The 64092-nt window shown below is 41.1% G+C and overlaps 2 protein-coding genes across 3 annotated transcripts; one reads left to right on the top strand and one right to left on the bottom strand.

Annotated features, from left to right (window-relative positions):
* LOC109832506 lies at positions 22658-23798 on the bottom strand. The gene is made up of 3 exons (XM_020399860.1): positions 23514-23798; positions 22890-22981; positions 22658-22803 (listed from the first exon to the last, which is right to left on the bottom strand). The coding sequence occupies exons 1-3, from the start codon at positions 23633-23635 to the stop codon at positions 22658-22660; spliced, it is 360 nt and encodes a 119-aa protein (XP_020255449.1). The 5' UTR covers positions 23636-23798.
* Positions 24219-40869, top strand: LOC109821907. 2 transcript variants are annotated; one of them, XM_020388067.1, is made up of 3 exons: positions 24219-24469; positions 31855-32057; positions 40356-40869. In XM_020388067.1, exons 1-3 carry the CDS (start codon positions 24374-24376, stop codon positions 40684-40686), a joined length of 630 nt encoding a protein of 209 aa, XP_020243656.1. In that variant the 5' UTR covers positions 24219-24373; the 3' UTR covers positions 40687-40869. The 2 variants fall into 2 exon arrangements, with proteins under 2 accessions (XP_020243656.1, XP_020243662.1); XM_020388073.1 differs by lacking the exon at positions 24219-24469 and adding an exon at positions 24563-24721.

Below are 64092 nucleotides of genomic sequence, written 5' to 3'. Positions count from 1 at the left end.
ATGGCCTATATGTCAGACCAAATTTATTGCTCATAGACATTGTTCTTTATCTTTTACGTTCATTATGACAATAGTAGATAAGAGTTATATGTGTGTGTGTGTGTGTACCTATAGAAATATGTGTGTGTATGTGTGTGTGTGTATACATATATATACATATATACATGTGTGTGTGTATATTTCTATATGTTTAGGTTATACCCCTAAAAGATACTAAACTTTAATCTCCACGGAAGAATCGACACGTGTCTTACACTATACCTAATACAACTAATTCAAAATCAAGATAATCTTAGCCTCTGCATGGCCAACTTAATGGACCGACATCTCACGTAATCGAGACAAAAGGTAGTACTTGTCGTCTAAACCTGGCTCGACCCACTATTTGACTGACATCTCGCGTAACCGAGTCAAAAGGTAGTACTTGTTGTCCAAACCCGACTAATTACCCCTTCAAATAACCTCTGTCTGGCTCGTTGTAGCAGCCATCGATAGTTGTAGTTGACCATTAGTTGGATGACTAAAAGAGTTGGTAGTTTTCTCAAACCCCGTACCGATAGCCGCCTGTCCTTGCATTAACTACTCTGACATTGCTCTAGTCAACAAAATATTTATGACTTATCAAGCTACCATCAACACTAAGTAGTTTCTATCACTTGGCACTAACTACCTGGATGGCCTATCTTTACCGACGGTAAACACCTGTCAGCTGTCTACCGACTCAGCTGCCTAGCTGGACTCAACCCAAGTTACCGTCTTGCCCTTTAGATCCATCATAAAAAGGAGATGCACTGCATGAGGTAACTCTCTCTAGACTTTTTACACAACTAAAAGGGTTAAATATTGATATTTTAATTCCACCACATTTACCAAGAAGGTATTTTAATTAGGTAAACGTGTTTTAAGGCATTTTAATTGATTCAACTTACCAACAATACCTTTTTTCTCGTCGGCAACCAGTTTTCCGGTGATGGCTCATCACGTGCGTAGCACGTGATGACTTAAACTGTTTTAAGCTGCTGATGTGGCACGGATTTTCTGACGGGGTAGTATTTAAAGGTGAGAATTAACCCTCTAAAAATCCTAATTCACACAAAATAGGACAGATTCACCCCTTTTATTTTCAGAATTTGAACACGAGAGAGGGAGAAATAGAGAGTGAGAAATCGTGGAGGAGGCAGTTGAATGAGATAGATTGCAGGGATTCCATGTGATGGTGTTCCTTAGTTGATGCAGAAGGTGATTTTCGGAGGAGAACGACTTGATACGGGTTGATGCCGATGTGAAGGTTTGATTCTCTTTATACTTATGAGATTTGTTGGCGGTTTTGATAGAATTCGGGTTTTCACAGTTAGGGTTTTTTTCCAATAAATAGGGTTGAATTTGGTTGAAATAGAGTGAAATATATAACTTTGTTAGTGATATTCAGAAAATATGTGCCACATCAGCAGCTTAAAAATAGTTTAAGTCATAACGTGCCACGCACGTGACGAGCTCTCGCCGGAAAACTGGTCGCCGATGAGAAAAGTGGTCTTATTGGTAAGTTGAATCAATTAAAATACCTTAATGCAGATTTGCCTAATTAAAATACATTCTTTGTAAATGGGGTGGAATTAAAATACCAATATTGGTATTTAGCCCAACTAAAAGCTAACCCTATATTTTCTCTACTCAAGATCATCTACTGACTTAATCGTCGGAGGAACAACCGAAGAACCTAACTCCATCCTCTTACGAGTTCTTTCTTGTGTAAGGAAGAACATAAAACCCTAGAGTCACACATCATAAGGAGTTATTGCACCTTAATCATTCCTCCAATTTGTAAATTATTCCCTATTTGATAACTGACATAAATAGTTTGGCACCCACCGTAGGGCTTTCTTTCTTCTTCGGTCATGATGTCTGTTTTTGAGCATAGGCATATCCATCTAGCTGCTAAAGAACCTCACACATGCTACTTAACTCAAGCCCAACTAGAGGAATCCGCTCAGCACATTACCCAATTCTTCCAACATCAGTTTGCGGCGTTCACCAATGAACTCCTCAACCGAATTCATCCTCAACAACCTTCCTCTTTGTTGCCTCTGCCATATTCAGCAAGCTAACCCTAGGCCGCCCATCTGTTACTAATAAGGCATCTGTTGGTCCCTCCGGCACTAGCACATGCCACACACTTGAGTCATCATAGAGATTATGTTGAGTACGTGTCTCCTCAACTACACTAGCAAGCTCACTTGTGGATCCTCACCGACACTATCCGTTGTTTGCAGAAGCCATAGGGAAAAGCCCTAGTCCTGGCCGTGGTGATCGAGAGCATACCACTGGAGGAGCCTCGCGAGGCCCTAGGCGTCATCATGCTACTCCAGGCCCATCAACCACAAATGTGGCATCTGGTTATGATCAATCTTTCTGGCCAGTAGCTGAGGCCATTTGGGGGAACACCCCCCTCACTGATGACATTATGAATGCATCTTGTGAGAAATTTAAGATGTTGTAGGTTGAGAAATACAAAGGCGAAGGAGATCCAACTGAGCATGTCTAAAACTACTACGACATGATGACCATGTTACAAGCATCGGTGGTAATCATTTGAAGCTTTTTTCCCGTAACCTTGATGGGAAGCACCAAACTTTGGTGGAATTCGCTGGCAAAGGAGTCTGTTAGTAATTTTGAACAACTCAGCCAAAGGTTCGTCTATTAATTCTTAGCCGACACATAACAGAAGTTGTCTTCTTATGTATTAATACAAATGAGGCAGAAGCCTGGAGAGAGTTTGAGAGACTACACCAAGAGGTTTCAAGCCAAGAGATTAGAAGTCGATGACCCTAGGAGTATGGTCGCCATGTTCACCATCATGGCTGATCTACAAGGCAACGAGTTGGCCGACTCGCTTGCCAAAAAATAAGTCACCAACTACAAGTAATTGATAGCTAAAGCACATGGATACATGGACATGGAGGACGCTTGAGCCTATAAGAAGGCAGCCAGGGAGGCAGAGGCGGGCCGACACCCTGCCCAGAAAAAAACATAGCAAGGGATCCCCCTAGAGTTGACCCTAGATCTAATCGGGTGGATAGGAGGAATCAGAAGAAGGAACCCCTCCAAAATCCGGTCCTCACAGTCCTCAACGCGCCTCTCACGGAAGCCCTCTACATGGTCCAGAAGGACGGACATCTAAACTCTGCCTTCTTGCATGAAATCAAATCCTCAGTCTCGAGACACCAGAAAATACTATTGATATTATTTAGTTCACATCAATCTTACCAATGACTACCGAGTCTTTCAGGGAGATATTAAGGACTTGATACAAAGAGGATATTTGAAGAGGCTAGTCACCCAATGAGACAGGAAAGGACCTACTCTGGGAGAAACCGATGGGAGATCTCGTTCCATGTCACCTCACCCCTAGTCGCCACTAAAAGTTTGACCAGTTGAGCCCAGTAGTATGGGGTCATTAATACTATTAGTGGTAGGCCCACTGTTGGAGGGAAATCCAACAACGCTCATAAGAAGTATGCTAGGCGAGCATTGCAGGTCAATTTGTGTGACAAGAAGCTAAAGACCAATCACCCCATTTCCTTCAGTAACTCGGATTTGCGAGGCGTTGAGACACCTCACGATGACCCTAAAATCATCTCGGCTAGAATCAATAGCTTTCGGGTCAAGAGAATTTTGGTCGATATGGGGAGTTCTACGAACATCATGTTCATAGATGCCTTCAACTAGATGGGCGTCGATAAATCCCAGCTACAACCTAGTCAGGAGCCGCTCATTGGATTCATAAGGCATGCGCTTTTACTGGAAGGGATGATAACTCTCCCCCTAATTGTCATAGATTACCCTCGCTAATCCACTACTCAAACCCAGTTTCTAAATCTCAAGTCAACACATAATGTCATTCTGGGAAGGACTGCCCTCAATAGTTTACGGACAGTCCCCTCCATTTACCACTAGATGATAAAGTTTCTGACCTATAACGGTGTCAAAATTTCTAGAAACAACCAGAAGGAGGCCAGATCTTGTTATCAACTCTCAATGAAGGGAAAAGGAATATTGGAAACCCTGCCCATTGAGAAGACATGTACAGAAAGTGTTGGATTGAGAGAGGATGACTCCAGTCGAAGTGCTCCATGCGATATCAATCAACCAAGATGGAGTGAAGAAGGTCAAGATCGGATCTAGTCTTGTTAAGCCATAATGAGAAGCTTTAAGTGCATTCCTATTAGTGAACACCGATGTATTTCCCTGGGGGTCTGAAGACATGCTAAGGATTCCCTCCAAAGTAATGAGCCATGAACTCTCTGTCAACTGACACACTAAGCCAATTTGATAAAAGAAAAGACATCTCGGTCTGGAAAGATAGAAGGCGGCTATAGATGAAGTAGACCGACTCCTTAGAGTCAGTTTCATCCGAGAGGTCCAATACTCCGAGTAGTTATCTAATGTGGTGCTGGTGAAGAAAGCCCTTAACAAGTGGAGAATGTGTGTAAACCTCACTGATCTCAACAAAGCTTGTCTGAAGGTAGCTATCCCCTCCCTCGGATCGATCAACTAGTCGACAAAAGTGCAGGTCATGAACTATTGAGCTTCATGGATGCTTTCTTAGATTACAATCATAGTCTCATGGTGTAACATGATCAAGAGAAAACATTATTCATTATAGACCAAGGTACCTATTACTATAAAGTGATGTCTTTCGGTCTCAAGAATGCAGGCACCACTTATCAGAGGTTGGTAAACAAAATTTTTAAGCCACAAATTGGCCGTAACATAGAAACTTTTGTGGACGACATTCTGGTAAAATCAAAACAGGCTTCGTCACACATAGCAGATCTTGAAGAGACCTTCTTCGTTCTCTGATACTACTGTATGAAGCTTAATCAAGCCAAGTGCGCTTTTGGAGTACAATCGGGCAAATTCCTTAGATTCATGATCACCCAGAGAGGCATTGAGATCAATCCCGAGAAGATACCTATCATAGAGCAGCTATCCGAACCTCGCACACTGAAGGGTGTCCAGAGTTTGAATGAGAAGATAGCTGCATTGGGCCGCTTTCTCTCAAAATCTGCTGAGAGGAGCCTCCACATTTTCAAAACTTTAAGAGAAAGTAAGGAGTTGAAGGAACGCAAAAGCTGGACGCATGAATGAAGTGAAGCCTTTAATGACCTTAAGAGGTATCTCAGTACCAAGCCATTTGGGGGAACACCCCCCTCACTGATGACATTATGAATGCATCTTGTGAGAAATTTAAGATGTTGTAGGTTGAGAAATACAAAGGCGAAGGAGATCCAACTGAGCATGTCTAAAACTACTACGACATGATGACCATGTTACAAGCATCGGTGGTAATCATTTGAAGCTTTTTTCCCGTAACCTTGATGGGAAGCACCAAACTTTGGTGGAATTCGCTGGCAAAGGAGTCTGTTAGTAATTTTGAACAACTCAGCCAAAGGTTCGTCTATTAATTCTTAGCCGACACATAACAGAAGTTGTCTTCTTATGTATTAATACAAATGAGGCAGAAGCCTGGAGAGAGTTTGAGAGACTACACCAAGAGGTGCATCCATAGAAATACTGGCCTTTAGATCGATAGGAGAGGCCGACACCCTGCCCAGAAAAAAACATAGCAAGGGATCCCCCTAGAGTTGACCCTAGATCTAATCGGGTGGATAGGAGGAATCAGAAGAAGGAACCCCTCCAAAATCCGGTCCTCACAGTCCTCAACGCGCCTCTCACGGAAGCCCTCTACATGGTCCAGAAGGACGGACATCTAAACTCTGCCTTCTTGCATGAAATCAAATCCTCAGTCTCGAGACACCAGAAAATACTATTGATATTATTTAGTTCACATCAATCTTACCAATGACTACCGAGTCTTTCAGGGAGATATTAAGGACTTGATACAAAGAGGATATTTGAAGAGGCTAGTCACCCAATGAGACAGGAAAGGACCTACTCTGGGAGAAACCGATGGGAGATCTCGTTCCATGTCACCTCACCCCTAGTCGCCACTAAAAGTTTGACCAGTTGAGCCCAGTAGTATGGGGTCATTAATACTATTAGTGGTAGGCCCACTGTTGGAGGGAAATCCAACAACGCTCATAAGAAGTATGCTAGGCGAGCATTGCAGGTCAATTTGTGTGACAAGAAGCTAAAGACCAATCACCCCATTTCCTTCAGTAACTCGGATTTGCGAGGCGTTGAGACACCTCACGATGACCCTAAAATCATCTCGGCTAGAATCAATAGCTTTCGGGTCAAGAGAATTTTGGTCGATATGGGGAGTTCTACGAACATCATGTTCATAGATGCCTTCAACTAGATGGGCGTCGATAAATCCCAGCTACAACCTAGTCAGGAGCCGCTCATTGGATTCATAAGGCATGCGCTTTTACTGGAAGGGATGATAACTCTCCCCCTAATTGTCATAGATTACCCTCGCTAATCCACTACTCAAACCCAGTTTCTAAATCTCAAGTCAACACATAATGTCATTCTGGGAAGGACTGCCCTCAATAGTTTACGGACAGTCCCCTCCATTTACCACTAGATGATAAAGTTTCTGACCTATAACGGTGTCAAAATTTCTAGAAACAACCAGAAGGAGGCCAGATCTTGTTATCAACTCTCAATGAAGGGAAAAGGAATATTGGAAACCCTGCCCATTGAGAAGACATGTACAGAAAGTGTTGGATTGAGAGAGGATGACTCCAGTCGAAGTGCTCCATGCGATATCAATCAACCAAGATGGAGTGAAGAAGGTCAAGATCGGATCTAGTCTTGTTAAGCCATAATGAGAAGCTTTAAGTGCATTCCTATTAGTGAACACCGATGTATTTCCCTGGGGGTCTGAAGACATGCTAAGGATTCCCTCCAAAGTAATGAGCCATGAACTCTCTGTCAACTGACACACTAAGCCAATTTGATAAAAGAAAAGACATCTCGGTCTGGAAAGATAGAAGGCGGCTATAGATGAAGTAGACCGACTCCTTAGAGTCAGTTTCATCCGAGAGGTCCAATACTCCGAGTAGTTATCTAATGTGGTGCTGGTGAAGAAAGCCCTTAACAAGTGGAGAATGTGTGTAAACCTCACTGATCTCAACAAAGCTTGTCTGAAGGTAGCTATCCCCTCCCTCGGATCGATCAACTAGTCGACAAAAGTGCAGGTCATGAACTATTGAGCTTCATGGATGCTTTCTTAGATTACAATCATAGTCTCATGGTGTAACATGATCAAGAGAAAACATTATTCATTATAGACCAAGGTACCTATTACTATAAAGTGATGTCTTTCGGTCTCAAGAATGCAGGCACCACTTATCAGAGGTTGGTAAACAAAATTTTTAAGCCACAAATTGGCCGTAACATAGAAACTTTTGTGGACGACATTCTGGTAAAATCAAAACAGGCTTCGTCACACATAGCAGATCTTGAAGAGACCTTCTTCGTTCTCTGATACTACTGTATGAAGCTTAATCAAGCCAAGTGCGCTTTTGGAGTACAATCGGGCAAATTCCTTAGATTCATGATCACCCAGAGAGGCATTGAGATCAATCCCGAGAAGATACCTATCATAGAGCAGCTATCCGAACCTCGCACACTGAAGGGTGTCCAGAGTTTGAATGAGAAGATAGCTGCATTGGGCCGCTTTCTCTCAAAATCTGCTGAGAGGAGCCTCCACATTTTCAAAACTTTAAGAGAAAGTAAGGAGTTGAAGGAACGCAAAAGCTGGACGCATGAATGAAGTGAAGCCTTTAATGACCTTAAGAGGTATCTCAGTACCAAGCCTCCGTTAAGCCAACCCAGAGAAGGGGAAATCTTGTACCTCTATCTAGATATATCCTCCAAAGTCATGAGCTCCGTCTTAGTTTGAGAAGAAGAGGGTATTCAGAAGCTTGTGTACTATGTCAGCAGGATCTTGAAGGTAGCTGAACTCAACTATCCTCTTATTAAGAAAGCTTCATTTACCCTCGTCACTTCGGCTAGAATACTTCACCCCTATTTTCAGGCTCACACTATTATTGTACGGACAAGTATGCTTATGAAGAAAGCACTCGGTAGCCCCACTACTTCAGGGAGAATGGTCACCTGGTTGGTTGAACTCAGCGAGTATGACATACAGTTCAAACCCAGGACGATAATCAAAGCCCAAGCCCTGGCTGACTTCCTTATTGAATCGACCTCCCCCCATGATGAACCATCTGCACCCCTTCTACTAGCTCAACGAAAACCTTCGACCTCTCAAACCATCAAAGCATCTACCTCTCGGGGCGCATCGCACCTTTGAGTATGATTCTTTAGAGTTCGCTTCCTGGTGGTTACTGAAGGTAGACGGGTCCTTTGGCGAAGCTGGCAGTAGAGTGGGAGTGGTCCTACACAGACTAGATGGGGGCAATGTATGAACACTCCATCGCCTTTGATTTTTTAGCTTCAAACAATTAGGCCAAATATTAAGCACTTTTGGTGGATCTTCGAGCCATCTTGACAGTAAAGGCTGAGCTCTTCTACATTTTGGCTGACTCCTAACTTATGGTTCACTAAATAAATGGAGATTATGGTGCCAAAAAGTCGAGAATGGTCTTGTATTTAAAGGCGATCAAGGAGCTATTTACTAACTTCAAAGATTTCAAAATCTCCTAAGTCCCTCGTGCAATCAACGCTCGGGCGGACGCTTTATCCAAGCTCGGGTCAACCAACTCAAGAGGTTAGGCATGACCCATATACATGGATACCCTCAAGCATCCGAGCATCATGGAGACGCCTTCATCAGTCATGCAGACCGAGACTTCTACAAAACACTGTTGAATGGATCCAATCATCTAGTACCTGACAGGGGGGTCTTCACCAGTTGATGCCACTGAAGCTAGGAGCTTACAAAGGAATGCACACAAATATCTCATGCTCGATAATTAGCTTTATCAAATGTCATACTCTAACAGTAGTGTGGGGTCCTATCTCATATATCTTCGACCGGCAGAGGCCAGTTATGTACTTAGAGAAATCCATGAAGGGACTTGTAGGAATCATTCAGGGGTCAAAACTCTTGCCCATAAGGTAATTCGACAAGGGTATTATTGGCCTACCATCCTAGTCGAGTCAAAGAGACTCATTTCTTCATGCCAAAAATGCCAATTCTTCTCAAGCATCCCGAGAGCAGTAGCCACAGAGCTCACCTCCATCCTGAGTCCAATTCCGCTTGCTCAATGGGCATTAGATTTATTAGTCCCTCTCCCGATAGCCTCTGGGCAGCGAAAATTCCTGGTCGTTGCAATTGACTACTTCATCAAGTGGATTGACGCCGAGCCTTTGGCCAAAATTAGTGAAAGCAGCATCACGAATTTTGTAGGGAGATCCATTGTATGTCGATTTGGAGTTTCCCTTGCTTTCATCACAGACAACGACACTCAATTAGGTAGTAGGGCTTTAGAAGCTTTTGTGAAGAATGGAACATCAACCTCAAGTTCGCCTCTGTCACCACCCAAAATGCAATGGGCTCGCAGAATCGGCCAACAAATGCATCCTTCAAGTCCTAAAAAAGAAGGTGGACAAAGCGGTTGGAATTTAGGTCGAAGGATTGCCTTCAATCTTGTGGTCTTACCGCACGACTCATAAGAATTGTACGAGGGAAACCCCATTCAAACTAGCTTATGGAGCCGAAGCAGTCGCCCTAATTGAAGTCGGCATGCGTACAATCCGACTGTAACATTTTGATGAGGATATTAATTGCGAAGGGCTACAAATTGGCCTCGACCTCATCGACGAAGTTTGAGAAGGAGCTATATAATCCATAGTCATCAATCAACAGTGCATTGCTCGACACTACAATAGCAAGGTTCAACCCCGAAGATTCAGCATCAGTGACCTTGTCCTTTAAAAAACTACTTTTGACAAAGACACCAGGCATGAGAAATTGACCGCTAATTGGGAAGGACCTTATACAGTCATTGAAGAAGTATGCCCAGGTACTTATCAATTGAGGAGCTCCGATGGAAGGATCTTGCAACATCCTTGGAACATCGAGCACCTCAAGAAATATTTTTAATAATTTTATTTGTATATGTCACATGTGATATAAACTCCTTTGAATTTTAATTCTACTTTGCTACATTCTAGCAGTATCATAATTTCTCACAGGAATACAAGGCCGAGTCACTATAACATAGTCGACTCATTTTAAGACCTTGGCACCAACTTAAGTCCAAGGCGCGTACCTTAAAACTTTGGCATCATTGTGAATAAATCCAAGGCATGAAGCCCAGTCGAGTCGATTCACAACAAAAGACATAGGTGCTCTCTCTGAATAAAACTAAGGCACGCCTTGCACGACTGACTTGAAAAGGCCTTCACATCCACTTAAATCCAAGGCGCTCTACCTAAGACCTTGATGCCCTCTCGGGATAAAATAAAGCATTCCTTGCTCGGCCGACTTGAAAAGACCTTGGCATCGACCTAAGCCTAAGGTGCTCTACCTAAGACCTTAGTGCCCTCTCGAGATAAAACTAAGGCACACCTTGCTCGACCGACTCGAAAAGATCTTGGCATCCACTTAAGCCCAAGATGCTCTACCTAAGACATTGGTGCCCTCTCGGGATAAAACCAAGGCATGCCTTGCTCGGCCGACTTAAAAAGATCTTAGCATTCACCTAAGCCTAAGGCTCTCTACAAAAGTCCTTGGTGCCCTATCAAGACAAAACTAAGGCACGCCAACCTCTCAATCGACTTCAACTCCAAAAACTTTGGAATCAATTACTTGAGTAAAACCAAGGTGCTTAACCACCACTAAGTGGAGTACAAGATTAAATCATCACACGACTTGCTCATATCAAAGTCACCTCAACTCAAAGAGCCGACTTGTTTCAACCATTCTCCTCAATGAACCAATAACTATAAAGGAATACACATGAACAAGATAACACAAGCATATACAAATGGGAAGGGTGAACTATTTATAATTTTTATTCCTATCTCATGGAATTTCCATCATCATTTAAATTTATATATTGAAAAAAGAGATACAAAAGATATCCTCAAGGAGCTTGGCTCGGGTCAAGAGTTGAACTTGTAAGATCAGTACTTGACTCAGGAGCAGGGTTGGTTGAATAGCAGTGGGGACAGTCTCGGCTCAATTATCTTTCGACTCTTCTCCTTCGTCTCCATCCCCTATATCTAACATTATTCCCCCTCCCCTCGTCTCTATCTCTTTTAAAATATCAAGACAGTTAGACACATGGGAAGGGTAATAAATGCGGTTGGGGGCTAGATAAGACTCGGGAGGAAGTAAAGCCAGAAGATAGTCGAAACCTTCCTTGCAAGCTAACGACACTTCCACCTTGCCTAGAGGACCAGACTCTAAAAAGCGAGACGATATTCTAGGGATCAGATGACATCTAGAGATTCCTTGTGGGCCGACCGCTCCTCCTCGAGATCAAGCTTCAAATTCTCAGCAGCCAAGAGATCAGATCGAGCGCATTCCTAAGCATTTATTCTTGCTCGCTTCTCGCCCTCAACCTCTTCAGCTAGATATTTGATTTGGCAATCCCACTTGATAATCTCATGTTGAAAATGGCCAATCTCTTCCTTCAGCTTGATGATGGTGGCTGATTTCTTGGTGTGATGCCTCTGAAGCCCTTGAATCATGCTTTCCCTCGTCTCGAACTCCCGACGCCATTTGCCTTCACTATGGATCCAAACCTCTTGCTCAGCCTCCAAGTTGGCAACTTTCCCCTCAGCCTCCTCCTTAGCTTTGCTCTCGTCTTCTAGTGCCTTTTCAAGATTAGCAGGAAGTCTTTATGCATAGTTGAGTTGAGAGTATAGCTCTTGGTCGATTAGAGCCCCTTGAAGCAAATAGCCCCAAAGAGCTTGGCGAAGGCCGACGCTAGGCATCACCCCCAGGATCTCGTCGTCCCTAGGAAGAGATAATTGCTCCAGCGCTCTAGACTGAGCCATCCAAGAATCCAAGACTGAGCTCTTATTATCAAGAGGTTTTTTAGGGATGAACTTGTCATCCTCAGGAAACTCCTCTCTGTGTATGAAGCCTACTACTGACACACCCATTAGTGTATCTCTAAGCTTCCCCCACACCTGGGGGTCGAACTCGTTGATGCTGACGAAAAGACCACTAACAGACGCTGCTTAGGACCAAAGCTGCATCAGCCCCCGGTTGCTCATCAACTGCCTGAGGCTGAGCTACCTCTTTGATGGCAGTAGTCGACAACTCGACAGGCTCCTTACAGGGCCTATGAGTAGACTTGGACAAAGGACCCAGATCCATTGACTCCTTTACTCGGCCCTCAACCTCAGCTGGCTTAGCCACTCCTTCTCCCCTTATTGGCCAAGCAGGAGAGACCTTATCCAAGATCATTACCTCGGCTAGTTTAGAGAGAGATATGTCCAGAATTGGGCCCTCCTGGGGGCTCGAGGGTGAAACATCAACCTTCACTGCTTCAGCCGAATCAACTCGAGCTGGGTTGACTCTTCCTTGAGGCTCATGGCCTCTGCTCATCCACTTCCTCCTTTTCTCAGACCTCTCAGCCTGAGCAATAGCACTCAGCCCTGCCAACTGAGCCACGAATTTGCTAGCCTTCGCTGCCACCATTTTTAAATCTTCGGGGTCCAGCTCCTCCCTTAGCTGTTTTGGGGCCTCATAGTCGAACCCCACTTCACAGCATCTAAATCATTCCCATTCAAATTCTTTAATGGGTTCTTCTTCAAGAGATCCAGGGGGAGAGATAAGACCGCCACTTGAACAGTATTAGCTTTAGTAGGAAGAACCCTAAATATGTCAGCCACTCAAAGTGAAGTAGTCTTGAAGAGATTATTGATCTCTCGAGACCCAGCATAGCGTCGAATCTCCTCTAGTTGTCATCCCTCCTCAGACGAGAGCAGGCTCAGCTTCAGCACGTCCTTCCTGATCTCAGGCCACAAAGGATAGGATAAGAAGGGGTCGACTCTAAAAACCCACATGAACCTCTCTTTCTAATCCTTGTTCAAATTAGGGATGTTCGACACAAGCATGGAGCCGCCCATGATCTGTAAGAAATAGTGGCCCTCCTTCGTGGTCTTTACACTGACGAAGTGGCCGAGCAAACATAGACTCGGGTCAACTCCAACCTGGTGATAGATCACCATAAATCCCACCAGGGTAGGAATGGTGTTTGGGTGCAATCTGCACTGGAGATACCCCTAGAGCCTCACAAGTTTGGCGAATGAAGGGGTGGAGGGGCCGCCAGAGTCCATACTCCTAGTGTTTCAAGTACATATGCAACCTATCGCCACCATGATTATAAACTGACTCAGCCATCTCCAGCGCTGACAGTGTAAAGGACCTGGGGAGATCAAAATGCCCATATTAATCCCTGAGCTGCATTGCATAGAGCTTTGAGCGAAAGAGATGAAGAAGGTCAATCCTCATATCGTTGCGACCAGAAGTAGAAGTGTGTGTAATGACCGTGAAATTTTAATAATAGTTAAAATAATTTTCTGGTATATTTAAATATTTAATTATTATTTTTTAGAAGAGTATTTGCATTTTTCTCGGCCTTTTAGAATTTTCTATGATTTAAAAGTCCAAATTTTATATTTATTTAAATGATTTTAATATTTATAAATTTATTTTGTGCGGTAAAATTTTTTGGAATTAATTTGTTATGCTATCGGTACTATTACGTATTAGTTTAAATAATATGTTGTATTATTAATATTATTACGTATTATTTCATATAATACATGGTATTATTAATTACGTATTTTTGGTATAATTTGTTATATTATTTCTACTGTTACATATTATCTTTCGTATTAGTATAACTAGTATGTTTTACTGTGTATATAATTACCCCATAATTATTTGATTTTAAATATAAGTAAATATATTTTATTTATTAATTATTCTTATTTAATTGTACAATATGCATATATTTCGACTATTTCGTATCAACTGTTGTGACACTGTATTTGTTTATGTTTTGTTTTTTTTTTTTATCGCGTACCTATTTTTCCCTACCTAACACCTTCACCCTATATAATATATTATATATATATATATATATATATATATATATATACTATATATATATATATATATATATATATATATATATATATATATATATATATAATATATATATATATATATATATATATATATATATATATATATATATTTGCATTTTCTTCCTCTTCCTCTCCTGTTCACAACCCAGCCGCCACACATCATCATCTTTCTCCTCTCTCTCTCTCTCTCTTCATTCTTTCTCTCTCCCGGAGCAACCCCAGCGCGAGCACCTCCTCCCTGACGCCCGATGCAACCCCCAGCCCCGTTGCCGCTCACAACGCCGGCCATACGCGTCCGCCCCTCCACTCAGCTTGAACTCGTCGGCCGAGCTTCCTCCCCGACTAGTCCTCCTCTGCCGCCAGTCCTCCCACACGCCAACCGCACATCACCTTCGACCACCCCATCTCGCCACGCCCCTAGCGTCAGCCTTACCCCTGTTCGCCATCCCAACACCAAGTCGGCGGCCTGTCTCGCCCCGCCGTTCCCATCGTCACCGAACAGCCCACTTCAGCCCCTCTCTCCTCGTCCAGCCACCATTAACCTCGCTGTCGCCTTGCTCGAGTCGGCCCCAAGATCCGAACCTCTGCCCAGAGCTACTCCTTGCTCACCGCGCGCGATCCTCAGCCAGAAGCCTCTGCGCTACCCCGTTCGTCGCCCACGCTTGCTGCCGGCCACTAGGCGACCACCCTCCTCATCCTCCTCCTCATCAGCCTGCTTCCCTTACCACTCTGAGACTCCACATGCTCCACCAGATCCACCACGCTGACGAGCTCGACCCCTGCAACCCCCTCTCCGCCGCCGCTCACCCTTGCGGCTACCTCCTCCTCCCACCCAAACCTGAGCACCTCGCATCCTCGGCCTGACTACCCCCCACGACGCGTCACCTTGGCTATCACCGCTGATGAACCCCCAGGCTGAGACCACCTCCGTCAGCCTCCACCTCGACCCCAACTCCCAGATCCGACGAGCTGAGCTGCCTGCCAGCCACCCGCGTCAGCTCCCCCGTTGATGTCCGCCTCTCGCGCGGAACCTCGCTGCCGATGCCGACCGAGTTCGCCACTACCCCGTCATCGTAGTCCCTCACCAGAGCACTTCCCGACGTCATGCCCCCGCATCGGATCCGACCCACGCCGCCGACGTCGATTTGTTCGACCCGCTGAGGCAAGATCTCGCCTCTCCATATTTTCTCGTTTCACAAATATTATCGATTAAATAATTTAATTAGATATGATAATGTCGGTAATGTGCATATTGTGAATATTTGACGTGGAATGTTGATGGATAATATTTTAGAAATAATAATGAGATATTTTATGGTAATTATGTCTGAAAATTAACGAGCACGAAATGATAAACGTATGTGTTATAAATAGATTTTATGAGACATTAATAGTTTTTATATATTTATATCTAAGTATTTACGGACATGAAATGACAAGTTAGGTGTTAAAATTGGATTTACGAAATATTAACGAAAAAGTAATAAAATAAAGGTAATTTATAAAATAGAAAAATATTACTTTTCTTGTAGAAAAGAATTAATAAATATATATAGTTTTTGTTTTAAATTATTTATTATGAGAAATAGTTTTAAAGAATAATTTTGGAAAAGGAATATTTATTATTTATGGTAGTATGACTGATAGTCGTAGAGCGTGATATTTCATATGCAAAACGATATCGGTTTCCAGTTTTCTTTTTACCACATTGTTATATGAGAGGATATTTAATTTTGGTTAACTTACATGAAAAGTTTGGACATCCTAGTAGTAAGATAATAATGAAGTCCCCTTATGTATGAATTCATGCTGCAGTAGACTGTTCGTGCATTTGATGTTTCTTTATAGTTCTCATTCATGCTTCATAAACCGGTTTAATCATATTCAACCTGCCGTGTTATTATTTATTATTTTTGATTTGTTGAGAACCTTAGTAGTTCATGACTTAGTGGCCTCGTGCGTCATGAACAGGCCTAGGGACATGTGTCATTGTGTTGTCTAAGTTTAGGTGGTGAACCCGAGTTTCAATGAGGATTATGGTTGGCTGGGTGGGAAAGTCCTTGTTCATGTAATCAGATATGACTATTGATATATCTTCCAGGCTTGCACCAGTGGATCGATGTTACCATTGGGGTTAGTTTGTTGAATCACAGTGGATCGGTGTCGCCACTGGGGCTGGTTGGTTGGGTCAAAGTAGATCGGTGTCGCTACTTTGGTTCATGAATTTATTTGAATGATCTATGGATTCTTGTGAGATGTAGGCTAGTTGTATTCTTTTCATACATAGATCGGGATTAATATTTAATTATCTACAATTTGAGACATATAGTATATACATAAGGGTTTCCTTGTTTAGATTATTTCGCTCGACGTACTACGTCTCTTGGTATAGATTTTTAAGTATTAATTCTATCTAGTTGTATGACCTTGTTATGTGGATAATTATAGGATGACTAGCTGCATGATCTTGTTACACGGATGTTTATGAATTCTCCTGACTGTTATACTCTAGTAGCATATTGTATCTAGCTTGTTAGTATTTTAGTTGCATGCTCCTATTGTTACTATTATCATTACATGATTCTATTTCTGTTATCGCATTGGTCACTCTTCTATTACCATTACTATTGTTACATCTGTTTTTGCCTTGGTCGTTCGATCATTTCTTTCTCCCTTGTGGGATCTTGCCGTGTGCCACGTACGCTGATGTACACCTAATTTTTTTGATGTATGTCAGAATTAGGAGACGGACGGCCTCAGCTCAGAATCGTACAGGAGCCAGAGGATTCGCAGTAGGAGTGCTTTGCAGATGGAGTAGAAGAACAAGCTGAAGCGTAGTAGTTTTCTTCCGCAGTAGTTGTGGAACATTAGAACTCTTTATCATATTTTTCCTTAGTTTGATAATGGATTTTCGTATTTTTAGTAGTATTTTCTTTTATTATGGACTATGTATTTTTATTCCTAGTTGAACTGTTGTAATAAGGGTACCTTAGACCTATATTTTTATGTCTGGGATGATCTGCTTGATAATATGTTTATTTCTTATTCTGAGTTGTCTTTATATTCTTGCTATTGTGATCAGGGACCTGTGATTAAGATTTCTTTATTTGACGCTTAGCGTATTAGATTGAGAATAAAAGAAAAAAAGAAAAAAAATAATAGTGTATATTTCTTCTCAATCTAATACGTCGCGGGCTTGTTCACATTCCAATTCCCAGGTATTTTAGGAAGCGGGGCATGACAGTGTAGATGGCCATTGCAGATCTAGAAATCTAATGCAAGCTCGTCTGAGAGGAAATTTTGAAAAAAAAAGGATAAGGCTCAGGCTGCAGAAAAATATCCTTTGCAACGAAGAAATATATATAGGCCATGACGAAGCCATGTGTATAAATCAAGACGGTCGGCTTAGCTCAAAGCGGACAGATGAGATCAACCTCAAAACTTGAACGGGGGTCGACTCAGCTCAAAGCTTATGGATCAGATCAACCTCAAAACCCAAATGGACCATACGAGAAACGAAGTGCCGCCCCTTTTCTCAACATGCCTCTCTACGCAAGAATCGAAACGATAGCGACATGTCATCCTCAATGACGCCAAAAGGTCTTTTCAACAACAACCTTTTGCTTTCCCCTATAAATGCTCCTTGAATTTCGCTTACGGATGATGGTTCAAATCTCTACTGGGGCCTAGCCATCACATGTAGTCGTCTTAACAGGTCGGCAACTTGCATAACTGACTAAAAAACATGTTGTTAGTCGCCCCCCTTTGGGATCAAACCGAACGACTGTAATTATTACCTTTACCAGTTCAAGTCATCATGAATTTTTGTCACCATACACTGCCTCTTTGATTGATCTCCTCCTTTATGCACACTTGGAGTTTGATAATTGAGTCGACTCTTGTCCAGAATGCTTAAAAACTTAAGCAACAAACCCCGAATCTTTTTGGTAACTCAACAGTTCCACCTAAAAATCGACCCGTCCCAATCCATAAAAATTGAAAACATAAATTCAGATGCAAAAGAGTATATGATAAAAATATATTTATTTTATATCTTTTGAAATAATTACATGTTGATTTACAAACAAAAATACAATATGGAGATACACAAGACCTAAGAGGATAAGAGAGGAGGTTGGGGTGTATGAACACTAGCACCAAGAGTCAAAGGCAATGAAGTATTAGCTGGAGGTGGCGAAGGAGTCGACTAGATTTTTGACTAACCTCCCTCACTCAACTTTTTTCCCAACAAACTCGCCCAACTTTCTTTTGATAAGTCTCCGTTAGCCTCCTCACCCGAGTCATCGATAGTCTCGTCATCAGTGTCATCCCTAGCAACACTACTACTAAGATTGAGTCCCCCACCGTGTCTCGCTATCTCCAAGAGCATATCCATATAGTTGGCAACCCTTAGAGGATAGCTGAAACGGTCGAGTATACTCTTCAACTAGGCCGGAAACTATATCAAAAGATAGTCATGTCCAGCCTTGCAAGCCATCATCACCTATACCTTTCCGAGAACGTTGTAACGGTATCCCTCAATGATTTCCGATCAATAAGACTCAGAATTTAGATGAGTGATGCGTCTTTAAGCCTCAATCAAGGATAACTTATGTTGAGCACTCTCCTCCTGGAGGTTTTGGCAAGGCAACCGCTCCTCTTCTGAGTAGTAGTTAGACTCAACCTGCTCCATGGCATGATTAGCCTCTCGCCTCCCACACAAAACCTCCTCAAATAAAAAATATATCATCTTATTCTGCTCATGGTGTTCGTGATTGAGCTTATCAATCTCGATAGACTTTTGGCTATTTAAGGCCTTTAAGCTGTTGATCATGCCCTCTCATACCTCCATGTCCCTATGCCAATCACCCAGCTCGTTCTCTTTGGCCGATAACGATTGTAGGGTGTTTTCTAAGTCGGTCTTCTAGGTAGTAGACTCCTCTTGAAGATTAAGGAAGGAAGCACTGGCCTGCTCCATTCAACCCAATATTTCTTGCTCCATCAAAACCCCACGAACTAAATAGCTCATGAGGCTTAGATGCAGACCAACGTCTAGGACTTCCCTCAAAATCTCTTCATCTCGAGGAAGCCAAAACTGTTCCACCGCTTTTGATTGAGTGACCTGAGACTCAAGCGCTGACGCCCTCATGTCCAAGTGACGAGTGGCCAGGTGCCTATTCTTCATAGTCAGCTCCTTTTCATATCGAGGGCTAACTTTGGGAGACCCGATCAGTAGCATCTGCAACTTGTCCCATGTCTTAGAATCAATCTCATTGACACGGTGAGGATACGACCATCCATACTCCTCAGGGGGAGATACCCCCTCGGTGGCGAGCTCCTTCCCCTAGCGATGGGTCGACTCGATGGGAGCACCTGAAACTCTCTCGTCCATAACTGAGACCTCTGTCTCCACTGGAATGTCACTTCCATCTACAGCTTCAGCCTCAACCCTCTAAAGGTCAACCCTTTCTTCTTGAGCTGGAGACCCATTATCGACAAGGATGACTTTGGTCTCTACCTCGGCCTCCCTTCCAGGCCCCTGGCTACTAACTTTATTTAGCTTCCTCCTTTTTTTGGCCTGACGATCCACAAGGGACGTCCCCGCCAACTCAATAGCCACATTAGTCGGCTGAACATGAGCAAATTCAGCCTCTTGGGGGCCAGACCTTGATGAGGACGCTTCACTAGCATCTTTGGGAGCTCTTCTTGAGCTCCCGTAGGATAGGCAGCAGGCGCCTCGATAGCTTCCTCAGAGTCCAGAGTCAGTCTGGCTACCCTCTTATTGTCTTCGGGAGTAGGCAGCATAGGAGAGATACCCACCACCCACAAAACGAAGTTGTCGAGCAAGTCTTCCATCTTGCGGGAGCCGGTATACACTTTGATCCTCTCCAGCGCTTACCTCTTAGCACCTGACAATGGCCCCACCGTCATAGTCTCCCTCATGGTCTCACGCTAATTCGAACAACATAAGTACAAGTCATCCCCTGAGACCCAGACAAATTTCTCCTTCCAGTCTTTGTTCGATCAGGAGGGTCGGAAATAATTTTGAACCTCCCCACCACCTGAAAGTGGAAGTGGTCTTCACACTGGTGCACCTTAACACTGACTAGATGAGCGAGCATGCTCAACGTCAGTTCAACCCACAAACAATAATAGATAACCATGAACCCAACTACAGTCGCGATCGAGTTCTGTTTCATCTGCATCGGTGAAACCCCCAATGTCGTAAAGACATGGCAAAGGAATAGGTGAAGAGGTAGGCGCAAACCCACTCCAAATGCTTTATATACAAAGGAGCCCTACTCGCGTCATGGTCGAACACTGCCTATGACTTCGTTGGTGATGTCAGCTTGTCAGTCCAAGGAATATCGAACTTCTGATACAATGACTTAAATTGTGGCAACGTCACCTTCGAGAAGAACATCTTCAACTGACCCTGACGAGTGTTAAGAGTGGAAGATGCCATCATAATATCCTTAGAAGATTGCCAGAAGAAGAAGAAGAAGAAGAAGCAAAGTTCTCTTTTTCGGTTAGGACTTAGAGATTTTTCAGAAACAAACAAATCTCTTTTCACAACTATTGTACTTATAGACAACTGGATCGACAAATGCCAATATCCTAAAGGCCAGATCCGTTTCAAACCAACGGCTGTGATTAACTCCAGAATTAGAAGTGGCATCTTCGAAATTAAGGCAAGGCACGTCTGCCTTAAGTAGCCCACAATCAGGCACGAAAGGTGAGGCGACGACAGCGAAAAGATATCCACTGATATAAGCTACGTTACATCCAAGGAACTTTTTGATCACCCCTAATTAACGTACCTCGTGACTCAGCAAATCCACAATCTCATTTCACTTTGACCCAGCCTATGCCAACTCCAAGTGAAAGGGGCCAACTGTTATACCCCTAAAAGATACTAAACTTTAATCTCCACAGATTAATCGACACGTGTCTTACACTATACCTAATATAACTAATTCAAAATCAAGATATTCTCACCCTCTGTACGACCGACTTAATGGACTGACATCTCGTATAACTAAGAAAAAGGCAGTACTTGTCGTCCAACCCCAACTCGGCCAGCTATTTGGCTGACATCTCGCGTAACCGAGTCAAAAGACGATACTTGTTGTGCAAACCCGGCCAATTTCCCCTGCGAATAACCTCTCCTCGGCTCATTGTAGCAGCTGTCAATAGTTGTACTCGACCATCAGCTGGACGACTAAAAGAGCTGGTAGTTTTCTCAAACCCAGTGCTGACAACCGTCTGTCTTTGCATTAACTTCTCTGACAAAGTCATCATTTCTCTAGGTAACAAAGTCTTTATGATTTATCAGGCTACCGTCATCACCAAGCAAATATTGTCGCTTGGCACTGACCACCTGGATGACCCATCTTTGCTAGCGGCCAACACCTGTCAGCTGTTTGCTGACTCAGCTGTCTAGGTGGACTCAGCCTAAGTTACCTTCTTACCCTCAGATCCACTATAAAAAGAAGAGGCACTGCATGAGGTAACTCTCTCTAGACTTTTTTTACAGAATTAAGAGCTAACCCTATATTTTTCTCACTTAAGATCATCTACTGACTTGATCGTCAGAGAAACAACCGGAGAACCCAACTCCGTCTTCTTACAAGTTCTTTCTTGTGCAAGGAAGAACATCAAACCCCAGAACCACACATCAGAAGGAGTTAGAGGCCCTTAATCACTTCTCTAACCTGTAAATTATTCCTTGTTTGATAACTGACATCAACAATGTTAATGTGAAATGAAGAACATAGAAGATTAGACCCCAACCCCAACCCTAGAATTATAATATATATATAAAAATAGGAAAAGGATATCTTAATGCATAAAATTATTTTATAAAATATGAATTTCTTCTTATATAACTGATACATTTCAAACTGAGTTCCAAATTCTGTCGAGTTAATAATTGCATGCTTGACTCAAGTTTGTGTAATCTCCACGTAAATTTAGTTAAGAGGATAAAATTGTTAATTTTAATATCATATATAAATAGGAAAAGGAAAAGAAAATTAATATAACACTTTCTTTTCATTATTATTATATCTTAATGCATAAAATTCTTTTATAAAATAGGAATTTCTTCTTATATAACTGATCCATTTCAATCTGATTTCCGAATTCTGTCGAGTTAGTAATTCTGGTAGCAGATCAGATGAGGGTGCTCGATCCATCAAATATGTTTAGGACTGTCTTTGAAAAAGTAGAAATGTGCAAAATAGCATGGCCTAATTAGCAGTGATATAGTTTATTCTCATTCTACTTGTGTAAAGAAAAGTGAGCAGTTGGCTGAAACGGGATTCAGCTCTTTCCTAGACAACCAAGATAGAAGGATTGCTAAAATTGCTCTAGATAAGGAGGATATCAAAAAATCAAGTCATTTCACTTTTCTTGGAAAGCCAACAAAAAAAACTCTCAAATACATAATAGAGAACACAAATTGAAGGTCACTTTTCTTGGAAAGCCAACAAAAAAAACTCTCAAATACATAATAGAGAACACAAATTGAAGGAACAAAAGGACCTCAACCGACGCTGATAAATACATAATAGAGAACACAAATTGAAGGAACAAAAGGACCTCAACCGACGCTGATAATTCTTTCAATATACTCGACCAACATTTCTAAGCGGCAAGAGAGAATCAACTGTAACATGAAATTTACCTTCAACTCAGCAACCTCCGAAACCTGCTGCTCCTCAACTTTTTTCTCCAATTCTTTCTGAACTAAAACATTAAAAAAAATCAAATCTTGACCTAATAAATCTGAAATCGAAAAGGAAAAAAAATATTCTCGATAATTAAAAAATTACCTGAAAATTTGTTTGAGTTTTGCAAGTGATGAATGCCTCCTATAAATAAAACATAGAAGAATTGGGAATTCCAAATCGTCTTGGTGGTTCTGCTGAAAAATTGTAAAAAAGTTAGAAATGATGAAATAGAAAGAATACTGGCATGCCGAAGTCGTACTTGCATTTTGTAGTTGAAGAATGACTTTTGTAAAATAGAACCTATGAGAACGATGAACTTCAACCTGGGTCGACGTTTTGCCCACAAAAAAGAAGTTAGTAAGGTTGAAAAATAAAAATCAGTTAAGTAATTAAGCAAGATTAAACCCTTATAATTGAAGAAATTACCTGTGATTCTGGAGATAGCTCTGTATCTTGAAAATTTTAATGCTATGTAAACAATGGAATTTCAATTCTCCTGTTAATGCTATGTAAAAAATTGAAGAAAAAAGGATATGCTTGGGGTTTTAGATATCGTGACCAAAAAGGTATATAACACAAAAAAATGTTCTAAAAGGCTATTCATCACATGCAAGATCCCATCTTTCTTCTCTCTTCCCGTCAAATTTTGTTTCTTTTTTGTTTAATTTGATCTAAAGTTTGATTCTTTTCTTTAAAGGAAGAGGTTGGATCTGCAAAAAATATCACCTTTTTTGACTGCAGCAGAGGCGGGTGAAGAAAGCGATTCGAAGAAACGATCGAGGGGCGTTTCGGGTCGCCGTCGCCTGCGGCGGGGTCGCCGGGGGTGAGAGGCTGTGGATGGCGAACATGGCGGGGGTGGTGAGGGATCGGTGAAGGTTGAGATTTTAGATAGGGTGTCGACGGAGTCGTCAGCGCCCATGAGGTTGGGTTTTTTTTGAAGGAACAAAAAAAATTGCAACTTTTTTCTCCTGGTGGATGAAATCTTTGGGAGAATGCTTACGAAATCCAGAAGGTCCTCCGTTCATCTTGAGAGAGAGGGGAGGAGAGAGAACTTGGGGCAGTTTATGAGGTGGAGGTGGTTTAAAAAAATATATATAAAAGAGGTAGTTTGAGGAGGGCTGGTTTTAAAAAAAAAATATATATATATATAAAAGAGGTAGTTTGAGGATATGACATGGCTCCTTTTGATTGGTCCACCTAAGATTTACTGTTCATTAAACCTTTTTTTATTGTTCTCCTTTAGTTAAGAAGTAATAGATATGCAGGTTTGAGGATAAATATGCGAATGCAATATATTTGATGATGGTCCAGGTGTTGACACGCAAAAATCGCTTGTTCATTTTTGGTGCGTTGGCGTTTCAAAAGAGGGTCCCAAATAGGGAACTAACCATCCCACTCGCGCGCACACACATACACAGATGCTCTCTCTCTCTCTCTCATAACTTGCGCCCTCTCTCGCTCTCTGTCGTAACTTGCGCGTTGAGACGGTTCCAGCGCCCCCACCACCCAAAAAAAAAAAGAAAAAAAGTCTTTTAAGTTTTTTTGCCACTGCTCAAAAGTTTGAGAGAGGGAGAGAGAGAGAGGCGATGGAAAGAAAGGTGGTGGTTGTCTGTGCTGTTGTGGGCTTCCTTGGGCTCCTCTCTGCTGCGCTGTCTTTCGCCGCAGAGGCTACAAGGATCAAGGTGAAAAATCTTCCTTTATCTGGAAAAAAAATACTGAAAGCAGAAGTTTTAGTGGTAGATAGGAGTTTGGTTGGGGTTCAAAAGCAGTTTGATAGCTTCTGGGATGTGGGTTTTTACTCAGATAGATAGATGCTTAATTAAGTTGTTGTGACTCGTGCAGAAGCAATTCTGTGGATTTCAAAGGAATTTTGAGGATAAAGTATGGGGTTTTTGTTATGGGTTTGAATTTATTTCCCCTCGGAGTTCTATTGGGTCAGTTTCTGGTGTTGATTTATATGTTCATGTTTAGTTTATTAACTCTTTGAGAATGATGCTTGTTCATTCATACTATGGGTTGTTGTGTATTTTTGTGTTGATTCTTTGCCTCAAGTAATTACTGTGGGTTTGTCATTTATGCTGGAATTTTAGGGAATTTGAAGGAAGTACAGTGAAGGTGCTGTTTCCTTGATGAGTTTATTTATAGAAGGTTTTGGGGTTTATTTCAGTGTGGAGTGTTGAGTTTAAGCTTGTTCCATATCTGAATCTAAATTGTTTTTTTTAAGGGGAAGTTTAGATAGGGGGCTGGTACTTCCACAGTGAATGAGCTTTAGCTACTAAATTTCTCTGGATATGTTATTTTTGTCAGTTTTTACTATAATTACTTGAACAATTAGTAGCAGGATGTATAATTGAATTAGTGATTGGACTGAAGTGTGACTTGTTGGGGATTCGAAACAATCAATCGAACCCTTGCCCTTCCGGACCTTGTGTTGAAAGTAGGAATAAAACCACAAATAAAGATCTAACTTGCAGAAAACAGTAAGGGAGATGAACACACAGATTTAACGAGGTTCAGCAACGTGCCTACGTCCTCGGGAGCCACACCACACAATCTCTTTATTAATTGAAGAAGAAAATACAAGCTCTCAAACAAGGGGTTAATCTCTCTGAGATTCTCTCTCTCTTTGCAGTCAAAAACTCTCTTTTTGATGTATCTCTCTGAGATTCTCTCTCTCTTTGCAGTCAAAAACTCTCTTTTTGATGTAGTACAAACCCTAAAATCATTTGGGGTATATATAGAATCCTGGTTGAAACAGATTTCTAAACAGAACAGGAAACTGTCAAAACTACGTCCGGTCGACCGAACAGACTCCAGAGAGTTTGGCGGTCCGGTCGACCGAAATCAAAACCCGAGAGTAGTTTTCTCCTACAGGGTTTGGCGGTCGACCGGGCCGGTCGACCGCGACCTGATCAAAGCCCTCCTTTGCTCCTGTGCACGTTTGCGGTCGACCGACCCGGTCGACCGCCGATCTGTCTGCGTGTTTTTCTGAGCTTTTGATTCCAGCTTTCATCTCGAACTTTGGGTCTACACCTTAGACTAACAATCTCCCACTTTGAGACCAAAATGCCTGCAATGAGTTCCCCCGAACTCTCCCCTTCTTCGTATGTATCTTTTCCCTGAAAGAATTCTTCCTTCAATCAACAATATCCCGGTGATCTCGCCGATCCTCGTAGTGTGGCTCCGCCTTCTTCTTCTACTCGTGAAGGCCAACTGAAGTTGCGCACAACTCCAGTTTTTCAATGGTGACTGCCTTCGTCAACATGTCCGTCGGATTTTGACTCCCCAAAATCTTCATTAAATGCAACTTTTCGTCCTCGATCAGCGAGCGTATAAAATGGTATTTGACGTCGATGTGCTTAGTTTTGGCATGATATACTGAATTCTTGGCAAGATGTATAGCGCTCTGGCTATCACAATAAAGAACTCCTCTCTCTTGCTTCAGATCCAACTCTTCCAAGCACCTGTTCAACCAGATCATCTCCTTGCTTGTTTCAGTCACCGCGACATACTCAGCCTCGGTTGTAGACAAAGTCACAATCTTCTGCAGACGTGAGACCCAGCTCACTGCTGTCGACGCTAAGGTATAAACATACCCCGTGGTGCTTCGCCTCGTATCATGATCACCGGCGAAGTCCGCATCCACGTATCCTTGCAGTACCAATTCCTTCCTCCTGAAACATAGTGGTTTGTTTGTTGTCCCTCTCAAGTACCGCATTATCCACTTCACGGCCTCCCAATGCTGCTTCCCTGGATTGCTAGCAAACCTACTCATAACTCCTACTGCATGGGCGATGTCCGATCTCGTGCAAACCATCGCGTACATGAGACTCCCAATGGCTGAAGAATATGGCACCCTGCTCATATGCTCTCTATCTGCATCTGTCTTAGGCGATTGCTCCTCAGATAACTTGAACTGACTTCCAAGGGGTGTGCTAACAACTTTAGCATTCTGCATGTTGAACCTCTGAAGTACCTTCTCAATGTATTCAGCTTGGCTCAAACTCAATGTCCCTTCAGCTTCATCCCTACTGATTCGCATCCCTAGAATCTGCTTCGCTGCACCCAGATCCTTCATTGCAAATTCCTTTGCTAGCTGCCTCTTCAAACTGTTTATCTCTTCTAAACACGGTCCTGCTACCAACATGTCATCAACATATAATAACAAAATAATGAAGCTGGACTCGAACCTTTTGAAATAACAGCAATGATCCGAATTGCATCTTCTGTAGCCATTGTTCTGCATGAAGTTATCAAACTTCTTATACCACTGTCTCGGAGCCTGTTTCAAACCATATAAGCTCTTCTTGAGCTTGCACACCATCTTTTTCTTTCCTTCTTCAATGAAGCCAACATGCTGTTTCATGTAGATTTCTTCATCCAAGTCACCATGAAGAAAGGCGGTCTTCACATCTAACTGCTCAAGGAAGAGGTCTTCTGCAGCTATCAAACTCAACACCATTCTGATGGTTGTGAGTTTCACAACAGGGGAAAATATCTCCGTGTAGTCCACTCCTTCTCGCTGTTGAAACCCTTTCACTACTAATCTGACCTTAAATCTCTTACTTCCATCACTCTCCTGCTTGACCCGGTAGACCCATTTATTGTGCAAGGTTTTCTTCTGTGCAGGTAGCTGGGCTAACTCCTATGTCTCATTAGTAAATAGAGAATCCATTTCCTCCTGCATCGCATGCTCCCACTGCTGAGATTCACTCACTTGCACTGCCTCTTCATAACACTCCGGCTCTCCGCTATCTGTTAAGAGTAGATAATCAAGTGACGAGAGGTATTTGGGATTTAGTTTGGGTATCCTAGATGACCTCCTAGGCTCCACGCCCTGGGTAGTAGCTTCTGCACATGTAGTCTTCTCCATTCTACGGTCAGAACTGACATCGTCGCCCCCATATGGAAGTTCTTCCAAATCCATGTACTCGGATCCACCTGTATCCGTAGTGCTGCTCCCACTGTTTTGGCTATCCTTAGCATTATCTCTGTCCTTGTACATCACCTCCTCATTGAATATCACATCCCGGCTCCTGATGATCTTCCTGTTCTTCTCATCCCAAAGGCGATACCCGAACTCATCAATGCCGTATCCAATGAATGTGCACTTCTGTGACTTAGCTTCTAGCTTGTCCCTGACATGGTCACTGATATGAACATAAGCCACGCAACCAAATACCCGTAAGTGTGAGAGATTTATCTTCTTTCCACTCCAAACCTCCTCTGGAATCCCAAAATCTAATGAAACTGATGGCCCGTGATTAATAAGATATGCTGCCGTATGTACCGCATCCGCCCAAAATATCTTAGGCAGACCTGCATGTAATCGCATGCTCCGCGCACGTTCTGTCAAGGTCCTGTTCATTCTCTCTGCAATGTCGTTCTGCTGCGGCGTCCCTGGAGTAGTCCTCTCTAAGCGAATCTCATTCGTAGCACAGAACCTCTTGAACTCCTCCAGCTCGTATTCTCCACCATTATCTGATCTCAAAGGTGACGTAGTATCTCGAACAGCCAAGACACACTGGCTGGGCCCCATACATCTGTATGAATCAACTCTAGCTTCTGAGCCTTAGGTGGCCTTCCACCCTTCTGGAAACTAACCCTCTTCTGCTTCCCAAAGATGCAGTCTTCACAAACCCCGACTTCCACGGTGTCGATCCCGGTTAGCTTTCCTTGTGAATGTAGAATTTTCATCCCTTTCTCGCTCATGTGCCCCAGCCTATTGTGCCACAGATCTGTACTCTCCTTGCCAGCTGCAATTGCGAGGGTGTCACTCGCATGTGAAGTGAGGTAGAGAGTTCCTGTTTTATTGCCTCGGGCAACAATCATCGTACCGTTGGAGATTCTCCACGAATCCCCGGTGAATGTCGAAACGTAGCCTTCTGCTCCAAGCTGTCCCACCGAAACAAGATTCCTCTTCAGCTTCGGCACGTGTCTCACGTTCTTCAAGTTCCACTTAGAGCCCTTTATCTGTATCTGAACGTCGCCCTTTCCAACAATATTGCAAGGTTCATTATCCCCCAAGTATACTTTACCAAAGTCCCCTGCTACATAGTTCTGAAGTAGTTTCCTATTTGCAGTGGCGTGGAAAGAAGCTCCTGAGTCGATGACCCAAGAATCAGAATCGCTATCCATAGCAAGGATCAAGGCATCCTGCACGATATGAGCCTCCTGCTCACCCGCATCCTTCTTTGGTGCTTTACAGACCGAAGACATATGGCCCTCCTGGCCGCAGTTCCAACACTTCCCTTTGATAGACCTAACCTTCGAGTTCGGCCTCTTCTTCACTGATTTCGACCGATTCCTGTTCTGGTTCCCTTTCTTCTGGCTTCTGCCTCTCTGCTCGAAACTTAGGGCTGAACCTGAACCTTCTGATTCGGACGATTTCCTTCTAACCTCCTCGGATAGAATCATGCTAACAACCTCATTCAGCTTCAACTTCTCTTTCCCCGCCGAGTTGCTAATTGCCGTCACACAACCTGCCCAACTATCCGGCAACTGTGATAGTAGTAGAAGGGCCTGCACTTCGTCATCGAACGTGATGTCCACGGAGATAAATTGATCAACAATCGTGTTGAACTCGCTGAGGTGCATCGTGAAGGACCGTCCTTCTGCCATCTTGAGGTTGAAAAGAGTTTTGACTAGATGCACCTTGTTTGCTGCCGACGGTTGCTCGTACGTCTTTGCGAGCGCTTCCATAAGTCCCACCGTCGTCTTCTCCTTCAGAATATTGTGGGCTACTGATTTGACGAGCGACAACCGGATTTGCCCTAGAGCCTTCCTATCCAATACCTCCCAATCACCATCTGACTCCTTCGTCTTCTTTCCCTTTTCCTTGCCCAGAAGCGGGCGATACAAGTCCTTCTGGTACAGATAGTCCTCCATCTGCGACTTCCAGTAGGCGAAATCCGATCCGTCGAACTTCTCAATCTTTGATTTGCTTTCCTCTGCCATGGCTTTCACACAAATTGCTGAACGAAGCTCTGATACCAGTTGTTGGGGATTCGAAACAATCAATCGAACCCTTGCCCTTCCGGACCTTGTGTTGAAAGTAGGAAAGTAGGAATAAAACCACAAATAAAGATCTAACTTGCAAAAAAACAGTAAAGGAGATGAACACAGAGATTTAACGAGGTTCGGCAACGTGCCTACGGGCGCGGTCGACCGATCAGATTCCAGAAACATTGTCGGTCGACCGGCCCGGTCGACCGATGCAAAACCCGAGAGCAGTTTTCTCCTACAGGGTTTGGCGGTCGACCGGGCCGGTCGACCGCGACCTGATCCAAGCCCTCCTTTGCTCCTGTGCACGTTTGCGGTCGACCGACCCAGTCGACCGCCGATCTGTCTGCGTGTTTTTCTGAGCTTTTGATTCCAGCTTTCATCTCGAACTTTGGGTCTACACCTTAGACTAACATGACTTATGCGTGCAATTGGATTCTTGGAAGCATGGGCAGATTACCTTGGAGGAAGTGGTGCCACGTGACACCACTTCCTTCTAGGGTTCTTATGTGCATGGCTAGTAATTTTTCATATGGTTAATTGTCATTTGTTCTCCTGTAACTTGAAAGATTAGCCAAAGTCAGAAAATAACCTACCACTCAATAACATAACATGAGCATGAAACTATGAGGTGTCTCTCATGAGATTTCAAAAAATCCATAAGACTAGTTAGACCTTCCAAAATTAACAGTACTAGCAGCATGTACAAGGTTTAAGATGATTATGAGGAAACCGAAAGGCCTTCATATGCTATATACGTTGCGGTTGAGTTGATAAAGTGCTATTATGTATTTGATATTGTTATTAATGATACATTTGATAGTGTTACTAATAATGTAATTATCTAGTTTTCTCAATGTATGAAGACTTGCATGGAACATTTTTAATAATTATTAATTATGTGGTGACATCACTATCCAAAAATCCTGGATCCGCCACCGCCACGTTGGAAGGAGACATTCTGGCACATTGAGTGAAAAGAGCGAGAATCTTCGTGCGGTTGTTGCCTTAATTGTTATTTATGTTATCTTAATTGTATAGGATTCTTAAGGGCGTTTTGGTGAAAGTGATTAATGTAATGACGTGTTATTTTTCTTTTACTTGTTTTAAGGATGTTTTTGTTGCTTAGCTTGGGCAAATTCTATTACTTTACAGCAACAGCTGACCATTTATTCCAACTATAAAGCTTTAATCCTCAACCCTCACCACAACTTCGAAGCTGCAGTGGATGGGACCTCTTACTTAACCCCCTCTAATTCTGTGAACAACATGCTTCAATCTTGCTATCACAATGATTCCACATGACAATAACAACAGCACCTATGAATGATACCTAGCATTTGGAGAAGCACTGCAAAAAGAACTGCTAGACTACCTATGGGTCGAAAACGGGAGGCAAGAACTAGGTGGATGAGGAAAAGGTGGTGGGGGGGGGGGTTCTAATAATAAGTCAAAGGGATTACTATGTATACATTTCTCAGCAACATTCTCTTTGAAACACGCTCTTCTTGCGTCTAAGTGAACTGTACCCTCATTTATTTCCTACTTTGCTAAAGTTACATTCTACATATTCTATTTTTACCAACTAGTTCTAAATAGTTTGGATTATAAGGCTTCTAGTTGTTTTTGACTTTATAAATTATCCGTTTCTTGTTCATACGAGCAAACAATATCATCATGCATATGCCTAGTGGTGTTCATGTTGGGGTTATCTTTTTGTGAGAGTTTCTGTCTATGTGTGTGCTTAAGTATTGCTCTTGCTCGTACATCATGGCATCTCTGAATAAACTTGATTGAAGATCATTACCATAACTTTAAATTTGATTGCTCCTTATGTCTAACCCATTCTTAATGATCTCTCAAATTTTTATTCTGTATACAAGCATATCCTTTTGTTTACACAAGTACATGTATAGGTTGCATCAAACTTCCTGTGTTCATGCTTCAACAAGCTCGGATAAATTCGTCACTGGAAACTCTCTATATTTGCTCAAGCATATGTTTGACTTCATAGTAGTTGACTGACATTTGAGACTTATGACATAAAATTATTTTCCACTTGCAGGCATCTGATGTACAAACGCTAGCTCCGGATGAGTGCAGGTATCCAAGAAGCCCAGCTTTGTCCCTTGGATTAGGTGCAGCAGTAGCTCTTATGATAGCTCAGGTAATTATCAATACTGTAGCTGGGTGCATATGTTGCAAAAGGAACTCACGGCCATCAGATAGGAATTGGTCTGTAGCTTTGGTCTCCTTCGCTGTATCATGGTATGCTTTTGAACATGAAGATCATTTTGGTTGTGATATTATATTTTCTGCATGTGCCTGCTAGACCATGCACTTTTTGATGCCTGCCCATGTATGTCTCTAGTTGATTTAAGTCTGTTTGTTTCACTGTAACTGATGCATTCAGTTTCAATGCAATTACATCTACAGTTGCAAAAAGGCCTTCAGTTCAGCCAATATCTTGTGCAGATTTGGGTGTAAGTCTCAGTTGCAACTTTTTTGCGCTGCAAATGGGGTTTAAATTACAAATCTGAGCCAACCAAATCCCTGTTAGAAGTTCACCTGATACCCAAAACTAAAGACCGACAACTACAACTACAAAGTATAAAATTTAAAACTGAACCACTCAACAACTGCAACAACAGTTGTAGTAACTATAATTGCACTTGACTGGTACTTGCATTGCAATTACAATTGTCGCCAACCGGATAGCCTCTAAATTTATTTTATGTGCACTTTAGATTTTTTGAATTCAGAATAATCCTATAGTAAATTTTGGTTTATATAGTTCCCTTTAACCAAAGGCACGAGGCTAGCGTTCATCAAGGTGGGCTTGTTGGGGGGGGGGGGGGGTGCGCCCCCCTCCCCTCCAATTTTTTTTTTGCATTGTATCTCTAGTATATAGTCTATACGAAGGAAGTAGGCTAAGTTTATTACAAAGTGAGTAATTGAAAGAATATAGGGCCCACTGTTATTAATGGACTTGAAACCTTTGACTATAAATAAGCCAAACCCATCCATCAGATGGATACAAAAAGTAATGTGGGGTCCAACACATATATAATAACTAGTTTTTATGCACGTGCAATGCACGTGGTTAAATATCAAAATTATTTATTATTTATTTATTTTCTTACAATAAAATAAGTCAGATTCATTTTGAGTTAAAATCTATAACATGGATTATTATATTTGCCATAAATTTAATTTAAATATTTTTAAAAATTTTGGTGAAATAGATTTGTGTTAAACTGGGATCAATATACTTTTATATACTTGCATACACAATATTATTTTTTAAAATTTGTATATATCAAACTTCATGTAACATATTTGTTTATTGGATCAAATCATCGATCTTCAATTTGTTTATCTTAGTCATAAAATGTAGTGTTAAGTTTGAAAAAAATACAATAATATATTGTTGATGTGTTAATAAATATATAACCAAATACTTAATATTAAGATTGTTTGTATAAGCTTAGCACAGAGCACATACTTTTTACAATACTACAAGATATCTTAATTATTGATTGATTTAAAATAAAAAAATAAATACTAAAGATTAATGATAATTTTAGTATAATTTTATATGACAAAAGCATTCACATAAGCATATTAAAAATTTTGCGTGAAAATTCCTTCTAAAAATTCCTAATTTTACTCAAAAATTAAGCTTCACTATAAAATATTCAAAAAAATTATCATTTATTCCTTCTTGTTTTATATTTAATTAAGCCGAGATCAAACCTTCTCCATCTTTATCTTTATCCCATGCAATTCTACAATAATGTCTTCATCATCTCAATCAATTGTGATATCAGGTCAATACATAATAAAGAGTAAAAGATATGACAAGATTCTAGAAATATATTAGGATATACTTGGATCAATCAAATTATATTATTACTCATAATTGATATGTATCAGAGACAAAACGTGTTGATAAATTTAAACAATAAACTAGACTATATGGGTGCTTTAACATAAATCTTTTAGTGTAAACAACTCTCAAGATTAATTTTAAAAATATCTTGGGACCAGAAATAAACAACTAACAAGTTTGTAGTGGAAGCTAGTGGAACGTAGTATATTCTTAAAAATTATTAATCTTTACTAAATTTGTTTATAATGATAGGATCTCATTATTAACTAACTACAAAGCATAGTATATTATTATTTTTATTAGGCGTTCAAGGCAGGCAGAGGACACAGGTGAGTCTTCATCGTAGTGAAGGTTATACAATTTAAGTACAAAGAATAAAGAAGAAATGACCAAATGTGTAGTTGGTGAGGAGAAACTCTAGCAGCTTAATTTGGGTATGTGGATATATTATAGATGAAGATGGAGAATGGTGGTTTTGAAAACAGTAGGTGTGTGGGTAATTAATCTGTGATATATTATCGTAATTTCTTGATTAAAAAAAGACCAAATATACAATATAATTAATTGCTTTAAAATAATCTAAACTAATCTAATAAGAAAAAATAGATATGAAAGTGCTGTGAAAATTATTGCTATTTCTTAATGTGAAAAAAGATTAAATATAAAATATAATTAATTACAGTGAGAGATCGTCACGTTGTGTCCTTAAATTTTAGTCGGTGAGAGATCGCCACGTTGTGTCCTCAAATTACAGCCGTTTGTTTTAATTTTTGTTTTTTATTTTTGAGAATGATTTTGTCTTTTTAATTTGTTTGGTAGATTTTACAGATACCATGTCCATATTATGTACATTTGTACATCTGCATTGCTCCTGGGTTCGATCTTTAGAGTAGACATTATTTTTCCTCGTTAAATTGTTTGGTTTATGCATATATGCCCTTCATCTTGTAAACATTTGTGAATTTGGCATTTAATAATTTCATTCAGGTTTACATTTTAATTTAAATTATATCCTTATCTTCATACTATGTATATTCAATAAGAATTCATCAATTTATCAATTTATTCTTACTTAATGAATTAGTATTTAAATTTTAAGGGTATTTTTATCTACCGAAAGATTTTTTCAAACTTGTATTTTTAAAAGAAGTATGATATATTAGTAGGAATAGGATTTTGTTGGTTATAGACATGTGAAATCCCTTTGTTGGCTTTTAGGTTTGGAATATACCCAACAAAAAACGCTCGAACACAAAATAAAAATTCCTGAGTGCGCATAGAGAGAAAGTTAAAGAGAAGGAGAGAAGAAGAGGATTGTACATTGTCTAGTGTTCTAATTCAAGTAATTGAAGACTGCCGACAACAATACTTAATTCTTCATAAGCATTGGAGATTTTCAGAAACCTAGGGTTTTATCTTTTCTAGAGCTAACTTTTTATTTTTAGATTAATTAATTTATTATTTAAAGTTCTAATGTTATTAAAATCTTTTGTGCTTATACTTTAGTTAATATTCAAATAATTTAATTTTATTTCAAATAATAGTGAAAATGGAAAAACTTAAAACCATTGAATCTTTCTTCAAGAAAAGCAATCTTAGTAATTTAGATGAAGACCATGATAAGCATTGTTTTAAATATTCTCGACATGGCCCGATATATCCCCCGATATATCCTTTTACAGGGCTTGCCGCAACCGATATGTTCTTTAAATATCCTTCACCGCTTTTTGGCTATTTTGAGTGATAAATCCCCGATATGACCGATATATTAGCCGATATGTTGACCAATATATCTTTTTATATAGCTTGTTGCAAAATAATATGCCGTGTTTGGAATTTTTGGGCGAGATATCAAGATTTTTCCATTATATCAAATGACATTTTGCCCTAAAAAAAGCAGATCGAATGTTGCAACGTTGCTTTGCACTTTTGTTTGTTTTAGAAGGTTGATTAGTGATCCTAAACATATATTATTCATATTTTGTATGTTTAAATTTTATTACATATGTTGAGATTACATTTTAATGCATTATACTATGTATGTAAACATTCATTATGGCATTCCGATATTTACCATATATCCCCGATATTTTTTCGATATCCGCAATCCGATATGAAATTTGGTCATCCGATATTTCCCCGATATCCAATATTTAAAACCTTGATGATAAGTCAACACATGTGGAACCTTTTTCCAAGCGTCAAAGAATTCAACCTACTGACATGGTTTGAAGCGAGATCCTGGATTGCGACCACCTAGATGAGAGTTTCCTTGAAATCAAAGAGATGAGATATGTGCCTACCTTAAAGTTGGCCCATAGCAACCAACTCTCAAAAGTAATGCTCTTTTCGGGCCAGAAAGTCATCGTTGTTGATTTCAATCATCTTGGTTTGAAGCTTACTCCATCTGTTTGGAGTATTCCGAATGCAATTTATTATCTACCATGCTATCTATTTAGTAAGCAACCAACCAACCGCCCAGGATTAGATACTTTCACAATCAAAGGATTTGACAATTAGAAGAAAGTCAATGAAGGAATGAATTGCCCTTTTCTGTGGCATGTGGGAAAGGATCCTAATTCATAACATAATGTTGAAATTAAGAAATGCAAGGATTTAATGAAAAACACAACACATCAACAAACTGATTTAGAAGAAAAATTCAAAGGAGATTTAGAATAACCAATTGCATCTCAAGACTTCAATAGATAGTGTTAGATGTTTAACATTTTATGGAGTATGAACTTTTGTCGGTAAAAAGGAATCAAACGATTCAAGTGGATTTTTTTATAACATATCAATAAGATAGACTCATGCTGCGGGCAAGGTTTTAAATGTCGGCAGACATGTTCGACATATCGGTCGACATATCGGTTTGAGGGCTTGATCGACAAGACATAGACATTTTCAACTCGTATGTCGGTTTTCAGGACCAAATCGGAAATATCAGGGTCATATCGGGCATATCGATCTATTTTTTAGCTTTGAAAAATCGACCGATATGGTATTTTTTTAAAGATTTATTTTTTGTTATCGGGTTTGGGTTTAGTGATAAACATTCAAACCTGTTTGACCTGTTCTCATGTTTAAGGGTTTCTTATGGACCCGATAGAAAGAATTTATGAACCCAAATCCTTATATTATTTATTTTTTTATATGTGTCTATAGAATTTATAAAGTATGCGTATATTGAATTTATGAATGTTTAGATTACATTTAGGACATGATATTATACATATGCACACTACCCGATATGACAATCCGATATTTAGTCAATATCCCCGATATATCCCCGATTTTCGCTATACGACATGGATTTTAGCCATCCGACATGAACCCGACATTCGATATTTAAAACCTTGGTTGCGAGTTGTTTCATACCATAAATCATTGTTTTAAATATCCCCGACATGGCCTGATATATCCCCCGATATTTCCTTTTACAGGGCTTGCCGCAACCGATATGGTCTTTAAATATCCTTTACCGTTTTTTGGCTATTTTGAGTGATAAATCCCCGTTATGGCCGATATATTAGCCGATATGTGGACCAATATATCTTTTTATATAACTTATTACAAAATAATATACCGTGTTTGGAATTTTTGGGCGAGATATTAAGATTTTCCCATTATATCAAATAACATTTTGCCCTAAAAAAAGCAGATCGAATGTTGCAACGTTGTTTTACACTTTTGTTTGTTTTAGAAGGTTGATTAGTGATCCTAAACATATATTATTCATAGTTTGTATGCTTAAATTTTATTACATATGTTGAGATTACATTTTATTGCATTATACTATGTGTGCAAACATTCATTATGGCATTCCGATATTTACCACATATCCCCGATATTTCCCCGATATCCGCAATCCGATATGAATTTTGGTCATCCGATATTTCCCCGATATCCGATATTTAAAACCTTGCCATAAATAAATATGGACACTCAAAAAAATCGGTTGGACAGGTGGATTCACATCTCTTACAACCTACACAGTCCTCCGTTCTTGGTGCAGAAGCAATTTGCTTAGCTTTACATCCGTTCCAAGGTCCAATACATCTGGGGGGCAGGCTCGTACACATTGAGTACATCCTATGCATGTATCATAAATTTTTACTGAATGCGACATTGGGTCTACAAATTCTAGTTTTGAACATAAAAAAATTTCGATTTGGTAAAGTAAAAGCAAGAGTAAATGAATTATATTTATATTGTAGACACCAGACAAATCAATGGTTTATCAAAAAAATCTTAAGAATCAATATATATTTCTAAATCTGTTCATGAAAAAAGACGAATCAATGGTTTATCAAAAAAATCTTAAGAATCAATATATATTTCTAAATCTGTTCATGAAAAAAGACTAAGAGACTTTGATTTCCATTTCAACAACCATGATCATGCGTGTCACGCATATGACTTCACATTGACATCGGTCAATGCATTGTCAATATTGCAATAGTAATATGGAAATATAATATTATACATATTACTTTAAAAGAATAAAAAATGAAAAAATATCTATTTATATAATAGTTATGACTAATTATTCAACAAATTTGATTGATTGATACGAGTTGATTTTCTGTTATGATAGATTGATGAAACAATAGCTAGTACAATAGCTACTTCCGCGACTGCAATGACTATAATAAAGATTGAGAAAATGTCTCCTTTTAATTGATGACTATCAAATATTCTAAGAATCGAGGTAATTTCGTGGAGTTGATAAAGATGTTAGCTTTTTTAATTGATGACTATCAAATATTCTAAGAATCGAGGTAATTTCGTGGAGTTGATAAAGATGTTAGCTTTGTACAATGAAAATATCGCTAAAGTTGTCATGGAAAATGCTCCAAAAGATGCTAAGTACACCTCCCATGAAATTCGAAAAGAGATTTTATGTGTATTTGCATGCAAAGTAAGAAGAACAATCCGTGAAGAAATTAAAAATGCAAAATTATGTATTATTGTTGATGAAGCACAAGATGAATCCGAAAAAGAACAAATGGGACTTGTTCTTTGATTTGTTAATCAAGATGGTTTCATTCAGGAGCGTTTCTTCGATCTCGTGCATGTCAAAGACACTACTGCATTAACTTTGAAGAAAGAGATAGTTGTTTTTCCCTCTCGACATGATCTTAATATTAAGAACCTTCGAGGCCAAGGTTATGATGGTGCGAGTAACATGAGAGGTGAGTGGAATGGCCTTCAAGCTTTATTTTTCTAATGAATGTCCTTATGCATATTATGTACATTGTTTGGCTCATAGATTACAATTAGCCTAGTGGCTGCATCAAGATAAATATCTCTTATTCATCAGTTCTTTTTGAAGCTAACTTCAATTGTCAATATTATATACGCTTCTCCTAAGAGAAAAGATGAATTGCAAATGAATTGCAAATGAATTGCAATCTTCTCAAGCAACTTCGATTGAACATTTGTTTATTATTGGTGAACTTGAGACTAGAACAAGAATTAATCAAATTGGTAATCTGCAAGTCGCTTGGTTTTAAAGAATATCATCAGTGATGGAGCCACATATGCTCAACTTGGTGATGCAGATGCAGCTTATTATGTTATGACATCATTTGATTTTATGTTCATGTTGCACTTGATGAAAGAAATTATGGGGATTACAAATGCTCCTTGTTTAGCTTTGCAAGGGGAAAAAATCAAGACATTGTGAATGCTATGCAACTAGTTTCAACAACAAAATCACTCATTCAAAAGCTTAGAGATGAAGGATGGGATAAATTATTTGAGGAAGTGAGAAATTTTTGTTCGAATCATAATATGAAATTCCAGATTTGAGAGCCCGTTATACAGCAGATCGAGGTCGCCGCCAACAGGAATTTACTTCCATCGAGCTCAGAACCTTCCAACTTCATTCTTTTGTGCACGTGTGAGGTCATGGCCAATTATCATTAGCCTGATTATGTTGAATATTTGTTCATTTGTTGAATTGCAAGACCATTATCATGACAGTAAATGCTTCGTATGTTTTTCAGTCGGTATGGAGGGAATTTTAGTAAGATGTCACATGTCTGTTGCTTGATTAAAGTTTGATTAGCTAGGAAGTAGTTCAAACAATAAGGGTTGTGATGGCTTGAAGTTAGGCTTTTCGGAAAACTAGACTAGGAAAGTTACTAGTATCAAACAAATTAAAATGAAGGTCACTTTGATCGTAACAGTGTAATCTTTCGACATTGACTAGCTATAAATTGACTTGTTGGAGAGCACATCTAATTTTAAAGACTGCCACATCATTTGGTGACCCTATGACTTGTATAAAATAAATGTTTGACTTTTTTCGGGGTCTTGCTAGGGCTAACAAACAGTAGCTGAAGACTTGGAATCAATGTTCTTTAAGTGGCGGGAGTATTTGGAGACGACTCCCAAATGGCTTTTGATCGTTTTCAGTCCTCTCAATCTTATCTTGGATCCCACCTTTTCATGTTGCGTGTGTGTAAAATTGCAACCATGGAACCAATCCTCAATTACCAAACCCAATTCATTGCACCAACAGCGAACTATAAATGATTACATATCCTCGCTCTTATATAAAATTTTATTATTTTAATTCAATGATACACATTATTTCCAAACAAAAAAAAACGTCATGAATGTTTTATTATGATTTTTTATAACTTTATTTTCATCATTCTCAGGATCACATTCATAATAGCATTCCTTTTGCTACTATCTGGTGCTGCACTGAACGACCAAAAGGACGAGCAAAACATGTACTTGGGTGACTATTGCTACATCGTCAAGCCAGGAGTATTTTCAGGAGGAGCGGTCCTTTCTCTCGCCAGCGTAGCTCTCGGGATAATTTATTATGTTGCTCTCTCTTCGTCCAAGAACACTGCCGGTCCTCAGCCTTGGGGAACTCAACCGCAAAACCAAGGGATCGCTCTAGGCCAGCCTCAGATCCCTCCACGAAGTGAACAACCTGTGTTTGTGCATGAAGACACTTATAATAGGCAGCAATTTCAATGAGCATAAATCGCAAGTTCTTTTGCCATGTACATAGGAACCATGTTAGCATTGTAATCCTTAACTTGATCTCTGTTGTAACTTAAAAAAGGTTTTTCCAGAGTATATGAGAAGGGAGGGCAGTGTGCTTGTTTGTTGTATCTGAAGAGTTTGATAGAAGCTTGTGATTGGTGTGGTTTTGCTTAAGTGGGATGTTTATGGAAGCACAATTTTAGATGTTTGAGCGGTCTGATACAAATGTAGTGGCATCAAATGCAGTCACTTCTAGGGTGGCTTTGGGTAGGACTAGTTGGAGTCTCGTATGGAGTACAAATCCCATCCGCACAGCCTGCATGAGAGCGGATGTTTGCACCCTTAGGTGTTTTGATAGGATATGTTATTTATATAATTGCAGCTACGTTTAAATTCTTAAAGGATTAGTTGCTAATAGACCCCTTAGTAGCGTCCAGTTGCAGATAGACCCTTTGTAGTTCTAATTGTGTGGAAATAATCCCTATATTATTTGTCCTACTGCGGATAGATTCCTTCATTAAAATTTACTTCAATCTTTTACTTGACTCTTTTAAAAGTTAAAATAATTAGCAAAGCGGGTTTTATTTGGACAAAAATTGTAGGTGATACATGAGCACCACAATATGTTTGTTTGGAAAAAAAAATTTGTAGGTGACACATGAGCACCAAAGTGACATACACCACCCCAATAATACCCCAATAATAGGAAGTCACATCACACAAAACAATTCTTAGGTGCCCCAATAGGCATAGGCCTTGTGCCATACAACATCCTACCATTTTCTCATTTATACCATTTTCTCATTTATGAGATTTTATTCTCACTGATAGTGATCATGCCCCCCTCCCCCTCTATTTAGGGTGGCGCATGCCACCTTGGTGCTTATTGAACGCCTCCTAAGAATTTTTCATCAAGAGCTACACTAATAGAATTGTAGGGTGTCTATTCGCCTCTACAAAACAAAAAAGTTCAGCCAGGAGCTATCCGCTCATTTTGAACTATAGGGAGACACTACATGGGGTCTATCCGCACTTTTCACTTTTAGAACTACAGGAATATACTACATGGTGTTTATTCGTACTTTTTTCTATGTGTTTTCAATTTCAAATTTTCTTTAGAAATCAAACATATACAGAAGAAGCAAGAGCAATGCACAACTTAGTTAACACATATTGCTTTTGGAGTAGATTAGAGAAGAAAATCAAGTTGAAGGAACTACTAGAGGGTCTCCGGTACAATTGATGGGCTTCTCCTTTGCTTATTGATGGGTAAGATGTTGGGGATACACAACCCCTCCTGATGCGATTTGGAAATAGAGATTTAGGAGAGAAGAGAGAAAAATCAAACAATCTCAAACACACAAGATTTACGTGGTTCATTTCTCAATGTGAGAAACTACGTCCACGGCCGCCGCAGGAGAAAAATTCACTACTTTTCGTCTCAATACATCATGCCCTAGCTAACCCTTTTATAGACTTAAGGGTTTAACAAGTAAAGAAGGAAACAGAACAAAACAGGTTAAAAAACGAATCTGGGCCAAAACACGACTCCGGTCGACCGCCGTACTGCCTGTGCACGTCGTCGGTCGACCGCCGCGCCATGGGCGGTCGACCGCAAAGCTGTAAAAGCTCTCCTTCGTCGTTTTGCTTGAACTTTGTCATCGTCAATCATGTTCTTCTTGTTCCAACTTTGTTCCTCTTCATTCTGAAGTGTAGGGCACGCCTGATAGTTAGGCTTCACATATCCTAACAATCTCCCACTTGGAGACTAACTATCAACCTCTTTCAGCTCTCTCTGCGGCGACGGCCTCCGTATCATCAAGTGCTGAGGCCAACTGACGTTGAGCACAACTTCAGTTTCTCTGTAGTGACAACCTTGATAAGCATATCAGCTGGGTTCTTGCTTCCTTGAATCTTCACAAGTTCCAACATGTCCTCGTCCAATGCTGATCTTATGAAGTGGTAGCGGACCTGTATGTGTTTGGTCCTTGCATGAAAAGCGGGATTCTTTGCCAAATGAATTGCGCTCTGGCTATCACAATGTAAGACACTCTTCTCACTCTTCTGTCCCAGCTCCTCCAAGAAACCCTGCAATCATATCATCTCCTTGATTGCCTCTGTCACAGCAACATATTCAGCCTCTGTCGTTGATAAAGCAACGATCTTCTACAACTGAGAAACCCAACTAATAGCTATAAAGTCCAAAGTGAATACATATCCTGTAGTGCTCCTTCTCTGGTCTATCTCACCAGCATAGTCTGCATCAACAAAACCCTGCAGAACTAACTTGCCTCTTCTGAAGCATAAAAAATCTTCTATTGTACCTCGCAGGTATTTCAGAATCCACTTTACTGCTTCCCAGTGCTGCTCTCCTGGATCTGATATGAAACTGCTCACAGCTCCCACTACATGGGCAATGTCAGGTCTCGTGCATACCATGGCGTACATAAGGCTTCCAATGGCTGAAGCATATGGAACCTTAGCCATGTAGTCTTTCTCTTCATCAGTCTTGGGACACTGCTCCTTAGTCAGTTTGAAGTGACTGGCTAACGGTGTGCTAACGGCCTTAGCACCGCTCATCCCAAACCTCTCAAGCACCCGTCGAATATACTCGGCCTGAGATAGTCGTAGTGTGCCTAAGAGTTTGTCTCTGCTAATCTTCATTCCCAATATCTGCTTCGCTGCACCTAGGTCCTTCATGTCAAACTCACTCGACAGCTGCTTCTTCAGCTTCTTGATCTCTTTCATATCTGAACCGGCTATAAGCATGTCGTCGACATATAGGAGCAGGATGATGTAACTTTTGTCAAACTCTTTGACAAAACAGCAATGATCAGCATTGCACCTGGAGTAACCGTTCCTGTGCATGAATCCATCGAACTTTTTGTACCATTACCTTGGAGCTTGTTTTAGGCCGTACAAGCTCTTCTTCAATCTGCATACCATCTTCTCTTTTCCCCTCTGAGTAAACCCCTCTGGCTGTTGCATATATATCTCTTCCTCTAGATCACCGTGGAGGAAAGCTGTCTTTACATCTAGCTGCTCGAGATGTAGATCTTCAGCTACAACAATACTCGGGACTGTTCTGATGGTAGTTAGTTTGACTACTGGAGAGAAGATCTCTGTGTAATCAACTCCTCTCTGCTGAAATCCTTTAACCACCAATATGGCCTTGTATCTCTTGGAACCATCATGTTCCTCTTTGAAAATCCTTTAACCACCAATATGGCCTTGTATCTCTTGGAACCATCATGTTCCTCTTTGATTCTGTACACCCATTTATTGCTCAAGGCCTTTTTCCCCGTTGGTAGCTTCGCAAGTTCCCATGTCTTGTTGGTGTTCAAGGCTTTTATTTCATCTTTCATAGCAAGCTCCCACTTGCTCGCATCATCCACTCGGAGGGCCTCATCATAACTTTCTGGCTCTCCACCATCACTCAACAATAGGTAGTTGAGATGAGCTCTAGGCTGTAGTGATGGATACTTTGGAACTCTAGCTGACCGCCTCAACTCTCTAACGGGCGAAACAGGCTCTTCATCTTCATCTGCCCCCTCTGAAGTGGTCTCATCCATCATCTCTTCTTCTTCATCAGAACTAGCTTCGGGATTGCCTCCATCTGAGGCATCATCTGACTCGAAATATGTAGGATCACTCTGCATCGAGCTAGTGGGCTGAACTGCATCACGGTCTTTGTAGAGGACTGATTCGTTAAAGACCACATCCCTGCTTCTGATGATTTTCTTGTTCTGCTCATCCCAGAACTTGTAGCCAAACTCATCGCTGCCATAGCCAACAAAGAAACATTTTAAGGACTTAGGATCGAGTTTGCTTCTAGCGTGATCACTCAGATGTACATATGAAACACATCCAAATACTCTTAGGTGAGAGAGGTTTACCTGCTTTCCACTCCATACTTCTTCAGGTATTTTGTGCTCCAAATGCACTGATGGTCCCCGATTGATCAAGTAGGCAGCTGTGTTGACTGCTTCTGCCCAGAATTGCTTTGGAAAACCTGCTTGTAACCACATACTTCTGGCTCTCTCAGTCAAGGTTCTGTTCATGCGTTCTGCTACGCCATTCTGCTGGGGTGTACCTGGCACTGTCCTCTCTAATCTAATGCCGCTGTCATAACAGAACTTCTTGAACTCTGAGTCTTCATACTCGCCGCCGTTGTCAGAACGAAGCTTCTTGATCTTCAAACCGGTCTCATTCTATACCATAGCCTTCCATCTTTTGAAGACTTCAAACACTTCTGATTTGTATTTCATGAAATAGACCCAAGTCTTCCTCGAGTGATCATCTATGAAGGTTACAAAATATAACATTCCGCCGGTGGATGTAATTGATGTTGGACCCCACACATTTGTGTGAACTAACTCAAGCTTCTCTTCTTTAGGAGTTCTGCCAACCCTTTTGAAGCTTATTCTCTTTTGTTTCCCAAGAGCGCAGCTTTCACATAAATCAATATCAGCCGATCTCAAACCTGGTAACTTCCCATTCGATTGCATAACCTTTAGGCCTTTGCTACTCATGTGACCTAGCCTCTGGTGCCACAAATTTGGGTCTTCATTACTTTTAGCCACTGTAATGGAACCTCATGCATCTATCGTCATGTAGAGAGATCCAGTCTTCGTACCACGGGCAAAAACCATGGATCCCTTTGTAACCTTCCATGTATCACATGCGAAGGTTGAAACGTATCCCTCTTTTGCCAATTGTCCTATGGAAATCAGATTTTTCCTCAAGCTAGGAACATGTCTCACATCGCTCAGCTTCCATGTAGACCCATTGAGCTTGATTTGCACGACTCCTTTGCCAACAATATCACAAGGCTGATCATCACCAAGATAGACTTTTCCTAGGTTTCCTGAAACGTAGTTCTCAAATAAATCTCTATTTGAGGTAGCATGAAACGAAGCTCCTGAATCCAGCACCCATGATTCAGTCTTGCTTTCCAACGAACAGATCGGGGCATCATCTAATTCTCCTGAGGCCACGTTCGCTTCAGTCTTGTTCTCCTTGTCCTTCTTGGGTTCTCGGCACTGATTTTCATAGTGGCCAAACTTACCATAATTCCAGCAATCAATCTCCTTCTTACCCTTGTGGTTCCTGGACTTTGACCTTCCGTTCCTCGAGTTAGGTCTTCCACGGCTATTTCCTCTGTTTCTGTTTCTGTTTCTTCCTCTGCTCTCAAGATTCAACGCCGACCCTGAATTAGAAATCCCTTCCTCTTGCCTTCTAATCTCCTCAGTCATAATCATATCCACCACCTCTGAACATGATCCGCTGATCGAGATAACGGTACCCTTCCAACTGTTGGGCAATTGACCAAGTATCAAGAGGGCTTGGATTTCATCGTCAAACTGAATATTGATCGAGTTTAGTTGATCCGTGATCTCGTTAAACTCGTTCAGGTGTTCCTTGAATTTCTGGCTCTCGGACATCCTCAAATTAAACAACATTTTAATGAGATGTACCTTATTCGCCGCAGAGGGCTGCTCATACATACTGGACAACGCCGCTATGAGATCCGCCGTCGTATTCTGATTCTTGATGTTGAACGCTACTGATTTAGACAAGGTTAACCTGATCGCTCCAAGGGCCTTTCGATTCATATCCGTCGACTTCTCTCCCAATGGTAGGTATAAATCCTTCTGATAGAGGTAGTCTTCCATCTGCATCTTCCAGAACCCGAAGTTTGTTCCATCAAACTTTTCAATCTTGGATGTTTCCTTCTCAGATCCCATTGTCTTTGACCTCAAATCGCTCGCGCCGAACCTGGTCGCTCTGATACCACTTGTTTGGGATACATAACCCCCCTGATGCGATTTGGAAATAGAGATTTAGGAGAGAAGAGATAAAATCAAACAATCTCAAACACACAAGATTTACGTGGTTCGCTTCTCAATGTGAGAAACTACGTTCACGACCGCCGCAGGAGAAAAATTCACTATTTTTCGTCTTAATACATCATGCCCTAGCCAACCCTTTTATAGACTTAAGGGTTTAACAAGTAAAGAAGGAAACAGAACAAAACAGGTTAAAAAATAAATCTGTCGACCGCCGCACCACATCCGGTCGACCGCGATGCTGTTCGAAATCTGCCTGGCTCTCTGGACTTTTGGTGGTCGACCGCAGCGCCATGCTCGGTCGACCGCAGCGCCATGCTTGGTCGACCGCGACGAAGACAGAAAGCTGGGTTTCTCTCTGGACTTTGAGCGGTCGACTGTAGCACCATGCTCGGTCGACCGTGAGCTGCTCCTCACCCTAGTGCCTGCCTGTGCACGTCGTCGGTCGACTGCCGCGCTATGGGCGGTCGACCGCAAAGCTGTAAAAGCTCTCCTTCGTCATTTTGCTTGAACTTTGCCATCGTCAATCCTGTTCTTCTTGTTCCAACTTTGTTCCTCTTCATTCTGAAGTGTAGGGCACACCTGATAGTTAGGCTTCACATATCCTAACATAAGATGCTTATCCACTAGTCACTGGTCTCTATCAAAATTTCCATTGATAGGAGGTATTGATGGCAGTTATCAAATAGGGGGTTTATGTTAAAGTATGAGAGTGTTTATGGTCCTCAAACTTCTTTCAGATGACTGGTTCCAGAGCCCGATGTTCTTCCCTGCACATGGAAAAACTCGTGAGAGGACAGAGTTAGGTTATCCGATTGTTCCTCCAACGATCAAGTCAGTATTTTGATCATGTTGGAGATTCTGATTTTATCCATATAACCTTAAGCAAAAGTTAGAATTTTTGCAGTAATATTTTTGATAGGTTCCCCAAAACTTTCTAACATTTTCCTAAAAAAATTGTCCCCTAGTGTGTAGCATTAGGCGATTTATTTCCCTGTAACTTGTTAAAGTTCTGAACGATAATGTTCTAGTTTTGTTATTGTTGTTGGCAAATTACTGATGAATAAAACATTTAACGATTAGAATTTTAAGGAGGTTTCATCTAACAACAGAGGGATGTGAGAAGGGTTAAAATGCATCAATTAAAGGTTATGACAGTTATGATCTTCAACCTTGTTGAAAATTTGAGGATGTCCTAAACACTGTAAGATGCCCTTTCTGCAAAACTACTAACTATTTGGTGGAATATCATGGCACGAGAACGAAAGAAGAGAAGAAGATGGAGCAAATTGTGAGTTTCCATGTCTAATTATAGCCTACAGTTTTCTTTTTGGACTGTGACCTATTGTCTGCGTATTGTGCGTCTTTCTATACCTAGGAAGAACAGAGAGTAATAGAGGCACAAATAAGGATGCAAGTTCAAGAGATTCATTCTCTACCATGATATCCACTTTGTCCATATCAGATAACAATTTTGTGAAGTTATTAACATCTTTTTTAATGGAAACCCCCATCTTCATTTTGAATTGGTAAAAACTCTTCTTCAAATGAAGTTGATTCTCAATGTTTTTCGTCAAATACTTCTCATTGAGTGTTTTCCATAACCATTTCGCCGATGTCTTGTTCATCACATCATAAATCAAGTTCGACATCAAACATGATCGAATAACCCCACACGCTCTACTCTTCATTTTCTTCCAAACCTTATCCTCCATATCCTCGGTTTTCTCTTGTAATTTAAAAGTCTCCTCTAAATTTTGGGCGTCTAATGCATCCATCACTTGAGACCTCCACAAACTGAAATTTATCTTGCCATCAAAATTTTGAACATCAATTTTTGTATTATTAAAGCTCAACCCTTGTATCGCCTTCGACAGAGACGATCCTGATGTACTTGTTTCGGTCATCTTGACAATCCAATCTCTTCAAACCAGAATTCAAGCCCTAACTTTCTTCTCTAAATCGAATCCCAAACCAAACCCGAAGCTCTGATACCACTTGTTGTTGTTGACCCTATAGTTTTGATGATGATTTGACAAACAATTTATTACTAATAAGTTTTCTAGTGTTTGTGGTTTATGTTCTCTTTTCAGGTATTTCAACACAGCGTTAAAGATTCAAGTTCATCTACGTGGATTTACCTAGGTATTTGTTTAGTTTACTTTCATATATTGTATGATGATATCTAAGCTCAATATATATACACTTAACACGATTTTTGACGTTTTCTATCATATAGATGATTTTTCATTAAACGTTGTTAAAATATCTTTATCTCTTATTTACAGCTCTCTCATACTTTATTATATACATATAATATATGCACAATATATATATGAATATTTACAAGTCCTATATCAACTTTTACTTTCATAAAAATACAGGTTTTCTAAGCATTTTTCAAAAACAGGTAGTTTTCACAAACGAAATTTGTTTTTCCAAAATTTCCTTTTCGAACATGTTCATTTCATCATTTATAAACTTTCCCCAAAGTTTCACTATTTTTGGATATAATTTGATATTTTTAACAAATTGTCAAAACTGCCCAAAACCTGTCTTTTTGCCCATATCAGATTTCGGTCGACCGATACGGTCGACCGACGGTAGTCTGGTTTCTGCGAATATTTTCAAGAGTTTTTCTGTCGACCGGAATTTCCGTCGGCCGACCGAAATTTCCATTCGGTCGACCGAAATTTGCGTCGGTCGACCGCCAGCTTCAAACAAGTTTGCTATTTAACAAGTTGTTAATCTCGTTTAAGAGCTGTTTAAGAGTTGGTTTCGTTAATCAGTTTTCAAGAGAAGTTTTCTACAACAAGAAGAGGCTTTCAAATCTTATTGAGATCATCATTTCCTCAGCTCTTCTTATTCATTGAGAAGTTTTCTAAACCCATTCTTATATAGCTTGTTATTTCACTTTCAATTGATTAAGCTATATTCATTGAGTTATATTTATTGAGTTTCATTCACTATTATCACACACACTTATTGAGCTTTATATTCTCATATTATATTGTGGGTTGTGGTGTGGGATTTAGTGAGTGTGAGCTTCATTGTGTTCTCACTTGTTAATTGAGAACAAATCATTGTATTTAACTTTTATTTGTGAGAATCACTTGTAATACACTTGTACACCGAGAGAAGTGTGAGGAGAGAGAGACGGGGTCAAATTCAATAGGAGTGGCGTCGATTGACGAACCTAGGGAGAGGTTGTAATCGAGCACTTGAGGAGGAGGACACGGGCTAGATTCCTACACTTAGTGTGTAAAGTGTGATTGTTGAGTGATTGTGTAGCGTGAGAGTTTTCAGTGAACTTGTAAACCGAGTGTATAGAAATTCCGGCTTCCAAACCGGATTGTGATAGTGGATATCTCCTCGAGGTGAGGAGCAGGGACGTAGGTCGTGGGTACCGAACCTCGTAAACATATCGTGTGTTTGTGTTTTGCTTGTCTCATATTTTATTTGTGCATATTCTTATTGTTCTTATTGTTCATATCTATCTCTTGCAAGAACGTATTGATCAACATAATTTTAATTGCTATTAATTGGGATTAGATTAGCATTAGAACCTAATCACCCCCCTCTAGGGTCTGACAGTTGTGCGCAGCGAAACCGAAGGCACACAATTACAAACAAGATTGGAACACTAATCAACAACCAGAAATAAGTATCACAAATACAAGACACCAGATTTTTACGTGGGTTGGAAAATATGCCTACATCCATGGGAGTAGCACAAATAATTTCTTATTAATCACAAAAAATTACAAACAAAAGAGAAGATCTCAAACTTGAGATCTCTCTATCAAATAGGAGGTGATTTTAATCTAAAATCACCTCTCAAATACATACACTCTCTCTTAATTTACTCAAATTTCCCCAATTAATTTCACAAACTCTTCTTCTCTTAATTAATGAGAACAGGAAACAAATGGGGCTTAAACCAAAAACGTATAGAGAGAAAGGGAGGAGTCGCCGCCAGAGGAAATCATCCCTGCTCACTTCGGTACCGCTCCCATAAATCGTGCTCAGTCCGCTCGAGAACGGGGTTTCCTTTTTATAGGGAAACCCTAGGTCATCAATGCGCTCCAGCTGGCATCCACTCAAACAGGCGAGCCTTCACAAGCGACAGGCGAGCTCCGTATCTGCTGCAGGCGAGCTCCGCATCTGCCCTCGCCTACAAATCTGCAGGCGAGTTCTCCACAGGCGAGATCGCAAACCCATCAGGCGAGCAACTTGCTTCTCCATGCAGGTGACCTCCTCGACCGCGTGAGGCGAGCTCTGAGTCCTCACCTTGTCTCCGCCGTCGTCGTTGAGGTACGTTCATCTACACTAGCGAGTAGTACCTAGGATGTATCTTGGTTGCCCACCTATATTTTGGGAGGGCCTAGGGGAGCGTGGTCTGTGTAGGCGTCAAAAAATGCTCATAGATATCCAGATACAACTCAAGGTAAAGAGAAGACAACGAGTGCTATTTTTTAAGTCAAAGGGAATTATTCAAGACCAAAGGAAGCAAAAGGATCTGTGAATCAACACAAAACAATGTGAATTCACAAAACAAAAAAAACAAAGCAAACTGCCACATGTGGGCGCGGCAGTGTTGACTGTCGCGCATAGGCGCGGCAGTGCCACGTATAGGCGCGCCAGTGTTGGTTGCCGCGCATTAGCACGCCAGTGTTGGCTGCCGCGTAAGTGCAAGTTCTAAAGCAGTTACGCGATGATTTTTAAGGTCCATGTGGAGCTATGATAAAAAAGATGTGTGCTGACATGGACAAGCGGTTAAACCACGAAAAGAGTGGTTAAAAGTCGTGGGAGGACGGTTTCAAGCAGGAGAGAACATGGCTGGAACTGTCTCTTTGGCCGCGCCAGCCCACGCTGACGTGCTAATAGCCGCGGCAGCGTAGACTGACGCGCCCAAAGAACATACACTCGATCAGTTATTTTGCCCCCATTTTAACCGTTGTGTATCCCTATCCCTATAAATACCTTCCTAGGCACGAAGCAAAGGAACGGAGAGCAGATTGGAGCAAAGAAGCTTAATCTTTTTGTTGAACTGGAGAGAGTCTTCATTCCTCATAACTGGTTCTAGTGATTCCTAGAGATCTAAGCTCTGACTTGATCTTTGGAAGAGTGAACATCTTACATCCATAAGATATTCGCTTTAAATTCTTACTTCGATAAACGAAGAAAGAATCCCTAAATCTCTTCATAATCTGTGATTTGGTGGTCCACGAGCCAAAGCACTCCCGGCACAGGCAAAGTCCCCACAAAACAGGAGTTGATAAACGATTTCTAGCTGTATTATTTTCTAGAGAGTTGTAATTTTCTTTTTATTTTGTAAAAGAAGTCTTATAAAAAGACTAGTTTCTTTCGAATTCGTTGTAATCGACCGAAGATATAATGAATTCCATAATAACATCAACTTTTGACGAAAACAAACTGGCGACCACAGTGGGAGCCAACAGTCTCACTACCGAGGCCATAATGTCGCAACCAATCAAGATTGTGATCAATGAAGAGATCGAATATGAGTTCGATAAGCAAAATTTGAGGAGTATTTGTCATCCTCATTTTCGAAATCTTCTTCGCCTCACAAATGTAGGAAGATTTCATCTTCTAAGAAGGTTTTTCAGTCTTCGATCCCGATGAAGACTACAGTTAAAAACTCTCCTTGCAAAGTTTTTTCTCTCAATGACCCTGCACCGCTTGAGGAGTCATTGAATCATGGCCCACCAGCGCTGACGAAGAGGGCTCGTCAGAGACAACGCCAGCGTCGTGCCCGTCAATTGGCTAAAGCCTTACAACAAACCGACGGGGTCCATTACTATACGGACCTAAAGTCGAGAAAGCATGCAACGAACCGGTTTCCCCAAAAGCAAGACGCTCATATTTCTACACAACTCACGACAGAGGAATGAATTCTTGTCAAAAGGGCTTGTTCGACCCTTAAAGAACGGATACAGAAGCATCGTGCAAATGTCGCTCACACCTGTGCCTGTCGTCAACAAATGCAGGAAGAGAAGAAAGAAATAATGTCTGAAAAACCACCGAAGATCTGCAAAGTCTGGATTCCCAAAACCAGGCATGTTTAAGAATTGGATCGGAGAGACCCAACCTTTAACTACGGCAGCCCATACTGCCTTGCCGCGGCAAGACACTTGACCGCGCCACTTCTTCCTGCCGCGCCACTTCTTCCTACCACGCCACTTCCTCCTTCCACGACCAAGAGAAGGTTAACAAGGCTTCTTCTTCAAATCCATCAGCGTCTGCTCCTAGTTCGTCTACTACAATTGCATCTATTGTATCACCAGTGAAACTCTGGGTTAGTCCAGACTTATCAAAATTCAAGATTATAATGGCAGATCGCATCGGTCCTTTGTTTGACGATCGAGGCAAAACCCCAATCAAAGAACACTTGGATATGACAGATAAACCCTTGGTAGTTTCTTACACTGGGGGTCATAAGTATCCTCCGGTTAGAACAAAACAAACCCAAAATGAGAAAGCACCAATCCACTCTCGTTTAGGGCCTGTAAATACTCCATACTCACAGGCGGTGGGAGGTAAACACGTAACCTTGGGTCGCCCAGAGGTGACAACTAGTTGTCATGTGCATGTTAACAAGGTTCAAAAACAAAAGATATGTTGCTCGAATCATGGTAATGATGAGCTGTACTATCAAACTAACAAATCATGAAAAAGGGTTTCTCGAGAAACAGAGTCTCATTGCGCGTGTGAAAGGCTCATTAAGGCTGTATTGACATAATGCAGTTGCTCCAAAGCTGAATCGACAAGATTATCAGTATTTCAAAGACTTTCCACTGAAACGACAAGACCCAAGATGAGGCGTTTCAACAAAAAGAAACCCGCAATTCAGAAAGATGAGCTCCTAGAGGTCACTATTAACATGACCAATAAAGGAAAGCAACATATAATCAACCCGGATTCTGATTTCTCTCCAGGAGGGAGAGTTGAGCAGGGTCTTTCCCAAAGAATATCACGGCTACAACGAAAGGCCAACCGACGTCGGGACTACAAGAAAATGCATGAAGGTCTATCTTCGGACTAGGAACTTTCAGATACCTATTCTGCAGTCGCCTCAGATGATATAGTATCCAGTGTTGGATGAGTTAGAGAATCATTAGCAATTACATCTGACCAATTAGCTCAGATACTGCAGGAGGCGTTAGCTAAACAACGCAAAGAAATTAAAACTGAAATTAAAACCGAGATGGAGTTGACGATGCAGCAGATGTGAGATTTGCAGGCTCAACAACACCAACCGGAGCCGAGTCAAAAGGCTGAATCTAGCCAACGTAATGCCATACATGTATGTATAACCGAGGTCGCTAATGACCATGATGAGGATGAAACCATCTTTGCTGATCCTCTTTCTGATAAAGACAATTCGGGAAGCGGTCCGGCTAAGTCATCTACTCAAATCTATTTAAAGAAGAGTGAAGAAGAGGACAAGAAAATGCAAGATCTTGAAAGAAAAGTCAATGCTCTGATGACAGCTCAGGAAGTGAAGAAAACGAGCATTCCATATCCGTACCCAAGGGAATGGGACTTGATCCCTTATCCCCTAAAATTTAGTCTAATTAACTTTACTCCTTTTGATGGCAGGGGCTCACCTATGCAACATTTAATCTATTTCAAATCTCATCTTGGTGCGATCTCAGGGAATGAAGCTTTGATGGTACGATCATTCGTCGGGACTCTTCGTGGCCCCGTCTTCGATTGGTACCATCATCTTAAGCCGGGGAGTATAACCAGCTGGGATGATATGGAAGGATTATTCCTAACTAATTTCTTCGACGATGACACAGAGGTCTCCATCGGCACTTTACTAGATGAGAAGCAGAAAGATGGGGAGTCAGTGGACGTTTTCGTCAAGCGATTCTAAAACAAAGCAGTGAACCGTCGGGATCCACTTATGGAAGAGTTCATTCTTCAGACATGTCATAATAACTTGTCTTTAGATGTATTAGAAGTCATGGGGGTTGTGCCCTCTAAAACATGGAAAGAGTTGAAGGTGAGAGACGAGCAAGCCGAGCGCTTTCTCAAGAGAAAGAAGTTGGAGAGGGGTCAGCCACTAGCTAACCCTCAAAAACAAAATTTTAACCCTCGAGGCAGAGGGAGAGGATCCACAGCTGCTGTTGATGCTCATCAAACATCACAACAGTAGCAACAACAACAACCATAACAATCATCTTTTCAGTTAGCACCACTTCAGAATCAGCAGCCCCCGAGGCAGCCTAAAGTTTCGGAACCCAGATTCCCGAAAGAGTATTCTTTCAAAGACGATGGAGTTTCGGTCATCTTCAAGTATCTATTAGATAATAACAAGATCAAACTTTCACCAGTCACGAATCAAGAAGAAGCGAAGAAGGCTAACGACCCAAAGTATTGTGCATACCACAAAAGGGTCCACTATCCTACCAAGGCGTGTTACATCTTGAAAGACAAAATACAGACTTTGATCGACGTTGGTATCGTGACTCCGAAACCAAAAGAGAAGAAAGTAGGTGCGAATGATGTATCTATTAGCTTTGGTTCGGTTTCTTTATCCTGGTTCCAAGCCGAACCGGTATCAAAAGTTAAAATGCAAACCATCAATGATGATCCTCATGGACAGCATCAAAAGGGACTTGTGCCACATACAACCCCGAATGACGAAGTCCTCTGGGTTCATCCCGATTTGCTTGGAGATGAACAATGGACGACATCTACGCCTAAGAAGGAGTTGAAGAGCAAAGGAAAGGAAAAGTCCTGCTTCGGAGCTTCGGCGATCCCTGAGAAAAATGATGAAGAAATTACGGCTCTACCGCTTTCTAGAGAGGAGCAAGAATCTTTCGCTACAAGAAGTGGAAATGAATACCGCTTTAATTACCCAAGTGCATCTGAGCAGCTAGCTGAACAGGGGGTAGTAAAAGTTGTGCCTTCTAAGACTTTGACGGAACTGAGGGTGGTTACAAGTCCACCCGTAGCAACCGAGAAACCTCAAAAAGCTGCCAAACAAAAAGAAAAAGAACCTCAACACAAAGAGGTCCAAATTCCGAGGTAGTCTCATTTTAACCGACCGATTGGACGAGATAAACCGGAAAGCTCGAACGATCCATATCATTTCGACGTCATGGCTCAATTAGCTAATATCCCAGCAAGGATCACGCTATACGAGTTACTGCGTCTTTCAAAGGATACTAGAGAAGCTTTACAAGAAGCATTAGCTGATTCTGAGGTATTTCTCACTCAGATTAAGCCAACCCCTAAAGGGCCAGAGTCATTGGTTCAGCACTACAACTTGGCAGCCACAAAATTCCCTTGTATCGCCCTCACCAAAGAAGATAGGCAAGTCAAGAATTCGAAACATGATAGGCCTTTATACTTCACTGGGTATATCGGCTTGAGCATTGTCAACCGGATTTAAGTTGATCCAGGTTCCGCTGTTAGCATCATGCTACTTCGGTTGATGTACTACCTCGGAATCCCCGCCAACAAGCTGGCCTCTATAGGAACCGTCATCTACGGATTCAATACTAGCGGGTCAAGGCCATTGGGAAAAATCCAGATGAAGTGTAAACTCGAAGACTTGAAGTCAGAGGTCACTTGTTATGTGATCGATGCAGAGACTTCTTATAATTTGCTGTAAACTCGAAGACTTGAAGTCAGAGGTCACTTGTTATGTGATCGATGCAGAGACTTCTTATAATTTGCTGTTGGGTCGCCCATGGATCCACAAGGTCACTTGTTATGTGATCGATGCAGAGACTTCTTATAATTTGCTGTTGGGTCGCCCATGGATCCACAATAATCTTATAGTTCCCTCCACCCTCCATCAGTATCTGAAATATGTTGACACTAATAATAAGGTCAAGACGGTGGTCGTGGATAAGCAACCATTTAAGGGGTTAGAAAATTATTTTACTGATTCCCTTCTTTATGGTACTGAATCCGATACTAAACCATCGGCCTATGGTACGGACAGCGAAGAAGAAGCTGATACTGAAGCTGGGCTCGATTATAGTGAATGTCTTATACTAAATGACATTGAACCTCTTGTAATCGATCTTGACGGTGATGAACCGTCGAATGAAAGTTGTAACCGGAAACTTGCCGATGAAATAATAAATGATGATTTAGAGTACTCACGTTATCTCGATAATGTAATGCAGGAATTGTATGACGACCCTAGTCTACACATGATACTTCGTTCGTCTTGTACGATGATGAAACACATTCAAAATTCATTCGGAAAAACTATGATCCTACCCGCAAAGACAGGGGGTGAAAAAGAAATAGTCTTTGGAAAGGGGAACCATCCCCTACTCTTGATCTTTTCTTGAACACTAATTCGGATGATGAAGAACCCGGACGATATTTCTCTCGGTATAGTCCACAAGCGAATGGTTACATGAGAAAGCAAGGCTATGACCTCTCGCTCGGTGAAGGTCTTTATTTTGGTTAAGGTACCAGGGTTCCACCCCGTCCTGCCTATGTACCAAAAGAAAAAACGGATAATTATTACAGCTATAGAAGGGGTTTGGATTACGTCTCGTCATCTGATGATGAATATTACGAGAAAATTATTAATCAGCTAACAAATAAAAGTGAGTATTCATCCGATACTTCAACCTGGGATTCTGACACTAGCATTGGAGAAATGTTCAAAAGATTAATGTCGAATATGACCGTAGTCGATCCATCTACTACAGAAGAAGATGATCAATTATCCACTTGGGAAGATCCCTGGGTACATTACATGAATGTTCAATACGGCGATCGATTTGAACAGAGAGAACCTCCTACTGAGGATAGAGTGGTCCAAGTAAATATGGGTGACGAATTTAATCCGAAACCTATATTTATTAGCGGTGATCTTCCGCCGGATGAGAAAGAGGAACTGTAGGGTGTAAATTTGATTTCCCGAAAACAGGGAGTTTCGTTTGTATTGATAAGAAAGCTTATTACAAACTAATAATCAAATGATTACAACAGAAGCAGAGGGAATGCCCTCTTTGTTTAGTGTGGGGACTTTAGGTGGCTATAGGACGCTTCGCTCGATGCTCGTGTCGAGTCTGCTTCCCTTGGACCGTTCGATCGAGGTTGCTGGAGAGCTTCAGTACGTAGTAGAAGCTCGAGTCGATGGAGTTCGGGTCTGCTTAGTTCACCGGCGATCGGAGCTCAGAACTAGGCAGTGATGCTGTAATGCAAAGATGATGCGAACAGCTTGGTCTCAACTGCTTTTCTCCGAGTTTTTCGACCTCTCTCAAAGTTTGCTGGAAGAGGCTTTTAAAATGGAAGAAGGACAGCTTGACTACTCCTTGAATTATGGGATGTGACCATACATTGTTCGGAGATATCCTGCTGCCCATTCGTATCATCAGTGGTCATTCAAAGAGCTGTGCTCTGCGTCACGTCACGTAGGAGTGGGAAAGCCCCTCCTCGTATGCGTGACAGCGGCTGTCAGATGCTTGCGTGGATCTGACCAACCACCGAGCGTCGGCGGCTCTTGCTCATTGTTTGGACAACTGAGGTGAGTCGCATTTATGAGAGTGCAGGCTGCTTTGGCATTTGTCCACTCACTTGTACTGTGGATGGTTTTTTGGGGGGCCTGGAGTGTCGTGCCTTCTCTCTTCAGGTCAAGAGAGGCGGGAAAGCATGTTCCTGGCGTGACTCAGACAGCCGATGCGAGTCGCATTTATGAATGCTCAGGTCGACTCGACACCTGTCCAGTCCTTCGCACTGTGAGCGGCCGCTTGACGGTCTTGGAGTACTGTGCCCTCTCTCTTTGGGTCGAGAGAGGAGGGAAAGCCCATCGCAGCACGTGGGGTAACAGACGTCTGGCCGTATTGACGGCCTTGGGGTTTGCAGGCGGATTCGACTTTGGACTCGGGCAGGCGAGTTGTGTCCAAGGAGAAATTCCACTATCCCAGTTGATCCTGGCTCGTGCAGGTGAGTTGGTCATTCAAGTGAATTTCTTGCAAGCTCACAGAGGTATTTTTTTTACCGTCTACAAGACCCCCTTCAAAGTTTTCAGACCTAAACTGGCTTGCGTGTGGTCTGGAATACTTTGAATGAAGAAGTCTTTTGCGAAGTAAGCGTGCTTGGCTTCTTTTAGGATTTTTAACAAACCCTCAGTTATCAATGGGTTTGATGTGCCTTTACCGATTACCGTTTGAATCGGGCTAGCCATACTATTCCCCTCAGTATGATGAGTTGTCGAGTAGTTTCTCTTAGACTTGATGCTAAGATTTCTACTCTTAACCTTAGACGTTCGAGGCGTGGTTTTAAGCGAGACCATCTCTTTGGCATTTTAAAGCTTGGGACAGGTCATGTTATTTGTCGTTTATCTCCCAGAGCGAATGAGTCGTTCAGGCGAAGTTAGGTTTTGGAGGCGAAATTCTATTCGACTTGCGGATTTGGGTCGAACTTTTCACGGGCGAAACCCTTCTTTTCGGGTGAAACTCGGTTTGGTGTGGGTGAGCCACGCGTCTGCTAGTGGGCTTCATGCTTTCTAGCTAAGATGGCGTGGTTCTGTCACGTCGCGTTATGACGCAAGCTTCGTACTCCCCGTTTGAATCCTGGCCGTGGTTTTCGAACCTAACCGTCAGATACAACTGTCGATTTTGGTTCAGTTTTAGGGTTTTTTGACCGACCCGTTTCCCGCCTCGACGTGGTACTTCGAAATGTCAGGGGGTAATCTGGACCGTTGATTTCGATCGTGGTCACGTTTCTCGTCCGCCAGTATTTCGCATTTTTTTAGGGCGATCGTGGCCACGTTGGCAACTCCTCCGTTAAATAGGTCGTTCCCTTTCTTTGAGAGTCACCGTGCTCACGAATCTTTAAAGTTTTCTAAAGAGAGAGAGTTCCCGCTTAATCCCCTCAATGGCGCCGAAATCCAAGAAGTGTGTCGCGAAGGGAGGAGGTCCCGAGCGCTATTCCGACCGCCTCGCTGCCGGTGCACCCGTCCGCATACCTGAGACACACTCGGGTAAGTCTAGGGGTTCATCTAACGACTTCGCGTAGGTTATAGGTGTCGGGTCGGGCGGACGAGCCTCGTTTATCCCCCTTAGGTTCGATCATCTTTGGTAGCTTCCCCTATTTAGGGCAAAGTCTGCCCCTTTTTGGGCGGATTTTGTATTCGCTCATAGGGGACGATTTCCGCCTCTATAGGCGAAATTGACTTTTGTTGGATGGAGGCGGGTTCGTCCTTGATAGGCGAGTTCGACCTCTTCTCTGGTAAAGGGGGAGCGTTGTTTTTGCTTTCCAATAAGCGAATTCGCCCATTTTTACTGGATTGGCGGGTTTATCCTTAGGGCGGATCCTATCCTGACTCTTGTGTCTGAGGAACCTCTTGAACTGCTAGAACCTGCCCTTCAGTCTTCCGTTGCTGCTGAGTTGGACCATTTCCCTTCTGAGCTCTTGTTGGTGCACTGCGGCACTCTAATGCCTTGTGTCCGACCTTGCGACAGTTAAAACAAGATCCCCGGAACTTGTGCTGCTGACTTGCTCTCTGATCCTGTTGAGATCCCTTCTTATGAGGGCTCTGCTGATGCTGTTGGGATCCAATCAAGGGTCTCTTGTTCTTGCCCTTGTCTCCGGCGTGCCCTCTCTTAGCACTCCCTTCCTCGTCCTTCTGGAACTTAGCTGTCCCATTTTCTTGAGAAATGGCGATTTCAGCTACTGGTGGTGGTGGTGTAATTTGATTCGCCACAAGCTCCTCGATTACTGTTATCCTAGCGACTAAGGGAGCCATAAGATCTACCAGGTACTGGGGAGCATGCTGCGGCTCAGGTGGAGTTTGCTGTGGTTCAGCCTGTCCAGATCTCTGAGTACGTGACATATCATATTCTGACATCTATGCTCAAAAGGAAATAAGGGTTTAGGAGTCAAAATAGACCTCTATAAATAGCGTATCGCAATACAATTTTCACAACATATAGTATTTGCACAAATACAAAAACTAGGCGATAGCCCTAGTGAGGTTTGCGAGTTCGAAACCATTAATGATTTACCTAATGATGAACTTGCTTGTGCTAGTGAAAAATTGTTGCATGCCTTTAACAAATTGCATAATGATTTCATTAATTTACAATGCAAGCATGATAATTTAAAATCCGATCATGAGAAGCTAGTTGTGACGCCCCTGGGTTCACACAAGGCTGCAGTCCAAGGTGAAACCAAGGATGTCAAACCTGCCATGCACCACACCGTGCAATAACATGTTTCACCATCACAATTCTATCACTCTAGTAGAGTCAATAACAGGTGTAGGTACAAAAGCAAGTAAAAGATAATACAAGAGATGACTGACAAAATGATAGAAATCAAAATCATATTTCGTCATCCAACATACAGAAATACAAAGTCAATGTCTGAAATGAATAAACTGGGGTTCTTACAAGTCTCAAGTACAACAAGTCTGAGTAAAGAAAATAAGGCACACATCCTTTACAACATCTAGAATAAAGTCCTCAAATGTCTCAACAAAGTCTACAGTGGAGCTCCATAAATAAAATATAACTAAATAGATGACTGAGCTAAAGTACATCGCCATCAACCTGCGACTCTCCGGGCTCCTGGCTCGTTACCTGAAAGGGGGAGGGACAACGAGCGTCAAAGCGCTAGCGATCAACATCACAACCAACCCCAAGGGATAGGGCTCGATGTATATGAAAGTACAGTTAATACATAATATTATAAATCATTTATCCTAACAACAATGGATTTTTATACTTAGGAAATTACAACACGAGCATAGGTACGTCGAGCGAAATAATCCAAACAAGGAAACCCTCATGTATATACCTTGTATCTCAAATTGTAAATCCCTAAATACTAAACCCGAGATCTAATACAAGAAACAATAAAGGAAACGAATGCAAACCCATCTCTACCGATAAGTGTAATCGCGTCATGGCCACAATAAGTGTCATGTCTGAAAACGATTAAGTGTCCAACACGTAGACTATATATATATCATATGAATGTCCAGCACGCATAAAGTAAACGTCCAACTCATGGACTGAATATAACCGTTGTCCAACGCATGGACCGGATGTGACCGTTGTCCAACGCGTGGACCGGATGTGACCGTTGTCCAACGCATGGACCGGATGTGACCGTTGTCCAACGTATGGACCGGGTGTGACCGTTGTCCAACGTATGGACCGGGTGTGACCGTTGTCCAACGCATGGACCGGGTGTGACCGTTGTCCAACGTATGGTAAGGTCATATATTATCTTTATTTTTAAATTTAAATATAAGAAATGAATGCTAAGATAAACAATTCTATTTTTTACTTGTTAGGTACCAAATTCAAATCTTTATATTGTCAAAATTTTAAATTTTTATAGGTTTTCTCTAGTAAATAAATTTTGAAAGTTTTTTAGATTTTCTATTTTGTAATTTCTAGAGAAGTGGATGAACTTGGAGGTTGAATTATCATGTATAATATAATATAACTTTTAACATACTTAATATAATAATCTGAGCTTATATACATATTAATTAGGATATGATAGGATAATTAAAGCTTATACCTATTAATTAAAATTAATTAGGATAGTATTTGATAATACAATATCTAAAAGGATCAAGGGTATTTTTGTTCATATAAAGTTTTTTCTCAAACTTCCATGTTAAAGGGAGTATTATGTAAAATCTTCAAATTATGTCTTTTCGGTATTTTCTAGGAATTGTACAAATTCTATGAGTTATGGATATTTTCTAGCTTGGTCACTCATGCAAAATTGATATTTGTTTCCTTAATTATGAAAATAGTTTAGGAGGTAAGCATATTTCATATATCATTATTTTTAAATTTAAATATAAGGAACAAATGTTAAGATAAAGAGTTCTATTTTTTTACTTGTTAGGTGCCAAATTCAAATCTTTAGATAGTAAAAACTTTAAATATTTATATGTTTTCTCTAGTAAATAATTTTTATAAGTTTTTGAGATTTTTTATTTTGTAATTTCTAGATAAGTGGCTGAACTTGGAGGTTGATCAATTATTTATAACTTAACAAAAATTCTAACATACTTAATATAGTCTGAACTTATATACATATTAATTTAGGATAGGATAATCCAACTTATACCTATTTGTGACGCCCCTGGGTTCACACGAGGCTGCAGTCCTCGGTGAAACCAAGAATGTCAAACCTGCCATGCACCACACCGTGCAATAACATGTTTCACCATCACAATTAACATCTCTCTAGTAGAGTTAACAACAGGTGTAGGTACAAAAGCAAGTAAAAGATAATACAAGAGATACTGATGAAATGAAAGAGATCAAAATAATATTTCATCATCCAACATATAGAAATACAAAGTCAATATCTGAAATGAATAAACTGGAGTTCTTATCAAATCTCAAATACAATAAGTCTGAGTAAAGGAAATGAGGCACGCAGCCTTTACAACATCTAGAATAAAGTCCTCAAATGTCTCAACAAAGTCTACAGTGGAGCTCCATAAATAAAATATAACTAAATAGATGACTGAGCTAAAGTACATCGCTATCAACCTGCGACTCTCCGGGCTCCTGGCTCGTTACCTGAAAGGGGGAGGGACAACGAGCGTCAAAGCGCTAGCGAGCAACATCACAACCAACCCCAAGGGATAGGGCTCGATGTATATGAAAGTACAGTTAATACATAATATTATAAATCATTTATCCTAACAACAATGGATTTTTATACTTAGGAAATTACAACACGAGCATAGGTACGTCGAGCGAAATAATCCAAACAAGGAAACCCTCATGTATATACCTTGTATCTCAAATTGTAAATCCCTAAATACTAAACCCGAGATCTAATACAAGAAACAATAAAGGAAACGAATGCAAACCCATTTCTACCGATAAGTGTAATCGCGTCATGGCCACAATAAGTGTCATGTCTGAAAACGATTAAGTGTCCAACACGTAGACTATATAAATATGGACCGGGTGTGACCGTTGTCCAACGCATGGACCGGGTGTGACCGTTGTCCAACGCATGGACCGGGTGTGACCGTTGTCCAACGCATGGACCGGGTGTGACCGTTGTCCAACGCATGGACCGGGTGGTAAAACATATCCAATACGAAGATTTAAAAAGCAATGCATGTCCAACCCGAGGACTAAGTGGGAAGGGTGTCCAACACGAGGACTATAAAGTAATGCTTGTCCAACACAAGGACTATAAAGTAATGCTTGTCCAACACGAGGACTGTGTAACTGTGAAAAGTATAGGCAGACAGATATACATAATCTAAACTCACCCGCATCTCGGTGTACATGTCTAAACTTGTGACATAAGTCAACCCACATGTACAGATAAGTCATTAACATGATAAGCTAGGGTCAGGTTATCGAGGCGACCCCGAAAGACAACTCAAACAGATCAAAATCTGTAAAACAGCTCATCAGTCGACTGATGTGTCGACTGACGACGTCAGTCGACTCATGTGTCGACTGATGAAGCTCAGGCAGCATAGCCTCAGCTCACCAGTCGACTGACCAGTCGACCGAGAAGCTGAGAAAACACAACCAGC

The sequence above is a fragment of the Asparagus officinalis genome, chromosome 1 (assembly GCF_001876935.1).
Source record: "Asparagus officinalis chromosome 1, Aspof.V1, whole genome shotgun sequence".
In the NCBI taxonomy this organism is placed as follows: domain Eukaryota; kingdom Viridiplantae; phylum Streptophyta; class Magnoliopsida; order Asparagales; family Asparagaceae; genus Asparagus; species Asparagus officinalis.
This window is presented reverse-complemented; position numbering and strand designations above follow the sequence as displayed.

Coding starts and splice junctions, on each gene's coding strand:
- LOC109832506 (XM_020399860.1), bottom strand. CDS start 23,635: ATGTTCGCCATCCACAGCCTCTCACCCCCGGCGACCCCGCCGCAGGCG. Junction 22,982..23,513: donor CTCTGCTGCAGTCAAAAAAG/GTGATATTTTTT, acceptor ACAATTTTTCAG/CAGAACCACCAAGACGATTT. Junction 22,804..22,889: donor AAACTCAAACAAATTTTCAG/GTAATTTTTTAA, acceptor TTAATGTTTTAG/TTCAGAAAGAATTGGAGAAA.
- LOC109821907 (XM_020388067.1), top strand. CDS start 24,374: ATGGAAAGAAAGGTGGTGGTTGTCTGTGCTGTTGTGGGCTTCCTTGGG. Junction 24,470..31,854: donor CAGAGGCTACAAGGATCAAG/GTGAAAAATCTT, acceptor TTCCACTTGCAG/GCATCTGATGTACAAACGCT. Junction 32,058..40,355: donor GTCTCCTTCGCTGTATCATG/GTATGCTTTTGA, acceptor CATCATTCTCAG/GATCACATTCATAATAGCAT.